Raw genomic sequence first — 72,089 nt, 5'->3', positions numbered from 1 at the left:
CCTATATAAAATGAAATATTATACACTGTTCCTAGGTAAATACTTGACCAATTGGTCTTATCTTAATAGTTATCAAAAGAATCGATTTTTAAAGACAATTGAAATAGATGACGTAACAACAATGGTTTAATTACTAATATGTTAAATATAAATAATCATAATAGTGTTGAATATATTCATAGTAATGAAAATGTGTATGATGATTATCTTGATAGCTTTATATCATATGAAGAAGTGTATAATGTACTGTTGTCTTCAAAAATTGTAAATCGCCTGGCTGTGATGAAATTACGGTTGAACTTTATAAGAATCAAACTGCATTGTAAGCTTTAACTCGAATTTTTAATATTTGCTTTAACTCTGGTAAGATACCTGCTTTATGGTCGAAAGGTATCATTACTCCGATTCCAAAGAGCTCTACTGCAGATCCAAGAGACCCTATGACATACCGTGGAATAACTTTGGCTCCTGCATCTTATAAACTTTACTATGGTGAATTAAACTCTCGTCTTACCGTTAAACTTAATGAACTTAATTTTCTTCATGATGAACAAAATGGTTTCAGAAAGGGACGAAATACTATAGACCATATTTCTACTTTGACTACTGTCATAGAAACACGTAAATTGCGAAAATTATCAACATATGTAGCATTTATAGACTCTAAAAAAGCTTACGACTGGATAAACAGAGATTAGCTTTTTGGTAAATTGGAAAATTTAGGTATAAGTAGTAAAATGTTAAATACTATTTTATCACCTCATAGAAATGTATATTCATGTGTAAAAGTAAATGGTAATTTTACTGATTGGTTTGAGGTTAAATGTGGTTTAAAACAAGGGTGTATTTTGTCTCCAATTTTGTTTTACATTTTTATTAATGACCTTGTAGATGAAGTTAAAAAATTAGATATTGGAGTAAAAATTGATGATGAAAAAATTTGTGTACTATTTTATGCAGATGATCTTGTATTTTTAACAGAAAATGAAAAAGATCTACAAGAAATGTTGGATACTTTAAATATATGGTGTTGTAAAAATGATTTAGTTGTAAATCTAGAGAAATCAAAAATTGTACATTTTAGAACTCAGTCTACACCAAAGACAAATTTTACTTTTGTACTTAACAATAATGATATGGAAATTGTTCCTAGTTATACTTATCTAGGTTTCCTGTTGTCAGAATTTTTAGATTACAATTGTATGGCTAAGGAAGTAGCTAAATCTGCAAGTAGGTCATTAGGTTTATTAATAGCTAAATGTAAAGCTAATGGAGGTTTTCAATTTGAAACTTTACAAAACTTTTTGTTTTGATACACTTGTTATGTCTGTAATTGAATACGGTGTCTCAATTTGGGGTCACCAGGATTTTTCTTGTATTAATGCTGTTAAAAATAGAGCAATGGGATTTTTTTTATGGGTGTGGGTAAATACCCCTTTAACTTAGCCTTATATGGAGATATGGGTTGGAGGCCCAGTATTATATCTCAGTGGACATGTATTTTTAGATTATGGTCGAGACTTACTAAAATGTCTTATTGTAGAGTTAATAAAAAGGTTTTCTTATGGTGCAATAAATGCTATAATAGTAAATTTAAAAATTGGAATTATAGTCAATGTGAAGTTTAAAGAAATGGATATGGAGTTTTTATGTATTTTTCTATTGATAAAAATACAATTAAACAAATTGAACATGAACATTTTTGTAGATATAAAGAGTAGTGGTACTCTGACTTAATGTACAATGAAAGAAGTAAATTGCGAACGTATAGAATGTTTAAGCAATGTTTTAATAGAGAAAAATATTTATGTATTAATATGCCTGGAAAGTATAAGAGTGCATATGCTAAATTTAGATGTGGTGTTGCACCTCTGAGAATAGAAACTGGTCGATACGAAGGCATTATGGTTGACAATAGATTATGTTTTAATGAGCAATGTAAGAAAAATAACATTGTTGAAGATGAGAATCATGTGTTAATTAACTGCCCAGTATATGCAGATTTACGAGCTATTTTATTTAGACATGCTAGCTCTTTTAATTGTGATTTTGTTAATTTGTCTGATGATGTTCAATTAAAAATTTTATTCACTGATGAAAATGTGTGTCACTTTTTTGCCAATATCTGCTATAATGTATTATTAAAAAGAAAAGGTATTTTATATAATTGTAAATAATAATTTGTTTTGTAGAAATGTTTTTTATAGTCTCTCATAACTCTTTTTAGAGTGGCTCATGTTGTTTTTTAAAAAAATATTATTGTTATTTTATTAATGTATAAATGTATGTCAATTTTGAGGTGAGACTCTAATTAAGTATTTGTCTTGTCTTTGTCTTTTTATTTCAAAAATCATATTTCTTACCTAAAAATTCAAAAATCTAGATATTATTTTTTTTCAAATTTCAAATATGCTCTGCTAATTATTTTGAGTACCTTTGAAAATTTTGGATTAAGGATGTACACCTCTGAGAAGCCAAAAAATTTCTAGAATTAAACTTTTTTTCTTAACCTGATTTTTGTATTTATAAGACTATATAATAATAATTGATGAAGAAAAATCATATAGTGGTGCACTTCTTTTTTTGCTATGGCCCTTTGAAAATGCCCAATTTTGATGAATTTCCCATTTTTCATCGATTTTCACCTATTTTTGGGCTATTATCGGGAATAAAAATCATAGTTCCACAATTAAACTTTTTTTCATACTTTCTATAAAGATGAAGTGGACCAATCTGAATAAATTTTACTTAAAAATCTATAGGTAGGTGTTAATATAAGAAAGTTTTATCATATTTTGACGCTTTTTTGTGTAAAATTTACCATGCTGTCAATTTTGTAGTTTTGTGATTTTTCTCAATTTTTAAGAACAAAATGCATATTATTTCAACTATTTTGTTATAAATGATTGAAAAGCACATATCTAAGAAATTTGAAAAGACCAAAATGACATGGGATGCACATGATTCTTGTTAAATCATTTTTTGTATCCCTCACACATTTTCTCAAAATTTTGGATGAAAATATTGACTTGATTGGTCATAAAATTTGAAAAACTGGATTATTTAAAAACCATTCATTGTAAATACACAATTTTTTCACAGAGTTATGTTTGATTATAATATTTTAAAAATTCATTGATATTTTTCACTTGTATCACATGTTTTGGAAATAATTCAAGAACGAGATTTCAACGAGACTGAAAAGTCAGAAGAATACATCCTTAATTCTCATCTTCGAAATTAAATGCCGACTTTTTTGTCTTTATTTTCAGCAAAATAAAATTGACCCTTGTGTTCAATCAGGCAATAGATCTAACTTTCCAATTTGGAAAGATTATTTTAATCCAATCTAATTAAAATTAAATCCCTCACAAGCTTATTTGTTAATGCTCTTTCGCTGCGTGGGAGATCTAACAACATCCCATTTAAGTTCACGTCAGAGGTCAAAATTGATTATCCAATGAAAATCGCGCTCCCAAAATCTTCGCTCTGAAGTAGACTGACCCAGTCAGTTGCAATTTTCATCGACTAATTGCAAAGGGAGATCACTAATAACAACATCCGGAACAAAATGGTAGCTCACGCAGCGAACAAGCATTTAAATTGAGCGAGTGAGATATTTTATTTTAATTAGATTGATTTTAATTATATTTACTTACTTCGTAAATGATTTTTTTTTCATTTCATAATTGAACAGTATTTTCTAGCTTTAATATTTAATTATACATTTTGGTTCAAATTTGTGTCTTGTTTCTTTTGTCAACTTGTATATTATACCATACAATAAAGAAATGCACCAACCCTTCAAATTGAAATCCGAATATATAGTATATGAACTGTACAATGATAAAAATACATGATAAGATAAAAATTTCACAATTAAAATTTCTGGTTTTTTTTCTCAGTTTAGCTGACAGTACTAAAAAGAAAACTAAATGGGCATATAATCTGTTCAACTCCTGGAAAACCCAATGGAATGCTATAGCCGTGGCTGATCTCCGTCTTAATATAAGTATTATTTCGTCAGAGCTAGAAGTCATGACAAAGGACCAATTGTGTTTTGCTCTCTTTAGGTTCATATGGGAGATAAAAAAAAAGAAAATGGAGAGGAATATCCCGGTCAAACCCTTTGTGAAATTTTGATAAACCTACAGTTACATTTAGCAGGAAAAGGGAAACATGTCAAGTTTTTAAACGAAGATTTTTTTTCCAAATTAAGAAGACACTTGATCACACGATGAAAGAACGAGCAAGAGCTGGGCTAGGAACACATCAGAAAAAAGCACAGGAAGTTTCTTATGATGAAGAAAATATGGGAGAAAGGAATTTTATGAAATAGTATACCGCAGAAACTTCTTGATACTACTGTTTATTTATTTGGCCTAAATTTCGCACTTCGTGCTGGAAAGGAGCATCGAGATCTACGAATTTAAAAAAGTCAAATATCAGAACACACAGACACCAATGGTGACTCCTACCTGGTATACAGAGAGGATGTTTCAAGTCTAACCAAGGCGGGTTAAAATCTAGAAAGTGCAAACAAAAAGTAGTTTTTGCGTACGAGAACAAAAAAAAATCCCGACAGATGTATTGTTATATTTTATAGAGACTTCATATCTCATTGGTAAGTTTTCTATAGCGACAAGGGTTTATTTGCCAGTATACCATTTACCATGTCGAAAAGTTACCTTAAAATATTACCTATACAATATGAATAAGGAAGTGTGGTATTATGCAGATAATTGCCAATGACACAATTATCCATCAAAGATCAAATAAAGTTGATGTACGTGATTAAAAAATCGTTTATCATTCAGAACAAGAATTCCTTTCCTGTTTATAGTTGGACATAAACTGCACTAGCATGAAAATTTATGATAACATTCAATTAAGTAAACTAAAGTCCTTATTTATTACAAAACAATTTTAGAAAAGAATAAAACAGACATCAATCAACAACAACCACTGATGGGATAGGCATATACAAGTTATTAAAAAAAAAAACAAGAAAAGGGAAGGCTTAGTTAGTTCTAAGAATTTATTTCAAATATATTATTAAAAATATTTTGTATTTTTCAGCCCAGAAAAAAAAAACAAAAAATGCCTTTTACTTGAAACCCTTATCGAAACCGACTGGAAAAGTTTGGTTTGCTGCTATGCCCGTGGGTATAAATATGATGACAGCATCGATTGCAAGGTTATGCAAAGAAGCCGCACTGAAGGCATTCAGGTCCAACCACTCGCTTCGTGCCACGGCTGCTACTAGGCTATATGAAAATGGTCAGGACGAGCAGCTAATATCTGAGATAACAGGCCACAGAAGTAATGCAGTTCCCGAATATAAAAGAACAAATACCGAAATGAAACGTAAGGCAAACCAGAAAATTAACAGTAAGCCATCAGAACAAAAGAAACCCCGTTCAGGATTACAAATTAACAGTGCACCGTCTACCTTTCAAGTGGATGGCAATAATATCAACATCACGCTTCAAGTTAATTTTAGGAATTCAAAGTTACGTGTGAAGGATTTTTACTCGATGCTGTTGAATTCACAACTCTGTCTTGGACTGAAATCATTCATGTGAAATAAATTAATGTACATGTATACATATCTGATCATTTTCATAAAGTGTTTTATAAAGAAGCATGTATGATATGAGTGCTTACACTTTATTAGAAGTAGTCGTTAACCGTTAAAATGTTACTAATGACATTTTTTACTACACTCATCAGAAATGAAAATGAAATGTGCAAAAGAGACAACAACCCGACAAAAGAGCAGAAAACAATTTTATCTAATCGACTTTCCAATCAAATAAATTATTGATGGTTTTGTTAATTATTCTACGGACGCGTGTTAATGCCAAAAAGATTTAACGTTATAACGCAAGTATAAGAAAAACGTTTTAACTGTGGCACTAATATGCTTGCGTATAATTCTTCTGTGTTCTGATTTTTGTTATCTATTAATCATGTTTTTCTTTGTCTAATATGTTCTCCTATTTATTTGTATTGTAGTCCTGTAATATTATGTTGTCATTTCAATGTTATATTTAACTTTGCCTTTAAAGTGCGAGGTTTGGCATGCCACAAACCCAGGTTCAACCAACCACTTTTATTCGCCTTTAAAAGTGTCCTGTACCAAGTCAGGAAGATGGCCATTGTTATATTATTGTTCGTTTCTGTGTGTGTTGCATTTTAACGTTGAGTCGTTTGTGTTTTCTTTTATTTTTGAGATAAGACGTGGCACGGTACTTGTCTATCCCAAATTCATGTATTTGGTTTTGATGGTATATTTGTTATTCTCGTGGTGTTTTGTCTGATGCTTGGTCCGTTTCGGTGTGGTGTCGTTGTTCTCCTCTTATATTTAATTCGTTTACCTCGGTTTAAGTTTGTTACCCCGATTTTGTTTTTTGTCCATGGATTTATGAGTTTTGAACAGCGGTATACTACTGTTGCCTTTATTCTGTATTGTCAACATATTTTGTTTATTGGTAAACATCAGTCATGTCTTCACATGTAATGTAATCTACTCACTCATCTCTCATTCAATAAACCAGTGAGTAGTGTTATAATTCAAATAAGTCAAATCTTCAGTAGATTGTTGAAAAATAATCAACTGTTTCTTGAATAGATGACGTAACAACAATGGTTTAAGATTGAACTTAATCATCAAGAGAACAAGTCCTTTTTTGTTTACGAGTGTGGTTTGTAAGAAACCTAATGACCTCAAAATTGTATTAGGTCTGCAAAATCTTACAATGTATCGTTGTGACAACCCCTTTGTTTTTTTTTTTTATTAAATCTGAAACATACATTGGTGTTGCGTTTTATTGCCTCTCATTATGCTATCTTACACAGATCAAAACTAAAGTTGTCTCTCTTATTCCATTCGTTTTCACTTACTCAAGAAAAATGGTGATAGACAATCGAATCCCAAAAGTTCAAGAAAGAAATAACAATCTTGATAAACACCCATCATTACCAAAACAAAAGAATAAAGTATGATCCTTTATAAAAAGGTCAATGAAACTGAGGACAGGGGACCCTTTAATAGTTACATGAATTTGTATATATATATATATTCATTTACTTGGCTATTGTCTTCATTTGTTTTTGTTATATGTCACAAACTGTAAAGTTAATATGGCAATACAACTTTGAATTGAATTGATAAAAGGAAGAGAAATAACGTGAACTCGAAAAAGGAGCGAGAAGAGAAGATTTCATCTATCACCATTCATTTAATTTCAGTTCAATCTAAAAGGAAGGACTTTAGAGACAGAGGTACAATAAAACTGAAAATAACAAATAAAGGTATACACACCATAAAAAATCTCCAAAACAACACATCAAGCTCAAATCATTGTGTGTCTACTAGGGTTAAGAATAAAAACGTTCACCGAGAAAACCAAAGATTAACAATTGAGTTGGATTATATATTCATAATGTGTATTTTGGATCTCTTTTTATGATACCCCAAATTCTAAAGAATTTACTTTTGGTAGTTATTACTTTATCGATCTTGAAATTTAATTGTATTAATGATAGTCTAACTAAAGACAAAAAGATAAGATTGTATATCGTATGTTTGTTGAATGATACTTTTATCATTCTTCTTTTGAATATAAGTTAATATATGTATACCACATCTTGCATCAAGTCTTCTCGTAACATTTACACAAAAACAGCAAAGCATTAATACAAATAGGTAAAGGAAACTTTTTTTAAGTTACAAAAAAAGAAATTATAGATAAAACAAGAGAAAAAAATCTACTAGCGTGGAGAATTAATCTTTTGTTTTATACTATCCTTCCAGGAAAAAAAATAATTAGTCGCAAATCAATATTTTTCTAAACAAGATGTATGAGACAAAATAGAAAGATAAAAAAGAAACAGGCCGGTAACAACCGTTGCCAGATAGTTTTTCTGCACTTGTAGTCAGGTCCAGGTCCTGACTACAAGTGCAGAAAAACTATTTGGCTGGTTGTTACCGGCCTGTTTCTTTAGTTATTATTTTTTATTTGTCTTGTACGACGTTCCTAATTAGAAACTATTTTGAATTTGAAAGACAACCGCATATTTATAAAAGAAGATTTTTCTTTTTAAATTTAATAGATATAGGAAGATGTGGTGTGAGTGCCAATGAGACAACTCTCCATCCAAATAACAATTTAAAAATTAAACCATTATAGGTTAAAGTACGGCCTTCAACACGGAGCCTTGGCTCGCACCGAACAACAAGCCGGTTTAAGAAATACGATTTTTTTAAAAAGTATTTAGTATTTAATCAATTATTTCATTTGCAAGTCCAGAAAAACTATTCAGCTGGTTGTTGCCGACCTGCTTCTTTTGTAACTTCTTTCATCGGTATATAAGATTGTGATGTTATCATTTATCAGTCTACTTAGATTAAGCTGTTGCAATCTTGAAATTTATACAATAAAAGAGTCAAACTGAACATTAGGTAAGGCTTGTACAATTCTAAAAATTTGTCAAATACGACATAGGTTATATGACTAATTACAACAAAGAGTTCAAATATATGCTTTAAATAAAAATAATAATGTGCGATATGAACTAATGAACTAGCACAGTTCCAAAGCTTTAACGGTGTCGACAACTATGATGTAACAAGAAAGAATGCGCCAATAAGAATTCCAAATAAACAGCACTGAACGGTCTAAATTTGTAAATATTTCAGATTTGACAACGGTAGAGTAGTTACATCATAGCCTGCGATGTTTAAAACAAACGGTCGTTACTGAAATATAATAATAAATTTTGACTAAGGTAAACTAGTTAAACGTGGCTTGGTTCTTATACATCCCTAAACAAAAATAAGCTATTTAAATTGTTATATTCAACAGATGTATTTTGGAGATGAGTAAGGTACAGAAATAGAAACTATAATAATTAGTAATATAAACCAGATGTGAAGCACTGCATGGAGTCGAACTTCATCATCTTTTCATTTATCCCATTTGGTGCCAAAGTTGTTAATTTTCTTATTCAAAATCTTTCCCGAGTAAGTCTATCCTCCCTAATTATTATTACAGTTTCTGTTTCTATTTATGTACCTTACTCATCTCTAAAATACATCTGTCGAATATAACAATTTAAATAGCTTAATTTTTTGAGGGATGTATAAGTATTTGTTTTTCGTTCATCATTTTTTACATCAATAAGGCCGTCAGTTTTCTCGTTTGAATTGTTTTACATTGTCTTATCGGGGCCTTTTATAGCTGACTATGCGGTATGGGCTTTACTCATTGTTGAAGGCCGTACGGTGACCTATAGTTGTTAATGTTTGTGTCATTTTGGTCTTTTGTGGATAGTTGTCTCATTGGCAATCATACCACATCTTCTTTTTTATAAGTACCAAGCAACGTTCAATTAGTTTGCCTTAGTCAATATGAGAAACGGCTGTTTGGTTTTAACATCGCAGACTCTGATGTAACTACTCTACTGTTGTCAAATCTGAAATATTTACAAATTTAGACCGTTCAGTGCTGTTTATTTGGAATTCTTATTGACGAAATCTTTCTTGTTACATGATAATTGTCGACACCGTTAAAGCTTTAGAACTCTGCTAGTTCATTAGTTCATATGATTATCTTTAGTTTATAGTTAAACTCTCTGTTGTAATTAGTCATATAACCTATATCGTGTTTAATTACATTAACGGTACCATTTTTTCTGCACCAGATGCGCATTTCGACAATACATGTCTCTTCAGTGATGCTCATGACAAAAATATGTAAAATAGCTATAATCCTAAAGTTTTAAAAAGTATAGCAAATCCGTGAAAGGAATCAGAGCTTTGCATGAGGGAGATATATTCCTTAATCAATGATAATTTTTAACATTATGTAACAGTAAATTTAATAAAACAAAAAATCCTTATTTTCATGCTAGTACTGGCTACTGGGCTGGTGAGACCCTCGGGGACTAACAGTCCACCAGCAGAGGCATCGACCCAGTGGTAGTAATAACATTAACGGTACATTTTTTCTGCACCAGATGCGCATTTCGACAATATATGTCAGTGACGCTCATATCGAAATAATTATAAACCAAACAAATGCAAAGATGAAGAGCATTGAGGATCCAAAATTCCAAAAAGTTGTGCCAAATACGGCTAAGGTAATGTATGCCTGGGATAAGAAAATCCTTAGTTTTTCGAAAAATTCAAAGTTTTGTAACAGGAAATTTATAAAAATGACCACATAATTGATATTCATGTCAACACCGAAGTGCTGACTACTGGGCTGGTGATACCCTCGAGGAAGAAACGTCCACCAACAGAGGCATCGACCCAGTAGTGTAAACAGTTATCAAAGGTACCAGGATTATAAGTTAGTACGCCAGTCGCGCGTTTCGTCTTCATAAGACTAAACAGTGACGCTTATATCGAAATAGTTATAAACCAAACAAATACAAAGATGAAGAACATTGAGGATCCAAAATTCCAAAAAGTTGTGCCAAATACGGCTAAGGTAATCTATCCCTGGGATAAGAAAATCCTTAGTTTTTCGAAAAATTCAAAATTTTGTAACAGAAAATTTAAAAATGACCACATAATTGATAATCATGTCAACACCGAAGTGCTGACTACTGGGTTGGAAATACACTCGGGGACGAAACGTCCACCAGCAGAGGCATCGACCCAGTGGTGTAAATTGTTATCAAAGGTACCAGGATTATAATTTAGTACGCCAGACGCGCGTTTCGTCTACATAAGACTTATCAGTGACGTTCATACCGAAATAGTTATAAACTAAACAAATACAAAGATGAAGAGCAAAACACTTAATGACTGGTTGTGCGGGTAGTAGTAAGTTTGTTGTCCCTTCGCATACCAATTATTGCTCTCGGCTTTGACTCTAGCAATAGTTGGTAACTCAGGGACAACAAACTTGCTATAACCCTCACATCGAGGTTTATAATATCAAATTATTATTATGTTATATTAAATTGATAATTTGTTTATATCACTTAAGAAAAAGTAAATTAGCATGGCTCTATGCTCCCGTAGTATACATAAATATAATATGTTCATGAGCAAACGTAAATATTACTTAACATATTGTTTTACATTATAGGTTAAAAGACAAGATGGCACGGAGTACCCGGCAGATTCTTTGAGGTTACTGTGTACAGCACTGTTGAGACACCTCCGAGATACGTGTAGGCGGTATGATCTGAATCCATTTAATAAGGAAAACCACAAGTTTGCCACCTTCCAGCATACGTTAGACGGGGGGAAATGAAGGATATTGAACGCTTTAATCCTCATATTCCATAACGGGCTGAACCCATCACTGCAAACAGAAGAAAACGAACTTTGGATAGCTTTGTTTTGTAACTATGAAAATGATCCAAAATGCCTCTCGTATGCAGTTTATTTTTTCAACTGTAAATTATTCGCCTTAAGAGCTGCCGACGAACATTCTGATCTCAAAGCAAATCAATATACATTCGGAAATAGTGTAGAAGGCTTTCATCTTCAGTTCCAGGGGAAAACTTCAAAAAATTGCCAATGTGGCATCTACCACAAAAAGGCCAAAAAAAATGTCTCAGACAGTAAGAAAATACACTCAACTCGCGAAGTGTTGTAAACCTGTTCCAGTTCTAACCTCTCCGTGATACCATTAGATTGGGCCTTCTATATACGTTCCATTGCAGGAAAGACAGCATCAGGACACCCCAAGTTTTCAAGGCAAAAGATTGGAATTTACACAATCCAGGGCTAAATGAAAGACATTAACATGTGCAAACAGGCCGATATATGAGGCAGAAAAACTGGTCACTCCGGAAGGGTATTTTCTCTCTCTCAATGTTCATTCTTAAACAGTTGAAGTTATTCGAGGGTATAAAAAAAGTTTGACAGAATTATTTGACAATAAGCCGAAATGTTGAAGATATAAGTCTAGTTGAACAAATTATAAAAAAAACCCAAATGATGTCAGTGGGCTTATATTCTCAGTCTAACGTTTAGTTTAAAAATTGCATAGGCGGATGCCCCCCTTTTTTGTTGGAGTTTGATAACATAGGGAATCACTGAAGCATGACTGGAGCCCCCAACCCACCACCCTCTCCTAGGTTAGTCATTAGGATCTGCCACGGAACCCTAGGTTCAAAAGGAGAGAGAAAAAGAGAACTATTTATATTATAATGTTGTGTTAAACATTGCAAAAATAGTAGCCGGGCGAGAGACAATAGTGACTATTGTCTCAAACACTGGCTACTATTTTCCATGGTCAATGTTAAATACAACATTAATATCATTATTAAACTGCCTGTTTACTATTTTGAATAGTGACAATAGTGTATTTCAATGTAAAAAATTGCCTTTTATATAAACTTATCAATATATATTCGTTGTCTTAACGAGACTTTGAGTTCGTCCATCTTTTTTGACTTTGTCTTCATAGCTGCTAGAAAGACTAACCAGGGGATTGATTCAATAGTATGTTTTGAGGTGAAAAAAATGATTTTAACTCTGTATCTGAATATAAATCATTATTGACATACAATAGACTACTGGTCGGCCTGGTGATACAAATTGTGTTAAACTTGCTATAAGGTTCCAGCGGTTTGCTCATTGTTGAAAGCTTAAACGCATGCTCACTTCAATTTAAGCATTATGTCCTAGATTTGTTTACCCTGTATTATTTTGGATTTGTCTCAACAAGGTGTTCTCCAAACCTCTTCCACTTCATTTATTAACGTTCTCCACAGTACTCTATAACTTAAAAAAAAACCCAAGTAATATTAACAGTAAATTTTATTTATAACAAGTTATCTGTAACAAATGACTATTTTGGTTTCAATAGCAGTAAACATTTGTTAACAAATATAAAATAAAGTTTGAACAGAAACTACGGTTTTGTAAAGTCTATTAAATGTCCGCATAATTCAAATAAAATCAACTACAATGTATTTTCCCTTATTGTTCGAATTCAATTATTGTAATAATTGATATAAACAGTACAATTTGAAATATTCATCAATGGCATCATTGCTTCATTTGCTTTGGGGCACTTATTTGGTGGTCAGAATTCTCCACTGATTGGCAATAGTCCACCAAAACATCATCATGTAGTCCCAGAAAGTCAATGATATCTGGATCATCTGGTGCAGTTTCAACTGAAATAATTTAAACAAAATCAGCTTTTGAGTGAGAACAAAGTACCAATACTATTAGATAACAAATTATTCTAGTTGAACATAAAAGAAAAGTGGCACAAATAGCGGTACTTCATTTGTATAATAAAAAACAAATAAAAGCGTACTTTAATTTTTAAATGTATAGAAGAATTTTAGGTGGCTGAAACCAGTTATTTAGAATATATCTTTCGAATTTCATGGATTTATGATTTCATTTTATTGAAAAATTCATTCAAGCTCATATACAAATAAAATGTATGGTTTCAAGGAACTCAGATGTGTGCGTGCTTATGTTAATATGTAGAAAAACCTTTAAATGTGAGTGTCTGTCCAGAATGGAGATTTAAAAATTAATAAATGTATTGCAATTAAGGCGAAACATGTGATGCTCTGATACCAATCTAATGCTCACCTGCATAATCCTGCTAAAAGCCGACAAGAATTTTAGGCCAAATTCAAGAGATAAAGGATATTTAGTGAATTAAAGCCTTGTCCGAACCTATCCTTACCATCAAAATCTCAAGATATATTTGTTTACAAAAAAATGAATATTTTCCCCACTTTGATTAAATGCCGTCAACTGAGGAGACCACAGTTTTGACATCTGATTGGACCCATTTGTGAAGGAAATCCACACTCTGTGTATGCAACTACTTACTTGTGTAGTACACTAGCCGAGAATTTACATTCATTATTTTTTAGTACACATGATGCAATTATGTACCTCAATGCTTAACTATAACAAAATTTCTGCGTGGGACACATGTTCTGGTACACCAAAACTGGTACCTGCCACCTTAAGACATAAATGTACATGTGATAAATATGCAATTAATTCACCTGAATGCCATTTTGTTCATGAACTCCATTATATGTAACGGGACATGTAGGAGAGTGACTTTAAGGAAGATCTTTGTTGAAAACTATGTGACAAACTGTTGTCTTTTTTTTCATGTTGTTGACCCAAAATATATGTTGAATAGTTAATACTATTTCAATAGTACCTGAATAAAGAAAATAAAAAGGAGAAAACACCTTGAAACACAGTAAAATTAATTTATAAACATGCACAATAAAATAAAGAAATGTACATTAGTCATTAAAATAAAAAATATATAAATATTATACTCAGTCATTTCACACATTTAACCCAATACCTTTTTGCGATTTTACATTAATTTTTTTTGATAAACTCAATTATGATATTGAAAGCAGAAATATTCTTACAATTTTGTCGTAATTCAATGTATATTTTGTTATTATATGTACACATGATGTACTGCGTACAAATATATCTTTTAACTGTGTTAATATTTGAGCAAATGCACAATGGATATTAAATATTTGTGTAGCATTTACCTGAAGTATCATAACAATAGCTTGATAAAGATGCCTCATTTCTGTGTCCACTAAAAGTTGATGTGACGGGATTGGAAGCCACTATAGTCCAGCAAGGTTATGCATGTTGACCGGATACAGTTGTTGGTGTGTTCTCTAGATAGTTTTACTGACTTCGACAAATTCTTCATAAACACTTTTATGGTGTTTTGTCCAATGGGATCGTTTCTGAACAACATTTCATTTTGTTCACTGTTGGGTGCAAGAATAATCTGTTACTTCTATTATTGTGTTTCTTAAGATATTTAACAAAAGACTTAACGGGACATCTTTCTGTGCCAGCAGCATACATCATTCCCCCTGAACCCTCTGTCTCATTTGTAGTACCTTGGTGGTAACGGACATACATCTGCCCTTTTTGATCCGAGTCAACTTTGAATTCATCAACCTTCAATTGTGAGAGATTTTCTTGACCCCTCCTGTTGAAATATAAGATTGTTTCGAATATAGTTTTATTTAGAAGGCCCGGAGTAGTTGACGTGTTAAATACTAGTGGGTGTTTATTAAGCATTTTCAAATCCTCCAGTGAGATAGCCTCATGGTGGGTGACAGTTCCTTTCCCCTCTTCCCTCGTTTTCCTGAGTAGGGAAGTAAAATTGTCGTTCGCTCGGGTAAATTCAGGGTCGGTTATTATGTCAAAGAACCTGTCGTTCTCCTTCAGATATCTATTTATGCTCTGTCGTATGACTAAAAGACTGTTTTTTCTTGTAATATTCTTGACTTTTATTTCGGATGTTGCCATAAAAATAAATATGCGATTTCATCTTTTGTGGCTTCCAAAATGTCAATTTCAATACCACCTTCAACAATGAAATCTGAAAAAACTTTAACAGCAAAATTTGTTTGTTGACCAGTTTTCATGTACTCAAAAGTTTTCTTTTCTAAATGTTGTAGGGTCGTCTTGGACCAAACCGCGACATCTTTTTTATTTGTTTGCAGACGACAGTATAAACATTAAGCGACTTTAATTACTGGTTTATAACATCGTTATGTCAAGCGCACATATGCCCAGGCTAGCCCACTTGTCAGTCAAGGCGACTAAGCTCTGCCTTTTCGCGTGAAATCAAACAATGATTGACGTTAAATTAAATAGTATATTGCAATAGTTATCAAAGGTATCAGGACTATAATTTAGTACGCCAGACGCGCATTTCGTCTACATAAGACTCATCAGTGACGCTCAAATAAAAATTATTTATATACCCAAACAAGTACAAAGTTGAAGAGCATTGAGGATCCAACATTTCAAAAAGTTGTGCCAAATACGGCTAAGATAATCTATACCTGGGATACGAAAATCCTTAGTTTTTTCAAAAAGTTCAAAGTTTTGTATACAGGAAATTTATAAAAATGACCACATTTTTTATATTCATGTCAACACTGAAGTGTTGACTACTGGGCTGGTGATACCCTTGGGGACGAAACGCCCACCAGCAGTGGCATCAGCAAGACATACCATTTTCGTTTATTGCAGTTAACGCTATACATTTTTTTTTAAAACTATGCAAAAATAGAGTAATATAACTATAGAAGGACATTCTTACAGGAAGTATAATAATTGCTGTTCGTATATATACAGCTATAGATTGAAAAGATTTTTTTATATGGTTTAAATATCAAAGAACTATTAGTCAATAGATTTAGGACATGGCTACTAGTATTCAAAAGTTTAGAGTAAATCTTCGAGCTTGGTGTGCTAATTGACAAAACATTTTTAAGCTTTAGAGTTCTTTCATATTTTTCTGTTCGTACATATACAGCTATAGATTGCAAAGATTTTTGTATGGTTTAAATATCTCTTAAATATTTTATCGTTCGGAGGACGTGTTTTTCGACAGACTGTCGGCATTCCAATTGGAACAAACTGTGCCCCTCTACTTGCCGACTTATTTCTTTATTATTATGAGGCTGACTTCATGCAGGAATTCTTAGGAAAAAAGATAAGAAGTTAGCAATATCCTTTAACTCTACTTTCCGCTATATAGATGATGTTCTCTCACTAAATAATTCAAAATTTGGTGACTATGTGGAACGCATCTATCCCATTGAACTAAAGATAAAGTATAACACAGATACAGTTAAGTCGGCTGCATATCTTGACTTGCATCTAGAAATTGACAATGAAGGTCAGTTGAAAACAAAACTTTACGACAAAAGAGATGATTTAAGCTTTCCAATTGTGAACGTTCCATTTCTAAGTAGCAACATTCCAGCAGCACCTGCATACGGGGTATATATCTCCCAATTGATACGATATTCTCGTGCTTGCATTTCCTATCATGATTTTCTTGATAGAGGGTTGCTGCTCACAAGGTAGCTATTAAACCAAGAGTTCCAAATGGTGAAGTTGAACTCATCCCTTCGTAAATTTTACGGACGCCATTACGAGTTAGTTGACCATTATGGAACAACCGTTTCACAAATGATATCTGATATGTTCCTTACGTCGTAACTACAATCCCCTTCCCTTTCATGAATGTGACCTACCGAATTAGACTATTTACCGGATTTGTTATCATATCACATAAGCAACACGACGAGTGCCACATGTTTACCCTTCCGAAGCACCTGAGATCACCCCTAGTGTTTGGTGAGTTCGTGTTGTTCATTCCTTAGTTTTCTATGTTGTGTCATGTGTACTATTGTTTGTCTGTTTGTCTTTTTCATTTTTAGCCATGTCGTTGTCAGTTCGTTTTAGATTTATGAGTTTGACTGTCCCGTTGGTATCTTTCGTCCCTCTTTTAAAGATGAAATAACTCGATTGCTTTCATTGTTATGAAATATCATTTCATTTCTAGAATATGTCAAAGTACACGTATGCTTATCCTATAAAACATCATTTTGACATGCATATCATTCATTATGTTGTGTTCTATTAATAAATTTCTCACCCATGAATGATGCAATTCGTTTGGAAAAAAAAATTCAGATGTGTTACAATTTTGTATTGTAACTTAAAAATAATAATATTAATGATTTATTTTATTATAGTGCCACATATTTGATCAGACATATATATACACAATTACATAAACATCACAAAATAAAATGACCAAATATCAAGCCTTATGTAGACTTATGAGACACTTATGTACAAACATTTCTAAAATTCAAAGGTTAAAAAAAATCACTAAACAAGTCATTTTAGTCTATTATGTATAAAATTCAAATTCTAAAAAAGATTATAATCACATTGAGCTTTAAAAATAAGAAATAGAAATATCAATTATCACAGTTAAACTTATAAAAAAAGTTAAAAGGTTTAAAGCTATGACGGGTTACTTGCACACATATATACTTGTCTTTTTTGTTGTGAAAACTAGCCAAAGTGTTAAAAGATTATAATTTTTGGTAGTTTTACAGGTTTTTTTTATTTTTTTTGTTTTGGGAAAAAATGTTACCCCAAACTAATCTAAATCTGAGACACTGCAGATCTCTAAATTTGTGAACTTTTTTTCAGGTTACTACTGCAACAATGCTCTTTCGAGACAATTTTGATGAGCAACTCATAAAGGAGCGCACTGGTCATAAGAGTGACGCGGTTAGAACATACAAACGAACCAGTAAGAACCGGTCGCTACTGCAATTACCAATTTTAATTAGATTTTATTTTTTTAAATACATTTCCTGTCCTTTTTTGAAATATGAACATCGTTATTTGTTTTTTAAATCCCTTTTTAGTATCTGTTAAAAACCATCATAGTAAAATTACTAGCGAAATACAACTGTTGTCTATATTCAAAACTTGAATATTTTAAGACGATCTATAGCATATTTGTTTGCAGACACAACCCTTTCTTAGAATATGTTTTTGTGTGCAAATCTCATAATTCACGTGGCGGTGAAAAGTTTCATATTCCAACTTAAAGAATTATGAAGACAATATTAATGAGCACATCAATAACGATTCCTGAAATGCATATGTTCTTACTTTATGTATGGAGACAAAGAGGAAATAGGAATGTAATTCAGTATCAAAGCACTTATTATAAATCAATTTAAATGTCAACATTTTTTTTGGTATTTTATCGAAAATAAGAGAGAGAAAATTGTGTCGATAGAGGAAAACGTGTCCATTTTTATTTTTTTGTCTATCTGATGAGTTAAGCCTTTTTCAACTAATTTTTATAGTTCGTTCTTATGTTGTACTGTTATATCACTGTCCTAGATTAGGGGGAGGGTTGGGATCCCGCTAACATGTTTAACCCCGCCACATTATTTATGTATGTGCCTGTCCCAAGTCAGGAGCCTGTAATTCAGTGGTTGTCGTTTGTTTATGTGTTACATATTTGTTTTCGTTAATTTTTTTACATATATAAGGCAGTTAGTTTTCCCGCTTGAATTGTTTTACATTGTCTTATCGGGGCCTTTTATAGCTGACTATATGCAGTCTGGGCTTTGCTCATTGTTGAAGGCCGTACGGTGACCTATAATTGTTATTAATATCTAAAATGATGTTTGTGTCATTTTAGTCTTTTGTGGATAGTTGTTTCATTGGCAATCATACCACATCTTCTTTTTTATATTGAAAAGTAAAAAAAGCTAGCTTTACCTTTCTAACATGTTGCAATGATTCAAACAACCGTTTTGATATGCTAATTAATATGGAACGAATCGGAAACATGCCGAACTAATATGAAATTGTATTGGAGTATATAGCAATTAAATGTGGAACCGACCCGCGGTGATATCGATCCTAATTGTAATCCATGAGGTCATGGGTTCATTTCTCGGCTGCTAGGTGGAAGATCAACCGACAACGCCATAGCAAAAAAAAAGAAAAGACAATTAAAATAAAAATAGTAGTCTTCAAACGACAACCTAAACATTTATGTAGAAAATGGTGGATTGAACCTGGTTTTGTAGCGCGAAACCTCTCACTTGTACGTGACTTTTAACTAAACCAATATGAACCTGTTGATTAATATATAGCTTAATTGTAAGTAGCCTCTACCAATAAATTATTTTAGAAAATGCAAGCACTGGAATATAGTACCAACTTGGAGATTAGACTGCATATGCTAGCGTTGCTGGAATGGTGCTTAAAAGTAATGAAAAGTTCGCAATTAGAAAGTTGAACCATCTCTTTATTCGTACAGTTTTATTATCAACTGAGCCTGATGGTCAAGTTCTATCTGTCAATCAAGACATGACGTAGGAATTACATTATCTGATTTTTCTTAATCTAAAGTTTGATATGAAAGATGCGTTTAACATAACCACAAAACTTTGAATTATTTTGTAAAAGGACATTATCTATATATCAGAACGTGAGTGAACGGAGAATGCTAACATCTATTAATTTTTCATAAGAAGCTCCTTTATAAAGTTTGTTTCTTGAATAGAGTAAGAAGACGGCAAGAACCGTAATTGGTTCAAATGAAAATACTGATTGCTTGCTCGTCTTCCAAAAGAAACAAATTGTTTGTCAATCAAGAAATCAAACATCTTGCTAGTTTCTATTATATGCATGATTTTTGTGCCACTTGATGTTACGATATTATAACATTTACCATAACAAAACTAAAATAACGAAAGATCAAATTCGAAAATAAGTTTAGTTATCTTAATTACATTTACAAACATGGAATAGGCGATTGTTAGAAATCTCCAGAGTGACATCAGATCAATTAAGATCTAGCTGATGAAAATAAATCACTTTCCGATATGAAATCCGTATCCGTAGTAAAGAAAAACTGAAAGTAATTAGCTAGCAGTAAGTTTAGTTTCGAAATGGTAAAAGTATGCCAACACATTTTTGAAGACGGAATAAAAAAAAAAGGAATCACATTGAATGATATAAACTTTTTTATCATTATCATTTTTCATTTTTGTTTCAGTGAATTATATCTACAACTAAAACTATTTCGTTTTGACAATTTGTGTGCAGTTCTGTTTGTAAAACAGCAAGAACCAGGAATGCTGATATGTGTAGATGACTGTAGTTTACTAACTAAGGGATCCTCATCATATGGACCACGAAGATAGAAAAAAATAATGTTCTTGGTGTTGCAGAAGTTGTTGTTTGTGGATTGTATATACATTTACGGGATACGTGCATTTAACTTATTTATTAATCAACAAAATATTCCTGTATAACTGGTGTGTTTTAGAGACGAATGATTTGAGGAAACCTCTATGTTCTGTTTTTGGAAAAGCGGAAGTTATCTTTCCTGAAGCGTAAAGCAATAATTAATACGTTTGGTAGTTATTTGCTTGCAATAAGTTAAGAAAGTTTTTTTTTATGTTCCAGGACCGCATGGGCAGACAGTGGAGAAATGAAATAGCTCCATATTTTCCGCCTATTACCGATTTGAATCGTCAAATTTTTCATAGATCGTAAGAAAATTTTCAAACTGCTCCAAATTTATTTTTAGAAAGAAAAAAAAAACTGCCTTACAAATATAGGTTGTCCAAATTTACAATCAGTAATTAAGAGCTTAACTCCGAGAGAAAAGAGTCAGGCTATTGGAGTTAATTATCCAGATTTTGGACAGAGGCGATATTTACCAATAACACAATCATGCAAAGAAAGATGATACTAAAAGGTTTGTTGCTTTAAACCAAAGTACTGTGACACTTGTAACAAAATATATAGAGAGAAAAATTATGAAATAGCAACTCAACATCAACACTTATTTTTAATACTCAATGTACCATCAAACCGGAAAAGAGAGTCAAATAGACCAAAGAAACGACAAGTTTATTTTCTGAAACATTCTCAGCATTATACATACGTTTATGTATATAAAACTCCATTACAATGTGAAAGTAACATAAGTTTTAAGTTATCTAAATTAGGACAACAATTATTGGGATAAGAAAAACGTAAAATAACAAAATACTGAACTCCGACGGAAATTCTAAACGGAAAGACCTTAAGCAAAAGGCAAAATCAAAATAGTATATCGAGAGATTAATTGTCTACAGTCTCAAAATCTTGAAAAATTGTAACCTGATCTATAAATTAAAGATCCTCATCATCAACTATTTCTACAAATTATCAAAGAAAATAATAACAGATCACCAATGACAAGGCTTTTGACTTTGGACGCTGAAGGGGATGTTTCCACGTTGTTTTAGATACAGGGGTTTGAATGCCACTGAGGAAAGAGCAAAAATTTGCTAACACCAATTTGAAGATGTTACATTGTTGGGATAAATTTGATAGGAATCTATAATTATATATTAAACCATAGGTTATGAGATGGAGAACGTCTGTCGTAAAACTGTCAAATATTTATTTGGTTATGCTCTCTTGCGAAACTCTTTGGCTATTATTTCGGTATTATAGGTTGCATTTCTATAAATATTGACAATGCAATTTTTCATCGGAACTCCTTTTACGACTAAAACTGTACCACTTTTACTATGAAGTTTTGAAAAAAATCTTATCCTAGAATTGAAAGTTCATTTGCACCACAAATTTTTCAAAGGTCAAAATATAGGGCGGTGCGGCATATTTCCAACGTTTATATGCCCTGAACTTCTCAGAGTTTAAACTTACACTAATTTTCTCAACTACCCCTACATCGAATGAAAGGTTACTACAGATTTCAATGTAAACAATATGCACGTGTTTATTTACTGGTAACATTCCCAAGTTCTGTCTCTGCGGTATGGAACACAGAGAGCATAACTGGGAACCAGTATGTAAACAAAATTAATTTTCTATGAATATTCAATTTCTTCCCAAAAGAGGCGTGTTTTCATAAACAGCTGTATTCACAAAGTGCAACCTATAGAGCTCTGTACATTATCTGATTTTTTGTTGTTGTGGTGTTGTCTATTTGAGGTATACCCACGTGTTTTTTTTGCTCGTTCGATGTATCTACAGATTAATTGCACCAGCCCTAATTCAAATATTGTGAATTTGTAGTATGCGTCTATTAGTTGAACTGTAATAATAACAAAAGTTTATATTTTATTTCATGAAAACAAAAATCGCGTTATATTTATATTATTTACTATTATTCAATAAGATTTGATTAATTCTTTCCAGTTAACACAGTTTGAAAGACCGACGCCAATATCTGAAAGAAGACGACACAAATATATCATATTAACGTATTTAACATATAAATATTGAAAAATAATATCAGTTAACCAACTGTTGCATGCGTTAAGTAATTTAGTCAGACAAATTCATACGTTATTATTCATGAAAATGGTAAATAATAAATTTTGTTGACAAGTGTTGTAATTTTATCATTAAAACCTTTTACTTCAACGACAGATTCCATTATTGAAAAAAGTTAGCGATAGTCAGAGAATGTTTTAACGTCGTGCTGATATTGATGACTTCACACTCTAGGAATATTCTAACATTCTCTCGTTTATAACGCAATCTCCATCATGTTGCAGTGTTCAAACAGCGTTATCGGAAATTCAAAAATGAAATATTGCATGATTGTTATAGCAAATACAAAGAAATAATAGATAGACTAATTCCGATAACAGATAAACTAATTTAGATCATAAACCTTTACACATGACGACAGACAAATTTAGAAATCAATAATTTGCCTGAACAGAATTTTGATTTCATTCATTTGCTATAGGGTTCAAAGATATCTACAATAAAACCAGAAAACATTATGGTTTGCATTTGTATACATGAAATGTAAAATAACAAAAAATCCGACTGGAAGGAAAATCCATAACGGAAAGTCCCTTTTAAAACTGCCAAGACAAAAGCTTAAATAAAGGCAACAATAGTATACCGCTGTTCGAAATTCATAATTCGTTTAAGAAAAATCCGGGTTACAAACTAAAACTAAGGGAAACACATCAAATATAGGAGGAGAACTATGACACAATAGAAATACAACATTAAAATGTATATTAAACACAAACAACTGTCAAAGTCCAGATTTGGCACAGACATTTTCCTATATATAAAATGATGAATTACACCTTGTTTTAAAGCTAGCGAAACCTTTTATTTGTTTGAGTGATGCATAAAATTGCATTATATTGAGAACAATGTGTCAATTATAAAAAAAAAGCACACCAATATAAAATGGGAAAATGTTAAAATTAGGGTTACAGCAACAAATATATAATATGTCATATTTGATGTTTCGGACTAAAAAGTATAGAAATGTTTGACAAACCCTTGCTTTCTATTATGTTATAGTTCTTACACAAATATATTTTGAGTCAATGCATAGCTCTTCTACTTATACATACATTATGAATTTTTAGATAAATACGCTTGCTTATTTTAACCCCAAACAGCTAACCAGGTTTTTATTATATATAAATCAAATTTGTCGTAAATTTGTACAAAATAAAACATCAGTAACTGCGAATACTCTCAGATTTGTACTTAGTGTCTTTTTGTTGTTCTGTTACTCCACTGACCTGGTTTGGAAAGGATTGAGATCCCGCTAAAATGTTTAACTCTACCCGATTCTCTGTGTATGTGCAGGTCCCAATTCGGGAGCCTGTGATTTAGTGGATGTCGTGTGTTTGCTGTGTAACATATTTTTTTCGTTCATCTATATGTACATTAGTTTTTCGTTTGAATTGTTATACTAGTACATTTGGCATTGCAGAGCCTTTTATAGCTGACTATGGGATGTGAGCTTTTTCCGTTGTTGAAGGCCGTACGGTGACCTATAGTTGTTTTAAATATCAGTGTCATTTGGTCTCTGGCGAAGAGTATCATTGACAATCATACGACTTTTTTTGTATAGCCAGATAAAATCATTGACCCAGACGGCTGCTCTAGGCTCGTATGAGTTTGAAACTTTGAAGCATGATTTCAATGCAGCAATTTTTTTATTTTTATAGTAACATCTAGTATATTCACGTAACAATTATATAAAGTATTGTTGACATATCAGATTTCATTCGGAGTTTGTTGATCGCGAGCTAATATACTTTCGAGTTTGTTGCCGAAATACCGGATGACGATATTGATAAACAATAAAAACAAAGCACGTGGAAAATGTAACAGATAGCTGGACTGGTTTTCATTGTCATTCCGGGGCATTTTATAGCTGACTATGCAGTATGGCATTTGCTCAGTGTTGAAAGCCGTACGGTGACATATAGTTGTTAATTTCTGTGTCATTTTGGTCTCTCGTTGAGAGTTGTCTAACTGGAAATCATACCACATTTTTTTTTATATGAATAGGCAATGACTTTTATTGTTATATTTCCCATGCGTTCATATTTGTTAACTAAACTATTCCTGAATATTTTATCAATGAATTGTTTTTTAATTACTTTTTTTATTACTGTTCCCTTTCAGGGCACGCTTGTTTACATTCTTATAACTCACTTTTCCCCTTGCTATTGATCCAAAGGTGGCCAAAGTTGTGCAAAGAGACGTAATAAAATCAATGGTACCATTTTTGTTGCACCAGATGCGCATTTCGACAAAACATGTCTCTTCAGTGATGTTCGTGGCCAAAATATTTGAAATCCAAAGCTTATATAAAACATGAAGAGCTATAATCCAAAAAGTATAGTCAAATTCGTGAAAGGAATCAGAGCTTTGCATGAGGGAGATACATTCCTTAATTTAAAATAATTTATAATATTTTGTAACAACAAATTTTAATAACATAAAAAATCCGTATTTTCATGCCAGTAGCGAAGTACTGGCTACTGGGCTGGTGATACCCTCGGGGACTAATAGTCCACCAGCAGAGGCATCGACCCAGTGGTAGTAATAAAATCAACGGTACCATTTTTGTTGCACCAGATGCGCATTTCGACAAAACATGTCTCTTAATGTAATGTAGGCCACTGCATATGGAAAAATATCAGCGAATCAGTCTGGGAATTCAACAATTCAATGTCGGTACATTTATGTAAAGTTTGAAAATGAGAAGGATTTCTTTTTTAAATTTTATAAACAAAAGTTCTATGAATTTGAAGTTTCATACGACTTTTAAATGAAACTTTTTATAAACGACCTTTTGCAATTTTCATATATGACTTCATTGTACTGAGAAAATATTGTGTTGCTAAAGTAGAAAACAATTTTGTTTGAAAAAAAACCCAACATGTAGTGTAAGGATATAAATTTTGATAAACAAAGTATGTTCAAGCCTTGACTTTATTGTAAAAGGAAGTTGACATACATTCAATATACATTTTCGCAACAAACAAACATGACAACATTCAAAATGGATAAAGTAATGTCACTGTCACTGAACAAGGATATCAGTTTGCTATGTAGTTATTAGTTCCAATTACTGGTTATAATGGTGGTGATATCTTGCAAGGTAGATGGTGTCTTGATCGGAAACTTTTGTCGTTCTTTGGGAATGATAAGTATATGTTAGATATGTTACAGTTTAAAGAATTTGTCAATTAACATCACTTCGTTTGACATACCATTTTGACGAATTCTAAAAAAAAAAAAGAGAGAAGAAATTAGACAATTCAATGATAAAAATGTAGTATTTCAGAGCTAAGAACCACTGGAGCATATTTGTTATCGTAATTAGATGCATGACATATTCTTTGAATTTATACAGCAAATTTCACTAACATGATATTATCTATATCATTTGATTTTTAATTTCTTTTTGTTTTTAAGTGTTGATGTTGGATTGTGTCAAATATTAATAGTAATTCCTTTTTCAGTTGTTTTGCACTGGAACAGTCTAGATCTTAATTAGTATACATTGTTTGTCATGTCATATGCATTTATTCTTTGTCGATGATGTAACGTTATCAAGTATATTTGATTAAGGTATCTTATCATTGTATGATTTATATAAGTCCTCTACGTATCTTCATTAGAGGTAGCAATCGTTATATAAAACTGTTGTTCAAGTTACCGGTTCAGAAAGTGAATGAAGCAATGTTTTTTTCTTCAATGTAATGTTTTCATTTTCTAGTGTTGTAAGCAAATTTGTAGGTATGTTTCTTTGGGCTTCAACGTTAAAACAGTGTGATAATAATGTTATCTTTGAAAAAAACCCTATCACAACCATGAAGATTATTGTTTTGAAACTTTCAAATGTTATTTAAGTATTTTGGAGTTTAAACATCATAAGTGCAATATACAAGATACCTGAATAATTTATTGCACCATCTTTATCAGCGTCAGCAGCACGGATCATTTCTTCAATTTCTTGGTCATTTAGTTTTTCTCCTAAACTGTGCATAACTGACTTCAATTCTGATTTACTGATATAACCATTTCCATCTTTGTCGAATACACGGAATGCGTCTCTCATTTCTTTCTCGGGGTCCATAGTCGAATAGTAACGAGACATCATTGCTACAAATTCATCAAAATCGACAGTACCATTCCCTAAAATACATTTAAATATGTGAGTTTTAGTTATGAAATTTTAAAAAGAAAAAAAAATATCAAAAGCTTTATTAACCTGGTTTTCTCCGGGTAAAAATACGGTTATTTATTTGGTGTTGTACGGCGGGCGAACGAAATTCAATGTCAACAGTTTGAGTTCAATAACTTCTGAATTGCAGATTCGCAATATTACCGCTCAGAAGTTAGTGTTCTTGATATATCGGAAAATGATACTTTTTGTAGTTTCTGTACCATAACTTACAACATGTTCAACCAATCAAATTTTAATATGTTGTCAGTGATTATAAAATGAACGTCCAATATTGACGATTTTCACTTTTATCGTTCAGGAGTTAATGCTCCTGATAGATTTTAAGACTATACTGTGTATACTCTCCACCAGTTTACACCAATGTCATAGGTCACCGTACGAGCAAAACCTAGACAGCAAAGTTAGCTATAAAATGCCGCCAATTAAAAACAAATGACAAATATAAACTAATTCAAACGAAAACATTTTCGTCTTTACTTCGATTTAAAGCAGGAAACAAGAAACAAAAATCGTCCTGACGTGGAAGGATATTGAGCCATTCATCAACCCTCACAACATAAAAAACACTCGAGTTCAGATCTGATAGCACTCACAGGTACTGACAGCTAGGCAAAAGACAATAATAACTACTCAAACAAATCATATATCAAAGACTTAATAATCGACCAGTACACATCCAATTGATTTAAAGTAAAGACGTCATTAACATGATCTTCGACAATGCCAAAATACAGGTATAGGTAGATTGTAGAACCGAGAATGTGCATATGCATTTAACAATTATATAGTTTGGTTTAAATTTACTGATTTCAAAATCAATATGTACCAATAATAACAATATTCAAAGATATAATTACAGTGTTGACTTGGTTATCTTTTAGAATACATGTATCTCAAGGAACAAATAATTAAAAGGGATCGTATCTAAAATTCTGGGATCAGTAAACAACATATAAATAAAAATTAAAATATCCGGTTAGAAATATATTTCTATGGAAAAATTAGGTCAATAATATACCAGTAATACATAGATTACATCAATTGAATCCAAAACGTCACTACAAACACGGACATAGGGACCGAGTTGTGATACACAAACACTGAAAGATGGAGCCAAAGGAAAATAACCATTCACAGAAGGAAAACGAACAATAGGAAAAGAAAAATCTTCTATTTTTTGGTGTAGTGTTTCCAGTGTAAATATGAAATATCTACATCTAGGACAGGGCAGTTATAACCGTCTTTATTTGATTTGTGTATGTCATTTCTGTGTATTAACGAATGCTTATCATATCATGCTATTACTAATGACGAAGTGGAGGTCAACTTCAATTTGATGATTTTTAAATTTGCCGTTCAGGAGTTATGATCCTTGATAACTTGGAAAGTATGAACAGAATGTGGTATATGGCAATCAACTATGAAAAAGCCTTTAAACTATAGAAACCCTGTTTGCTGTTAACAGCTCATTTCTTGCTAACATTTAGAATTATGACTTCAAGATATCACAATATTTAATTTATTTTTGTTTGGCTTTGTGCAAATTGTCATAAGTGTAGATACATGTGTTTTACTGAATTTCTAGGAAGAAATATGATTCAAATTCCCATAGTTAATACATCAGTCCGGTTAATATTGTGCATATGCGAAACAGTTACTTAGAAGTTGTATATCGAATGTCGCGTTGAATAATCTTCAGGCTATATACAATATTGCTCATTATTCCATATTGATAAAATTTTAGTAGGGTTTTCTATATGAATTGGATTTTGAATAAATAAGCATATTCACCTGCGAAAAAGGATATTCACCGCGCAAAACGTCGCGTGCCTTTTCGTGCATAATTTTGTGAAAAAAAAGTTTAATGTACAATTGGTTTAGGTAAATAATTGCCATTACATACATTTATCTCGGAATATGGAATAAAACAATTATTGTCTTTTGTTTCGGTAAATATGTGGTTTAATTGACTTTTGAAAAACTGATATTCACTTCGGCCGTTGGCCTTAGTGAATATCAGTTTTTCAAAAGTCAATAAAACTACATATTTACCTCATCAAAAGACAGTAATTGTATAATATTGAACCAGTCAGTATAATATTTTAACATTCGTTCATGTTGATAAAATTGTTGGCGGACAACATATAAATCGGTCAATTTAATTCTATCTTTGAACCACTATTTCCTTTAAATAAAATAAAATTGTTTAATGATTCCTCATACTGATATACGTTCATTTAATTATTTATTTAATTTTAGACAATAACTGGCAGAGAGGTTTCGTCGATGTGCTTGACATAAGCCACACATGAACAATTTCGAGGAGGAAGTTCCGATACCCAGAACCAAACAAATACAATTGAAAATAAACTCATCATTCCATTGTTGAACAGAAATCAGATTATTTGCCTTTTCAAAAATTTTAAAATTAACCACTCAAATGAAACAGTTAAATATAATTTGGTGTCTACATGTAAGCAACATATTTTAGAACACTCGGTATATAAATAGGCTGACGTCATATAATTGTTTTTGAAATTTCCGTTATGCTCATTGATGATATCGCTACGACACAAAAAAAAACCCCAAGAACTACGACGAAATAACATTTATTTATTAATACCCGAATACCAAGGTTGCTTTGTTAATAATAGTAATAGACTCGAGATAATGCAATTATAAACAAATAATGCTTCGACAACATCCAGTCTGATATCCTTTTGTGTTCTCTTTGTGTAATTATCTTGTGATTGGCATATTAATATGATTAGTGATAGCAAATATTAGAAGTTAAAAGACATATACCGTCCTTGTCTGCGTCTGAAACCATTTTCTGAACGTCATCGTCTGTTGGTGTCTGACCTATTGACCTCATCACACCTCCCAATTCTCTACAGCATATGACACCGTCTCTGTTCTTGTCGAACAATGAAAACGACTCTCTCCAGTCTGCCAAAAAACATGAATGATAGTAACAATGATGTACAATATAGGTGATAAAAACCTTCACGTTATACACGTTTATGTGTACTTACATGCTGTATAGTATTACTTTGAAGCATGTTTGTTGTCATGTTGAATGCACACAAACAATGCAAAACAGATGTTATTCATTTCTTGTTCAGTAAGCAGTACCAAATATAAACCTGAATTACGAGTTTCTCTTTGGTGTAAAAGATTTTTTCATCAATTGCATAGTTTTGTTTATTTAATATTATGTGCATTTTCTGTTTGCTTTTGAAAGCTCTGTTTACCTAGATCTGATCACGATTCTGTGAATACGGTCTTGCTTTCTCCATTACAATGCAGGGCATTTTGATTACATTTTGACGTTTATAATTCAATATAAATAATAGACACTTAGAATCATTTTCATACGGACAACCGCAATACAAATAAAATTGGATCTTTTACCTGTAACTTGTTTGTCATCGGCTATCGGTAACAATGAGTTTACGCTCACTCAGAATGTCAGATGCCTTCCAGTTGGGATTTAAAAAGTAAAAAGAGTAAAGCATATGTAGATCTACGGGAAAAGAAGAAAGTTTAAGTTTTAAACACTTAAATTAACACACAAGGTTAAGTAATTCGTATTATTTGACTTAGAACCTTGTGCGACCCCAAAGTTTAAATGTTTATAACAAGTACGATATGACAAGTGAACCTGATCACCATTACATGCTCTTGTTGACGCTACTATTACAATGAGTATACTCTTTCTTAATGTTTATCTTCAGTACAAATTAGGCAGGGAAGATAAAATGACAAACAAAACCCCATTCAAGATGACAATGATTTAGATTCAAGACGAATAATAGTGCACGAATATAAAAATCGTTTCCCTTTTCTGTTTTGATATTTTCAAAGTTACAACGACTGTCACTTAAATATTCGTTAGACACACAAATGCTTACCACTTATCGTTTCTTCTGAAAACTGACCAGCCTGAAATAAACAAATACAGCTAATATAGTCTAGATACAGAAAAAATAAAATGTCAATTGGTTATTATAAACAGTATAGCAGTGAACACATACGAAATTCCAATGGCCCAAGTCATCGAGTTTCAATCGGAATAACCTTCATAATGTTTGAATAAGTATGACACGACTTTTTTTTACGTAAACAACTCAAATCATTTGATATATCTATTCGATTCAAAAGGAGTAGGTCCAGTAAGACCTCTTTTCGGCTCCAAAATATAGCAGTTTTACAAAATTGGTAAAATGTATACTTTTAGTTATTTATTGGACAGTAGAATGCCTCTGCTAATTAAATGTGGGCTGTTTTTGACAATACGATATACATATATCGGGTACTAGCACCATTGAGTCATGCTAAATTACTGAAATCTTCACAATTCTAGCACGTTGGTTAAATTTTAGACGGTTTCCGTGTCAAACGAAAGTGGCCGCATTCGTGTTCATCAAAAATATTGAAATGGAAGTTGTATTTGATGATAATACATAACATATATAAAGGTTAAGGATGAACACGGATGCGGCCACTTTCATTTTTGACAAAAACCATCTTAAAAGAGACATTTTAAGGCATATTTTATAGATTTGTCATATTTGAGCTTGAATCGGTGCGTTTTTAATGACTAAATTAGTTAAAATCTTTCACATAAATTAATTGAATCAAATGAAATAGACACAAGTGTTTAAAAAGTGGTCAAAATCTTTCGTCAGATGCAATTTGAGGCCAAAATCAGTCCTTACCGGATCTACTCATTTGTTCTAGTACTTTTTGTTATGGTAAGCCGTGGTAATGTCAGTGAATACGACGTGTTTATCAAACCATACATTCAATGGTCAAGAAAGTAAACACACACAATATATTTTGGGTAATTTGTAAATTTAACACGGTGAAGTCACGGCAGATCAAAGGAAAAACTGAAATGTATAGCAATCTTGAATTTGGAAACTAACAACCCAATTCAATATTGTGAAATAAAGAATGTGATCATGCTATTCGACAATATTTAAAGAAATTAAAATTGACCACAAAAGGAGATTAAATAGTCATATCCATCTAAGGTTATCTTTGCAGGAGAAGGTTGAAACCTTGGTTCCTTTATAGTTTCAAAACTTCGAAGAAGAAAGACATGTAAATGTCACTGGAACACCACATCATGATAAATTGTAGCAGCGAGGATCAGGAAATGACCAAATACTCATCTTGCCAACATTGTAACAGCTGATAAGGAAACAATAGTTCGTGTAGTGTTCATTTATACAAATCAATAAATGTTAGTTATGTAATATTTCACCAAAGTATCCATATCAATCTTGTTTGAACCCTTAGACTTTCCAGCAAGTTTTATGTTAAACTTCAGTTTTCAGTAGGTTCTGTGGTGGCACAAACAATGGTTTCCCTTTAATCAAACTAGCTTTACGTATCATTTATTTATTGTACAATTTAATACATCGTTACCTACCAATGGTAACTTTTATGGTCCAAAATAGGATGGATGTAAATGAGTTGACGTTTTTCTTTTATTGGGGGGGGGGGAGGGGTACCTTTGTTTCATAAATTAGAAACTAAAATTAAAATTTTAATTAATTCTACCCAATACTAGTCACACAGTAAACAATTTAACTTCAAATAATAGCATAGAGAATTATAATCCTCGCTGAATGTTTACTCTCTTTTTCATTGATTGCAAGCATAAGTAAGAGTCATCTCGGGTTACTTAAAGTATTTAACGGAACAAAAAAGTAAACAAATGAATAACTTTTTGTTACTTGTATTACATAAAAACGGATGTGACGATTTGTTTTAGTGGCTTTGCACCTCTATTGTATAGGATGCTCGAGTAACACAATCGCTTCCAGTCGAAAATAAACTGACAAGGCCATGGGTATAAACAAAAAACAAACAAACAGAGAAACACACAACAAAGAAAACTGAAGACTGAGCAACACAAACCAAACCATTCAGTTTAAATATGAATCCTGTTGACCTCGGTAAAACAAAATTACACAGCAGCAATAAAGGAAGAATGCCTTTTAAAAGTCAGTCATCTCATTACCACTCTCTTCATTACCTAATTCAGTGTTTCTAACTCAATCAAGGTATACAAATGTTATTCATTTGCAGAAATGAAATGAGCCCAAATAAGTAACTAGACAAGATTGAGTGTGTTGTGATCAGTATTTACATACGAGGAATAAATCATCGATACATGTTATTGAAGGAGGAATTTGCAGTAGAGCAATCATTAATATCATCAATCAATTGAAATGATCAGTGTACTTCATTATATTATCACGATCCGAGTCCGTAATGGCCAAATATAACTACAAACATCCGGAATCTGTCTCATTCGTTTTGTGTGTACATCAAATCTGTTACATCATAGTTAACGATTAACAGCACTGAATTTACCCATATTAATAACGCGTTACATTTGAAATATTAGAAGATAATTATTCTTATATGCTTTTAGCAGAATTTGAAGAAAAAAAAGTGACAAGACTCTCTTTCGTGATACAAAACAAACAGGTAAATGCCTCACACATTCCTTTATATGACAGACTGAATGTGTAAATTATTTGTTGTTCACACTTTTCAGAAGTGCTCAGATAAAAAATCTTCTATTAGCTTAAAATCAGATTATTGAAGTAAACATTTTTTTGTTATGTATATGTGTATACTGGAAATATACAACCGAGAAATCGAATTAAAATTGAGAATGGAAATGGGGAATGCGTCAAAGAGACAACAAACCGACCATGCATGGAACAGACAACAGCAGGTCACCAACAGGTCTTCAAATCAGCGAGAAACTCATACACCCTGAGACGTCCTTCGGCTGGCCCCTAAACAAATACATGTATACTTGTTCAGTGATAATGAACGCAGTACGAAACTAGAAATTGTACACAAGAAACTAAAATTAAAAATAATACAAGACTAACAAAGGCCAGAGGCTCCTGACCTTGGACAGACACAAAAATCCGGTGGGGTTAAACATGTGTATAAGACATAAACCCTCCCATTATGTCTCTAGCCAATGCAGAAAAGTAAACGAATAAAAATACGCACATTAAAATTCAATTCAGGAGAAGTATGAGACTGATGTCAGAAGATGTTACCAAAGAAAATAAACAAAATGACAATACGTATATAACAACATACTATTAGAAGTTACCTGACATGCCAGCTCCATACTTCAACAGCTAAATTGATTGAAAGATAATGTCTTCATCATATGAATATCAGGCACAATCCTTCCCGTTAGGGGTTAAGTATCATACCATCATAACATATATGAGAAGAACATAACCCGTGTCATGCAAAAAACTGGTTTAAAAAAAAATGTGTTAAGTTCCGATGCAAAGACCCTATAAGTGAATCAATATTAACGCTAAAATATGCAATCTTTAATGACCTGACAACAGTATCGTAACTATATCCCTTCTTAATAAGTCTTTTAAAAGGTTTTGTTAGCTTTTGAGGTGAAAACTGACATTTTTGTTCTTTATTCTTTATAAAGAATATTTCCATTACAAATGGATGTGAAATACCTGAACGTATAAGAAGCCTGCATGTTGAGCTATATTTACGAATGATGTCCTATACATGTACCGATGATAAAATTTAGTAAATGTTTTGACTAGTTTATGATATCGAAAACCCTGGTGTAATTATGTTTCAGTAATTTCTCTCGTTAAAATCTAAAACATTGTAACATACCCGAGCGAATCATGCAAGTTGAGATATATAAACACCGTAAGATGTTGACAAGGGAACGTCGCTATCTAAAAATTGTTATTAACAATAGGAAATAATTACATTAGATGTAAGTTTCATTATAATACGTTGTTCTGATTGGCTAACTGCCCATCACATGTTAATCCGTAAACAATTGCATTAGACAATAAAATTTATCATGCATGATGACACGAGGTCCCTACAATAAAGTGCACAGGTGAATTAAATAAGACTGGATAAAAATCGTGTTTTCATGATCCTAGCTAAAAAATGTAATTATAAGTATTGAATGCTTCTTTTTGTAACTTTATAGGGTTGTAAAAGCGTTGACCGTGCGTACATTTTTAGAATGACGCGCTTCATACAAAATGTACTTCTGTCAACGCTTTTACACCCCAATAAATTTACAAAAAGAAGCATTCAATTCTTAAATGAAAAATCATCTGTTTTATCATAAATTTTAGTATAAAGCTTTCCGTTAATGAATTGATATCAAGATCGAGGAAGAGCAGTGGTCATTGTTAGTATTAGCTTTATTCAAAGAAAGTTCAACAGGATAAATTTCTTTAGTATACATACTGAAGTCGTCATTATTGAGAGACAAAATATCATCCAAATATCTAAATGTATTATTAAATTTGTGTATCAGACGTTGTTAAAGTGGGGCACAGTTAGTACCCATTGGAATTCCGATAACCTGAAGTTATACGGAATCTCCAAAGCAAACAAAAATGTTATCTAGTAAACAATCAAGGGTAGATATAGTATCAAAGCATGTCCAATTGACATAATTTAATTTTGTTTATTGCTACTAAAAAAGGACCTTAAAGAGTTCAAACATACATATTCACATTCTGACTTTCAAAATGGCCTTTAAATTAGGTGTGTGCATTTTTTCTTGATGAGAATGTGAGGCAATGTGGTATATAGGGTAGAACAATCAAAACTTTGAATAGATTCAAAATCACAAATATAAGTATGCAATTTATCAAGTACTTCCAACGAGTTCTTGACACTCCAAAAGTAATTAATTCCACTATTTTCGAAGGCCTTATTTGAACACTTTATTATCAAGTTTTTGATAGTACCAAGTGTACTGGTAAGAAGAATAGACAATTTAGTAATGGAACAATGGCTTGAAGACGAAATAAATCTATATTTGTAAGGTGTTTTTTGTGTAGCTTCGGAAGCCAATACATAGTTGGGACTTTCATTGTATTTGGTTTTGTTTGTAAAGCGGTAGTTAAAAGTTTAGGTTTGTTGTTGGTGAATTCTTTTTGCAGAACCTCAATGTAAAATTTACGTCAAACAAAAATAACATTTTAACAGCTTTTAAACAGATTCCTTGGCTAATTCTTTTAGTTTACGTTTGATACGAGAAATAGATTTATTATGGTTATTGTTATGAAAAAAATGTTCTTTTAAATGTTGAATACGTACATCAACTATGTTCATTACTGAATTAAAAAAATAAATAGATTTTTTGTCAGCTTTTCCCCGTTTTATCCATTTCGAACAGTAAGTAAGGAGTGAGTCGTGGATGATATTACGACATTCATTCCAAATTATAATTGAGGGGGGACGATATTTTGGTCCTTTATTGAAGAACGATTTAATTCTCGGTCTTGGACGATAATAAGATATCCTGTTATATCAAGGTTGTTAAACAAGTTCACTCTTTTTCGTATATTTCTGTGACTGAGAAATGTATTCGACTCATTCGGGTGTTCAACACAACACAGTTCGACACAATGATACGTACTTTGAATTGAAATGGAGCTACAACGTTATTCTCTATACATTGTCTTATAATAATTTCAAGATAACAACTGTAATTAATAGATATAGGAAGATGTGACATGAGTGCAATGAGACAACTCTCCATCCAAGTAACAATTTATAAAAAGTAAACCATTATAGGTCAAGGTACGGCCTTCAACATGGAGCCTTGGCTCAAACCGAACAGCATACTATAAAGGGCCGCCACAAAAAATTCTTACTTTGATTAAATATGCAACTATCTGTCGTGAAAGCCGGTACATGTTTAACTTTCGCTGTTTTTTCCTTTACGTTAGGTTTACATTTTTACAAATGGGCATGTTTATGATTGGTTAAGCTCTGATCTTTTGATTAGACTTGTCTTGTGTTTCTCAAATAACGAACATTTAAGTATTTTATTGACACAGTATCTCGGTGACTGTGTTATAAAAAATATACTGACATTTTCGTTATTAGAGCAACACACTTTGGGTTTCTGCTTATGGCCTTTTATATTCGTCAAAAAATAATCTGTGATTAAATTCTGTGCGTGAAAGTCATCAAGACTAAAAGCAATATGACATAAAGGTTACAGAAAACTCGATATTTATTATCGCAAATACCATATGCATATTGTTTACCTAAAATATCAATTGACATTGACAATTCTTACCTAAGGCAATCATCTTTATCGTTCATATTGTATCATGCCAGGAACAATTTCCTTAAACAGACGTTTTTACTTTTTCATTTTCCTCATTCGATTATGATGTCATTGGTTGATATACAGTATTTTATAGGCAACCCATTTTTAGCTCACCTGACCCAAGGGTAAAATGCAGTTTTGGCTCATATCTCTGAAACCAAAGCATTTAGAAAAAAATTCTTTTGTAGATAAAATTGTTCATTAGGTCAAGATCTATCTGCCCTGAAATTTTCAGACCAATTGGGCAACTTATTTTTGAGCTGCTGTAAAAACAGCCAATGTACAACAAAGTAAGAGTTACAAATGAGTCAACTTGACTAAATTTGTCAATTGACCCCTTATGGATTTATTGTCCTTTATAGTCAATTTAAAACAATTTTCATAAATTTTAAAAATGTTTGCCAATTTATACAAAATATTTTCCAGTCACTTATGGGCCAATATCATTATAGATAAGAGATAATTGTAAGCTGCAAGATTGATCAATAAAGTAAGATATACAAACACATCACCAACACCAAAACACAATTTTGTCATGAATCCATCTGTTTCCTTTGGTTAATATGCACATAGACCAAGGTGAGCGACACAGGCTCTTTAGAGCCTCTAGTTTCTTCAAATTACTTGTCCCTGATTCAACTATGCAATTGCAAAAAATGAAAATGTAAATAATTACTAGAAATTGTCAATTGGCAATTGGTTATGTAAAGGTGTAGGTAATTTTATGTGTAGTTTAATAATTGAAGTAATCAAGTCTCGTTTTCTAAACTTGATTTGATATATTGTTTTTATTGATATCATTCGAATCATTTTCATCGAATTTTTATGTAAAGAAAACGACATTTTACTGAAATTAGATTACAACCTGCTATAAAGGTCACCCTATTAAGCGAAAACATGTTTTATAAGGTTTTTCTCTCCTAACTTAGTAAAACCTATAAGTTTTAATCCTTATTTAAGGTCAATTGACTGTGGTTCCTATGGTGACATTTATATAAAGATTGTACTGTAGCTATCACGGTTTTGAATAGCTTGTGAACAGAACAATGCTAGTATTACAGGAACGTGTTTGGCCTCTTGGAGTAGTTAATTGAGCTTTTATGTAATATGGAAAACAGTTTAGTGCGATCGTTTGGAACAGAAGATAACAAACCATCTTAAGTCACGGTATGATCTGCATTTGTTGTATATTTGCGATTGATTATAATCCTATTGCGGTGTACGGATAGGTTAGATATATTTTTAAGCTAACTTTTGTTTGCCAATTTCAAGACCAGTAATAGACCTTATACTCTCGATGTGTAATTCTTTATTTCTGTTAAACATAGTTGCAAATCTTTAATCACTCAGTAGAAGGGTTGATTCATCGCCAATACACAGTCATACACGATATTTTAAACCGAAAAACTATTCGAAAAACGCTCTTTGAATTCCCTCAAAAAGAAGACTTTTTTGCATTTGTGTTTGCTAAAAAAAAATATATATGATAGTCATAAAAAAATAAGTTTCGATATAAAATTATAAAATGAGGTTTTCTTATAATCATCAAAAAATGTTGATGTATGAATTAAAGATTGTCATGTAAACATAAACGGCAGAAGTTTAAATTATTGATGAACGGTCAAAAATATATGATGAAGATTATGTTGTGTTATTGGTAAAACTGATGTTTGAAAAAAGAAATGGACAGACAAAAGGTTAAATCGTAGATGAGAAAAAAGGTTAAATCGTAGATGTGATTGACAGATTCGGGATTTCTTTAATGCTTTAGCTTAGCAGATTGTTATGAATTCATGGAAAACTTAACATCTGATCAACCTTGATGAAAAAACTTGACATCTGTTAGATCAATTTATCACATATATTTTTTGAAGATTAAGAAGATCATGAGGGCTTCTGGAGGTTATATGAAGCCAAAAAATAGTGACAAAGTAGTTGTATAGCGTATCATAGCATAAACAATAATTACTAGTAATTAGTACAAATTATTGTAATCATATTGAAACTATGGCAACGAAAAATATCAGATGAATCTCAAACAATATTGAGGTAATGGCATCGTTGAAGATTCATAAACATTGCATCAAACCCATACTATATAATACCATTGATTTTGGAATAAAAGAGAGGCTTTATATCAACAGAATAATAAAAGTCTTAAGTCAAAACGAACAAACAATGCCGATGCAAAAAATTAAAACGACATCAAAAGATCAATGTAGGATACAAATTTCAAATAAAACAGTTTGGGAGCAGGGTGGTAAAAATTGCTGCAAGTTTTGTTAATCCAAAATCTATTTTACTTAAATCCATATTGGGCAATTGATTTCTCCGAAATTAAGTTAATAGAGAGAGAGGAAAAAGGGAGGGGGGGTTGTGAGTTAAGTTTTTTTTAAATTCTGCATTGAACTTTTGATGTCGTCCCTAAATACCGTTTTGGAACATAATAAACCCCGAATCCCTCTACGATAGACTTTACTTGAGGAAGTTTCAACTTTCAATACAAATACATTTTTGAAATACAGCAAGGAACCTCTTGTTCAGTGGTTGTCGTATTTCATTTTTATTGGGCCGAAGGTTTTCATGTTTGAATGGTTTTACAGTAGTCATTTGTGGGTCCCTTTATATCTTGCTGTTCGATGTGAGCCAAAGATCCGTGTTGAAGGCTTTACTATGATATATAAATAAATGATTTACTTTGTACAAATTGTAACTTAGATGGAGAGTTGTCTTATTGGTACACATACCGCATCTTTTTATACCTATTAACGGAAGATGTATACAACATTGTATTGCTTAACTTCTGACATAACTAGAGGACTTAATACTAGGAGCATCGTCATATATATCACAACGTATTTGGCATACTAGTAGATGGTCAATCATATAAAACAAATCTTTTCAATTTCTGATGGTACAAGGTATAAACAAATACATTGTATAATGAAAACAAAATGAAAATATATATAAATAAATTTAAACAGAACAATCCATACACGCCACAGAATTCATATGGCAAAAAAAAACAAAAAAAAACAATTTATTGCATAATAGTCTTGTGAACAACTTCAATGATTCGAACTCTTGATATTTCCAAATAGATAAGTGTAGGGATATAAGTAATCATCGATGGCATTATTACTTTGAATAAGTACATAGTTTAGTCCAATTAGTTTCATGAGTACGCAACTTCATATATTTCCTGCAAGTAGAATAATTGAGAGAAAAATGCCAGGCTTAACATATCGTGTTTGTAATGGATCAGGGTAAAGGTGCTATTGGATAGGCGTAAGTCTGAGGTGTACACGGACAAACGGCTTTATGTACAATTTTTAATTGAATAACATTCAGACAACATTACGTTAGATTAAACGACTTTTTTTCATTTCTCTGTTAAATAAGACAGTATCATATTTAGTAATTTCATGTACACATTTTGATAGTTCGGCAATCGTTCGGTAGGGACAGTGTCATAAAGTACTGTTATTTTGCTCTTTTCTTCAATGCAAAAATGAATACTAATGGTGGTATGCGTCGATGAGAATTGTTTAATAAAACTAAAACTAATTACTTTACCTAAAAAGGTTATAAAAAGTTGTGTCTCAATTTAGAGACACTCATTGCTCAAGCAATAAATGTACTCTCAAAATTAATAGAGTTAAGGGGCAAATTGTTATGAAAAAATTGATTCAGATTTTTTCTTGAGCCTCGATTACAATTAGTTAAATGCATTCATGTATGATACATGCATCCAACTTCAAAGTTTTATAAGTCGTTGATATTATCATTACATAATCAAACAAAAATTTTCTTAAATGAATATGATCTTTAAAACAAATCATGTAACAATTCTTCTTTTTTTGTAACATGCTTCCGATATAATACCAAAAACATGCAAAGAAATAGTAGCAGTGGTTAGTTTTGGTAGATGATATTTATTTTCGATTTGATGGTAAAGTAAACTATAGATTAATTGGTTTTCCCAGTAGGACTTACGTTGCCGATATAATCATAGAATTGTTTATTTGCATTTATTTATCGACAAAATCTGCAAGTTTTAAGCCAAAATATCCTCTCTAAATAATCCTGAAAAATATGTACGATTGAAGTTTTCTAACTTAATTTCATTGAATTTACCCTCCAAATAAATAAAGTTTATAAAGAAAATAATATTTTATTTTCAGATATCATGGTAATACAGTTAGAAAATGATGATTGAAATACCAGAACCATGTTGACAGTATGATTGATACTAGCTTTAGATACCCAATAATACCGTGGAATTATTTATTTTGGTGGATTGAGGAAAACTTGCATTTTCGTGGTTTTGTTAATCTCTGCATACAAAGCCTATCGAAAATTGATAGTTCGTGGAATATTTAATTTCGTTGTTCACCTGTTCCCACGAAACCAACGGAAATTGGAATCCAACGAATAATACTTAATCCATAGTAATCGTAATTTATTTTACAGAGGGTTAACAAAAGGTCGAATGAGACATGTTATTGTTGGTCAACATATGAAATGAGTAACGCATTTGAAAACGCGAAATGCAAGTTTTAGCTCTCTGAAAAGCTTTGCTGTTTCACAATTTTAAGTAAGATATGAATGTTTAAGTAGGGGAAAAGAGTTATTCCTCTCCTTAGTACACATACTCATTTATTTTGTACTTTTAGCCCAGTCTACATTTTTGACACAATATTTATTTGGACATCTTCATGAATGTTTTCCTACACAGTCATTTTATTAAATCAATATGAAAGAGGGACTAAAGATACCATAGGGACAGTCAAACTCATAAAATCGAAAACAAACCGACAACGCAATGGCTAAAAATGAAAAGGACAAACAAACAAACAATAGTACACACGAAACAACATAGAAAACTAAAGAATAAACACGAACCCCACCAAAAACAAGGGGTGATCTCAGGTGCTCCGGAAGAGTAAGCAGATCCTGCTCCATATGTGGCACCCGTCGTATTGCTTATGAGATATCAAATCCGGTAAATAGTTTAATTCAGTAGGTCACATTTATGAAAGGGAAGGGGATTGTAGTTACGACGTGATGAACATATCCGATATCATTTGTGAAACTGTTATTAAATTCATAACGGTCAACTAACTCGTGATGGCGTCCGTAAAATTTACGAAGAGATGATTTAAACTTCACCATTTGGAACTCTTGATTTAATAGCTTCCTTGTTAGTAACAACCCTCTATCATGCAAATAATGACAGGAAATGCAAGCACGGGCATATCGTATCAATTGGGAGATATACATGTATATAGGTAGCAACATTCCAGCAGCACCTGCATACGGGGTATATAGCTTCCTTGTGAGAGCAGTAACCCTCTATCAAGAAAATCATGATAGGAAATGCAAGCACGGGAATATCGTATCAATTGGGAGATATATACCCCGTATACAGGTGCTGCTGGAATGTTGCTACTTAGAAATGGAAAGTTCACAATTGGGAAGTTGAAATCATCTCTTTTGTCGTAAAGTATTGTTTTCAATTGACCCTCATTGTCAATTTCTAGATGTAAGTCAAGATATGAGGCCGACTTAACTGTATCTGTCGCATCCTTTTTCTCTAGTTCAATGGGATAGATACGTTCGACATAGTCACCAAATTTTGAATTATTTAGTGAACATCATATCACATGAAACTAATAGCTGCGCGCAGTGTTGCGAAGCAATATAATGGATAGAACGTGATATAGAGGCATTCAAAGCGTTTTAATACAAGCAAGGACTGTATATACTAAGCATATAAAGGCCCTGATACAAGTCATCTTTAAAATATTTAGTACTTGTTGATTACTAGTATATCCCTCTCCTTGAATTGTTATCATAACTATGGGCTATTATAATGATTAACAGACAAAACTTTTTCTAAATTGAGAAGGAAAACATGATGGAGAAGTCCTTTAAAAGATTGTACAATCAAATAGTTTGTATATCTAACATATGTCTCGTATCATGCAACTTAAAAAGATATAAAATCATTACAAAATTCCAAGTACGATGATATAAACTAAGGAATCCCTACTATATTCATTTATATAAAACGAATAATCTGTTTTCCTATTTATATATACTTTTGTCTAAATAGAACTTTTATGGATATCACACCTAATGACGCTTGCGTTTCTGACAACAAATAAATTGTACCAATTGATCTTATGTTTTTTTTTTTTTTGAAAGTAAAAGTACGTACATGAAATGAAATTCATGGATGGCTAATAAACGAAATAAGTTTGGTTATAAACGATTTTGTGAGTTTGTCAAATCTATGATTTATATTGGCATTTTGCAGCTACGAGAACATGTGTGAAGCGTTTAAGACAAACATAACAATTTTCTTTGATGTTTGGATATGTTAGCTAGTCAATAGCATTTGGTATGCAGTTATATTAGCATTGGCATCTCTCATTTTACAGAGATTATTTAACCCTGTACCGTCAGTGGTGGTGATGTATATTAATTTTTCAATATTATGTATAGTTTATATGTAAAAGTAATGAATTCGAACATTTATTTTATTTCAATATTTAAATTACATCTTGGTACCAAAATTACATACAGACGTGATATATTCCTGTGTCAACAGTTATAACCAGAACATAAAATTTCAGAAACAGAGTTCCGACACTTACATAGACCGGCCATAGCATGTTGTACGTGTTTCTAAATAAAATATTAAAGTTACTATCTCAGAGAAGTTATTGTTGCTGAAATGTATACTCGTGTATGTGTTTTCCCCCTTTTAACAACTGCACTTAATTTTAGCTATGTATACCACTTCTTAGAACAAACAAACAGATCTTTGAACCCATTATTGACTGATAACAACCTTATACTTAAATTCACTAGAAAGTGCATTTTCTTTCAGATAAACGGATGTGGATATGTAATCAAATCGTGTTATCAGGTAGAAAATCGTGCCATGATGGATGTTCATTTATTTATTCCGCATCTTTAACAAACATGTTCTCATTCATAAAAACATTAAGTACAACACATTTAAAACAAGCATAAACAGTTTACTGGTAATTTCATGTTTATCTTAAAGAATAAAGAAGATTAAAATCCACTTACCATCTGAATATATATAATTTTTCAATTTCCAAGTTCTGTTTGTTAAAACAATATGTAAGATGAATATACAAGTTTTTTTGTTATAGATTTCCTACATAGAAATTAATCTGTATTGAAGATTTATCGTAAACAATGACAAAAATCCTTTAGGACATAACACGTTTCCTCTGCCCGTGTATTAGTTATGAGGAGAACAGTATAGATCGTCAAGACATAGACAGTGATTAGTGCAGATAGAAATCATTATGTCCATATGTATTACAGTAATCAACGCTTAACCGATAAACACACGTTGAAGTTTTAATGGCGTTTTGATTAAGATGAAACAGTTATTAAAATCCAGATTAACTTGAAAAATTGTTATTTACTGAAGTTTTAATCACAATAATAAATCGTTTATTGAATAGAAGCCATCGACTGTTGTTATCGTAGAAACCAGAAAACGGAACGATCATCAACATTGCATGATTATCATTAAATTAGAAGCTTTTTGCCTAGTGATAATGTAGAAAACACAGATGTTATAACGAGAACGATCACTAATTACTTAGCCTTTTTCTTTCTTATACATATATCAGGTTAAGTAAGCGTGAAATTCTGTGATACACCCTTACCGCCGATGTTTCAAAAACGTTTAAACAATATCTTTATTGCATTGTTATTGTTCTTAATATTTTGCCTTTATTTGCAGAATAAGCTATATATTCATTTTATTTATTAAACCAAACATGCTCAAAGACGTACTTTACATTGTACATTCTGTACTTTAAAAATAAAGACGTTTTGAAAATAAATGAAAAATAAAACGATGTGTGTTAATCTTTGATGTGCCTGTAAGTGCATGCATCGTTTTATTTAAACACTTTTATCGCTAAACATTCTGGAAAAAGGCAGCTGCTTTTAATCTATTCGGCCAATATTGTATTTTTTTTGGTGCGAGAAAAATTTTAAATACCTATTTTGTGAACAAATAAATAAACATTTGAAAGTGGAAGTTTTTAAATCTGTTCATGCCGACAATAATACCAAGAAATCAATTTTAAATAAATGATTCTTTTTATCTGCATTCATAAAAAACTTGGTCGACGCACGATTTACCCTTAAAAAAGTATTCATCACTGAATTAAAAGTCGGGTTAGGTAACTTACGTAGATCGAATGTTAGGCATCGGATCAAGTAGTCGAAGTATTAAATAATGTTTCAGAATTTTACATGAATAAATTTGTAACTAAAATACAATACTGTATGACGTTACGCGCGATGTTCATACTTCATTAGAAAATCGGTGTAGCTGGCAAGATGCAAGTCATGTCGAGGCTAAGTCTTTATTTCTGGGGTGTATGGAATTTAGAAAGAAACATATTCACCCACAATTATCGGAAAAGAAAAATATAAGTTCCCAGTACATGAGCATCTTACTGAGGCAAAGACACAACACATGACTGTTTTAATAAAGCATGTCTTGATAGAAAATGCACCGAATGTGGTGTGCGCTTACTTTATGTCTCCGATCAGGAATTTAGAGACCACCCATAGGCTTCAACTGTATGTTAGGGAAAATATGAGTATATAATAGTGAAAAACTCAATTAGTACGAAAATGCTCAAATCCGTCTGAAATGTTTGCACATTTTAAACATGTTTTAGATCATTTTGCAGGTCATCAATTTCGGTCATACTGGCAAAATGCTCAACCCAAATCTCTTAAGGAAAACTTTAACCCAAAATAATTGTATTGTGATTCGACTATTCTATACATGTAAGGAAAGGGTGGATGTGCAATCGACATATTTTCAGAGAACAGACGTCACGATTCATGTTTCGATCATTTATAGACATTCTGTTTATGAGCTTGATGGTGTTAAAAGTTTTCCCGATGAACCCTGTATCGTAACCGAACTTCTTCGTAATCAGTTCTGATGAAAAACATGACCAGTGTTTTACTAGTAAAATTCAGTCTTTGGTTAAAGAATATCTTGATTCGATTAGTTACAATGTGAATGTTTTCACGATTTTTTTGACGGGTGTCCTGTTGCTATATAAAGCTCGCAATTGTTTCGGTACTTTGCGAAATAATTGTGATGAAAATGATTACGATCTTTTTATAAGGAACCATTTTGAAAAAAATTCACGCAAAAGGTCCTCAGGATGCTGCTGGGTTTTAATGTTTTCAAATCAAGTCGATTTAGCAGTTTTGCGAGGCCGCGCCGTTGTTCAAAAGGCGCATTATTGTTTTAATAAAAACTAATGTGAAAAAACCCTGAAGAATACGAAGTCACATTATTGGAGGAGAATATTTCGCTTTGTAGATACAATTAAACGTGATTCGGTTAAAGCATATAACCTATCCCGGGTATAAGAAGTTTACACAAAGTTTTAATTTCAGAACCGGAAAAACTAGCAGTAAGGTATTGTGTCATATTATTCGTGTGAAGAATGTGTGAACGGAAATTATAACATGTGTACAAACAACGCCATTGGTCGCAAAAAGATCGTGCCTATTACACCTGGCGACAAAGGTACTGAAGACGACGAAGAAAACGACAATGAATATGCAATGTCCGACTTGATTGTAGAGGGAACAGTACATGCCCTTTATACTGATGAAGAGTTTTATTTATTGCGCACATCCTCTTGTCCTGAAAAACTAAGAACCAGTGAAGTTGACGATGGGGGGTTTCTTTTAGAAAAAGTCAAAAATTATTCGAGGACAGTACTTCAATCAGACGAAAAAAGGCATCTGTAATTTATATTTCACCATAGTTAAGAGTGAATTCTCGATTTGCACTTACTCATCCCCAAACCGTGCATCTGGACATACTATCTGTGCTAGAAAAATGGAAAGTTGAGCTAAGATAATGTAATAAAGTTTACTATGACAAATTGTAATCTTTGATTTATTCACAAAAATAAATAAATACATAGTAAGTAGTTCATATCCTAGGAATGTCCTTAATATATGTTAAAGTGAAAAAAGAAATTGTAACTATACATGTGCGATAAGAGATACGTTCTAAACAAGCTAGCTCCCGATTCTTGCTTTGTTTTTTTTTCCATACAAAATAAATCAACAATGAAAGAATTAAAATAATTGTTCGTCACATACTGATCACATTTAAAGAAAAAAAGAAATAAAAGGTGTGTTGTTCACATACAAACAAACATTTCCGCCGATTACAATGTAATACATCAATTATAGTGTTCCGGGTCTTTCTCAAGTTAGCCTCCGGATTTTTCACTGTGTTGAAGGCACTTTGTTGGCCGTTGATTGTTTGTACATTTTTGGTCGGGTTGTTGTCTCTTTGACAGATTTCCTGTTTCTATTTTTTACTCTAAAAAAATTAGAGGCTCCAAAGAGCCTGTGTCGCTCACTTTGGTTTATGTGTATATTAAACAAAGGACACAGATGGATTCATAACAAAATTGTGTTTTAGTGTTGATGATGTGTTTGTAGATCTTACTTTACTGAACAATCTTGCTCCTTACAATTATCTCCATCTATAATGAAATTGGCCCAGAATGTAACTGGAAAATAAAAAATTACAAAATCTATGAAAATTGTAAAAAAAGGCTTTAAAGGGCAATTACTCCTTATGGGGTCAATTGACCACTTTAGTCATGATGACTTATTTGTAGCTCTTACTTTGCTGTACATTATAGTTGTTTACAGTTTATTTCTATCTACATTGTATAATAATATTCAAGATAATAACCGAAAGCTGCACAATTTTCTTAAAATTACCAATTTAGGGGCAGCAACCCAACAACAAGTTGCCCGCTTGTTCTGAAAATTTCAGGGAAGATAGATCTTTACCTAATGAGCAATTTTAACCACAGCAGATTTGCTCTTAATGCTTTCAAGTGGTTTCAAAGAGATGAGCCAAAAACTGCATTGTACCATATGTACTATTTTTAGCAATGCCGACCATCTTGGTTTGCGGGCGGGTTCATCGGACACATTTTTTAAAGTATATACCCCAATGATGATTGTGGCCAATTTTGGTTTAATTTTGCCCAGTAGTTTTACAGGAGACGATTTTTGAAAAAAGTTTAAGACGATGGACGCCAAGTGATGAGAAAAGCTCACTTGGCCGTTCGGTCCAGGTGAGCTACAAAAAAAAGAACACGTTTTGATGGTCAAACCTTTAAATATGACGTTTTGTAGATAACAAAAAGTTGCGACATACGTTGTGTTACGCTTACATGTACGGACATCGCGCGTCACGTTATTACATAACTGTATTTCCAAGAGTGAAGTCACGAAATTCCCCAACTCCGAGGAGAACACTCAACGGAAAGTCGGTAAGTTATTCGCAATATCAAAAGCTCAACTCCGTCAATCGAACGGATAACTGTTATATAATTGACTTAGTACAGGCATTTTCTTATGTAGAAAATGGTTGACCAAACCTGCTTTTTCAGTCAGTTAAAACTCTCAGTTGTATGACAGTCGCATGAAATTTCATTATATTTATAACGATATGTGAACAAAACAAAGAGACATAATATGTAAAAATGTCAAAAGGAAGGGGTACAACAGTCAACATTGTGATATAATTTTAATCACCACAATAACAAGTTATTATGTCAACAAAGACAAACAAAAAGGCATATAGACAAAGAACATTAGCAAAAACGAAAGACACAAATTTAGTATAACACCGACGGGATTTACAAGTACTGAGCCACGTCTAATGAATACTGTCAAAACTAGTTTAAACAGTACAAGTAACATTTTGCAAAGAACAATAAAAGAATTACTTAACACATTATTTAGAATCTTTGCTTCCAAGACAATCGTGTATTAGTTGTGAAGTTGTTACGGATTATTTATCAACAAGGTCTTAAAAGTATTTCCATAGAACCTTTTTAGAAAAAGGACTGGACCTTCCTCGACAAGCACCTTGTTCATCAACTTTCTGCTTAGACACTGGTGACGTTTTTAAAATTATGAGTTAGTCATTTTTTTTGTCGACCATGGTACCTTTGTCATTTGCTAATAAAAGGGACACATGTAAACAAGTCTATGTTGATTTTAAAATTACTACTTCAGTAAAGCCGGTAACGTGTGTGTAATTCTACAAATAAAGCAAAAATTAGAACCAAATTATTTTTTTAAATAAATATGCTGTTGTGTATCTAGACATGTTGAGATTGTGTTCAGTATTAATCTCATGAATTACATGCAAGCCCTTTCAACCAGGTTAAGGCGGTTGACACCTTCAAACTTGTTAAGCACACTATATTCTTTGTGTCCCTGTCCCAAGTCAGTAGACTTTAATTCAGGGGTTGTTGCTGTTACATATCTGTCATATAAGTATTTTGTAAATTGTTATGTTAATGCCACTTCTCATATTTTCATGTTTGATACTGTGGAGGATAAAATATGATCTCTTGTCTCGTCGTTTTATTTTTTTATTTAACTATGTATCATTTGCATCGAAACTTTTTCTTGTTGATACAACTATAATTTACTTCGAACAGATTTGTAATTGAGAATTCTACAATAGGCACAATTATCCTAATCAGTAAAGGAAATGATTTAAAATGAATCCATTTATCAGTCCATTGTAATAGATTTCTCTTCTCTCAAGAACCCGCTTAAATTGACTGGCATTGAACTGATAACTTTAAACATTGAATATAACATCTTGGGGTCGATCTTTCATGCCTACTTTAAAAACCTTACTACACAGTAAAATATTTTATATTGACCGTTTTTGTCCAACACTATTAACATTTAAATATCATACTATCCGAATCTTGTGTCGATGTTGAGTACTCCCAGATCTATTCTTAGTGTTTTTTTTTGTTGTTGTGGGGATGTATAAATACCTTACCACGTCCGGTCTGTGTTTGGTCAGACGTATTTCTGCTTTTGAATCGATCTGATGAGCCCTTTCCAATTCTTTTTTTTATTACTTTGTATTTATATTGTACTGTTGCACCATGATCCAAGGTTGGATGAAGGATTTGACGCCAACAAACTAGATTAAACCCGCCATATTGTGTATTTGTCTATCCCAGGCCAGGAGGCTGTACATCAGTGGTTGTCGTTTCTTGCGGTGTATCATTTTTGTTTGTCGTTTATTGTATTGTACAAATGTACGTAAATCATGCCGTTTGTTTTCTCAGTTTATGTTACTTTACACATAATTTTTGTGCCTTTTAAGACAGACTATGTGGTATGGCTTTGCTCATTGTTCAGTGTAGAGACCTTTAGTTAAACTCATTAGTCATTGGGTCTCTGGTGGAGAATAGTCTGATTGGCAATCATACTATACCTTTAAAGCATCGTATCTTGAATTGAAAAAGGATATGTTTACATGTATGTGTAAGCATGTGTAATATGATAGCAATGGCGAAAATTATAAAATTTCATTTTTATGTATCCGTGCTTTTTGCGAAAAATTATAGATACCATTTCAGAACGTTCAAAAATGCATATGTATTCATTGGTTGTTGTTAGTTGATGTATTTCATACGTTTACTAGTTTTTTTTTTATAGAATAGACCGTTGGTTTTCTTATTTGAATTTGTCACACTTGTCATTTCGGACCCCTTTATAGCTTGTTGTTCGGTGTGAACCAAGACTCCTTGTTAAAGTTAATACTTAGACTAAATTGTTTACTTTTTACACGTTGTCACTTGGATGGAGCAATGTCAAACTACCTCATTTTCTTCAAAAGACACAGAGTGGACGTGACCGGGTACATTCATACAAGAAAAAGACACCAAGTGTACTCGCAGTTACTGACAGCTATTTCAAAACCAATAACAACTTCTAAAAAAGATCAAGCATCTACAGACTTAATAATCATATATTATGTGTTTGCTTTGTTTATACGTTGTTGTCAATATAATGGAATAGTTAGCACTGTCATACAAGTGAGATGTTTGAGCTTTTGATTTTCCATTTGCTATAGTCCGTTTGAATTCTATAAATCTTCATAATTATTTTTGGTCAATAGTAATAAAACAAAATGCCCCAATGGTCTCCTACAAAGACCTTTATTGTTGAAAAACGGTTTTTGCGAAATAAATGTTATTTTTAATTCTGCATTATCTCACTGTCTCATATGTTAAATAAGGAATAAACATTCCTCCAAAGATTCCAAAAGAAAAAAAGAAAGAAATAATTCTGAAAGTTCAATTATTTTCTTGCCGAGTCAAAGCGGGAGTTTCATTTCTTTCATGACTCAATACCACACAGTCACTGTTTTACAAAAAAACAAAACTTGGATCAGAAGAAATCATGAAGTAAAAAAATGTGTCAGTCAAAAAGAATAAAACTGACCAGTTCGACGAAGATCTGACAAAACTACTGTGAAAGTTTCATTCCGGAAAAATTTGTGGGACATTAAAAAATCATGTTAGCTAACCAAATTTAATACAAATTATGGAAAACTCTGAATGATTTATCATACCTTTTCTAAAAAAGTTCATCGGAAGGTAACAAGAACTTGTTCATAAATATTCCGCATCAACTTCACAGATAATACAAGATGGTCTTCAAGTATAGATTTTGCGTACCTATGTAAAACACCATACTTTGAACGACAAAACTATTTCATTTATTAATATGTAAATTTTTTATTAAAAATGATTAGTCAAAATAAAGTTTAACGTCAAACTAATTGCAACAAAAGAAATTTTTGGTGAATTTGAATTATAATATATGTCTAAATAACATATACAAAATCGACAAAAATCGATCGGCTAGTTATTTCTTAAAATCGATTTCAAATTTTCTAATAACTTTCGTGTAAATTACGTTACGTTCGGGCTACCGTAGAGTGAAAGAGTTCACAAAAGGGAAATAACCGCAATGTAGCAGACGAATTTGTTGTTTTGGTATCGACGATTTTGCCAGTATTGGTAAGTATTTTAATGAAATAAAAGACCCTGAGTGGTATTGTAGGTATATTTATAGAGTGAAATCCATATGCAAACGTTTAGTAATGACAATTGTTTGGTTTGTACAATCTTTCAATCAACATTGTACATCTTGGCTCTTGCGACGTCTTCTTATGAATTAATATTGAATTTAAGCCCAGAAACTGTCATAAGTCGTTTGGTTATTAATAAAACCAATTACCCTTTACTATAATTTATCCAAAACATCGAAAAAATCGCATTTGGTGACCACTTCTAGCCTACGCTATTTCGGATGAAAAAAAAGTATGGAAAGCCGTTAGCGTTATTACGTATTTGCAATTATCGAAAAGAACATTGAAATTTTAACGTTTTAAGGGCAATTCTGTCCTTTGCAAGTTAAATATTTTCTATCACTATTTTATTTCGTTTAATACCAATTGATATTTGCACTTTTTATACATTTTATAGTGTAAATTGCGGTTTTATTATTTATATTCATGTATGTCATATATGCCTTTTCTGTATATTTTTGTTTAAATATTGGCGGCTCTTAGTGATATTATTTAATTATTTGCATTTTCATCTTATGTGTTATGAATACATACAATTTACGAGGCAAAAGAATAATTAATTATTTGTTTTATATTTTAAATCCTGTAAATATAACCAAAAGTTTAATGCGTGACTCAAAATAACATACATGCATATATGTATTCAATGAAAAAAAAACCTAAAAGGTTGATATTTAAATTAACATTTATTATTATTATTTCAGATGGCACAATGGACAACTGCATCTTTTGTGACAAGCTCCTGGAAAACGGCGAACAAACAGTTAAACTGGGAAAGAAAGGGTGTGATAACATCAACAAAATCAGCTCCGACAGACAACAAGAAATATTAACTGTACCAGAGTTCACCATGATTGCAGACGTGATTTCATTAACCTTAAATCGACGAGATGGAAAAAAAGCGTGGATGAAGACACAGAAATAAGTACTCCGGAAAGAGGGTTAAGATCCAGCAAACTACTTTTCAAAGGAGTAGGGGCTTTAATGGCCTAAAATGGCCCCAGATTTACAAGATAATAAAAATTCTAACAGAGCAGATATTTCTCCATAAATTATAAGAATATGAGTAAATGATTTAAAAAAATTTTTTTATTTAACTAAAAAAGGTTCAATGACGTCACAATGGTTGGTTCAAATGACGTCATAATTGGGAAAATAAGCAAAAATACCGAAAATTTGATGGTTTTTCTAAATTTTGACCACCGCACCATGCTTGCACCAATTAGAAATTTTAACATTTTGACAAGTTCATACATATCAAACTTCGGATAAAAAATCTTTTTGGTGCAAGGTTGGTGCGATAATTTATTTTATAGTTTTCATAGCCAAGCGGAGCAATAAAAAGCAGAAATTTGCCGTCCAAATTGGACCTTTTCATCTGACAGAGTTTAGTTTATACATTCTTATGCCTATAGAAACTATTTTTTTTGTTTATGAATGTAAAGTGTATTCCTAATTATATTTCCGTAAGTTTATCTAGTTAAATTTCTTTAAAAAATCCGACAGCAAGCCAATAAACTTCATGTGTAAGGGAGGCAATAACAACTTTGAGGACATTTTTTTTTAATTATGAAATTTCAGATAGACCTTCAATATAACAAAATCTACATTTCTGATGTTTTTGCTAATTATAAATTCAAAATTTGTTGTTTGAATGGGGCAATCTTCTCTCTCTGGTATTAGAGCAGATCAATGATTTATGTAACGAAAAGGGGGTGTATTTTACTTACATTTCCATAATTGGCGAGAAACACGAGATTTATTTCGAAAATGAAACTACCTATATTCCAAATCTTTGTTGGTAAGGTGCATAGAGAAGAAGTTCTATAAAATTTGATGGTAAAAAACCCGGAAACGGCATAAGTTAGACTATCCATATATCTGCATATACATGTATATATAAATAAGTACATCTGAGCCAGTGACAACTCTACAACAGATTTATCCAATGGATCACCAACAGTGATGGTGATACATGGCTGTGTACATTATGTATATACAACTCGTCTAAACATCAACCCATCAATGTAAGATCTGTAAATTTGCAAATGTGTATATTGTATGGATAATTGACCTTTCCATGCATAGAAACAAGAGCCTGAAGTCTGTAAGCATACTACATGTCTGTTACCTTTTAAAGGTTATGTATGCTTTGAATAGTTTTATAATCATGCGTAAAAATTAAGTGTAAATTTTAAAATCTGATCCACCCCCAAGGGTGACTGGGGTGTAGAAATATGGTCACTTGGTCTTCTCCCAACCGGCAGTAAAACGCTTGCCGAAGTGGGGCGTTCGTTTGGCTGTGCGGGATGTATAAGTTTGCAGTCACGTCCGGTCAGAAGGGGGACGTTAAATACGATGCCTCGTGTAAAGAGAATGCCAAGCTCTTTGCACGTTAAGAACCCTTGCAACAACTATTTGAGGGGTCCGTAGGTGGCCTGTTGCAAGGCAAAATTTCTGTCTCTATCCAATATACCCTCATTTTCCAGTGGCGGTCCAAATTTCCCCGACCATCATCCTCTATTATAACAACCTACCTATTGTATTTATTGTTAATTTGTTCTCGTCCTGAATATGCATGAAATATTTGTCACTGGACGTTTAGCAACCAACAATCAATCAATAAAATGTGACCCGGCTTTGTTGTAAAGCCCCATTTGTGGGCATTATGTTTTCTCGTCTATGCGTCTGTTTGTCATTGCGTATGTCAGTCTGTTCGTCCAATTGTCCTTGTGTCTCGCTTCAGGTTTAATCATGGTAGTTGAATCTGACATTAGACTCAGACTTTTTTTAGGTAAATTTTACTGTGTGTATTGTGTGTTTGGTTTTTTTCTACTTTGCCTAGAGGTAAAGGGAGAGGGGGCTTGAGATGGCAAAAATAACATGTTTAAATCTGCCCATTTTTTGGGCCTGTCCTAACCTAGGATTTCCTGGCCATTGTAATTGTTAGTCTTGCGATTTGGGCATCCATGTACTAAAGACACATTCTTGTTTTCAATAATTTTGACGAATATAAAATGAATATTGTCATGATGATCAAAGACCAAGTCATTCGACACTTAGATTAGTGAAGGCGAAAAGTAAACTAGTCACATTGACAAAAACTACAATAAAACAAATAATATCTATATATATATATATATATAATGAATATAGAAAAAATCTAAGAATACAGATTTATTTGATATAGTAGCATGTTCCAGTTTTGTAATTCTATAGAATGATACGGTTATAAGTCTGGACGACTGAAATAGATAATAAAAATAAGATGAATTTCGAAAAGTCGACCCTAACGATCCTTTACATAAGTCCAGAGGGGGTGGGATGGGGAGGGGTGTACTTCAATACGAAATTGATAGGGGGTGCCGCGGTTTTGTCACCTTACCCAGTTTTACATTTTAAAAATATATACCTTTTCATAAATTGCGTAGGAAAAAAAAGTTATATCATATATATCTGATAGTTTTCTTAACTTTCCACTTATTCAAGCTTAAAAAGGTGTAGATAGAAGTACCCCACCCCCTTCCGGAAACATAACTTCTGTCATGGAAATACACTGACTTTTGAAAACACCCTTTAATGCATGTGTCTGTATCTATTTATTTAAGATAATCAATATTAAGATTTCTTAGCGCTAAATGTGTCTTGTCTTTATATTATTCTTCTTGTCGCTGATAAGTGAGACCCGACCCAGCATCAGATGTACAATCTGTATATATCAGCAATACCCGGTGTTTTGTTTTGTTTGTTGGTGTTTCAATATTGCTTTCCCCCTTAATATTTACCTTGGAGTTTGTTTCTTTTAACAATTTACATCTTAAATTGCCTTTCTGTTTCAATATATTTAAAATTAAATCTTGTAAATAGAAAACAAATCGAGGTTGCCATGGGCACAGATGTGTTGCTAGGTAGAAACAACAGTGAATCTGGCAAAAATGTGCAATTAATTATGTTATATTTAAATAGTGTACAAGTGTAAAGTTCACTACATGCTAAACAGGTTCAATTTCAAATTGATATCTTAAAACTGCGTATAATAATCATATTTGATGAGTTTAACTCCGCCATTTTAGTGGTTGCTAGGCAACAGAATAAACGAGCTAGACCCAAAATTCAATTATTTTCAGAAGGTCTATGGTATAGACTTACAACATGACAAATTAAAATTCTGCGGCCAAACAGCAAAGAACTACAAAAGAAAAAGAGGATATGACGTTGTTTGTGTCAGAACTTTAGAATTTCAGTCTTCAGTTGAGAGTTCATGCAGAGAGAGAAATGACAAATGGGGAGAAGAAGTATTAAGCAGAAAACAAATGGCTCATTCTGATTTGCATGCTGCAGATTAGTTTTTTTAGTTTAAACATATTTATTTATAGTGGATTGGGAAACAAGTTTTGCAACTTATATTATTCCCTTTCCACTTTGCGGGTGCGAGTGCTGCCTTGTAGCGGCATTAGCCTACTCTTTTTCGAAATCTACAAAGGTGTCTTTAACGTGCAAGAGATATGGCTCTTTCTTAACACGGGTCAGCCATTTATCGTCCCCTTCCGACGGACTATCATCGTTTCCTCAAGACCATACTCGCAGATGGTGTCAAGGGATGCGGTGTACCATGCACAATGCAACTCAAACTTTAGAACTGGCAAGCAAATGCCACAAACTATTGCTAAAACACCAGAAGACAATTTGAAAAAGAGAAAATTATCCTACGCAGGTAGACCAAAAAATGACATAGCAGAAAACGGATTCCAGGCAATTATGTTGAGGATAGAAAAGAATCAAAAGCAGATATCAATCACCGAATTAGTACGGGAAATGGAAAAGTTATGTGGTTTAGACAATACTTATTCAGTTGTCCACATGAAGAAGGAAATCCAGGATTATTTTGGTAAATCTATAATGTTTACAGAAGAAGGAAAACCAAGTGTCCTAACGTTTCTTGACAATATTTCGCCAATATTGCATAACTTTTATAACCGTATAGGAAAAGAAAATAAGGAAGAAGAAAAATAATCTATTATATCAACTGCAGCACAGCTTATAAAAGAAGACATCAAGCTTGCAACATCGAAAGACATGTTCTATCCGTCTGCAGAAGAAATGGAGTCCAAGACCTCAAATGCTGACTATATCCCTCGTTCACTACGAATATTTTTGAACTCATTATTTAGCGAAGCAGATTGTGTCACTAAAATTTCAGCTTTTGGACATGCAATTATACAGGCAACAAGACCCTGGTCCTGATACGAAGGATGCAATGCATCTTAAGCGAACGAAAGGAATCTTCGGGACAAAGGTAACATTTACAGAGACAACGCCTTTTAGGTCAAAGAAGGAAACATTTCTGGCTAACAATGAAAATAAACAGAACTTTATTGAAATGCTGAGTAAAAAGAAGCATTCCAATGGTATTGAAACGAAACATGCCTCAGCAGATGCAGATGTCCTCATCGCTAAAACTGCAGTGGAATCGTCCATTTCACACCCAACAATACTCCTTGGTGAACATACTGACCTGTTGGTACTTCTGTTGTACTATTACAATTTTGGATCTAAAAATCTTATCTTCAAACCAAACCATGATAAAAAGACTAAGTCAAAAATATGGGACATAAATAAAACGAAAGTCGTTCTTGGACAAGACATGTGTAAAGTCCTTCCGATCATTCACGCAATAAGTGGTTGTGATACGACATCGAAGTTGTATGGTGTAGGGAAGGTAGCTACGTTAAAGAAATTCATTGATAGTCCAACATTAAAAGAACTTGGTGGGGTCTTTTTGAAAGAGTCTCTTGTTGAAGACGTCAAGAATGCCGGGGAAAAAGTAATCACATTTTTGTACGGAGGTGTTCCGCACGAGGCACTTGACATTTTCAGATATAAAAAGTTTGCAAACCGAGTTCCAAGAAGTGATTCAAATACATACTCTACCACCAACTACTGAAACTGCTACATATCACAGCTTAAGAGCATATTTCCAAGTTCAGACATGGATTGGAGGAGAAGAGATAGATCCTTGTGATTTCGGTTGGTTAGTCGTTAATGGAAAACTGATGCCTATTAAGACTAAAAGACAACCCGCTCCACAAAGACTCCTTTCAATCATACGTTGCAACCGTAAGACTAATTGTGATACTCGTCGCTGCACATGTCGAAAACACAGTTTAGAATGTAATATCTCATGTGGTGAATGTCGTGGTCAGAGCTGTATGAATTCAAGGCATGGTGACATTGATGTAGAAGCTGACGAACTTTTCTCAGATTCAAGTTAAAAACTGATATTAATCATGATATATTGTTGTCAGTTACATATTTTGTACGTCAAGGAGGCAACCACTTAAAATGTCCTTTTATTTTATCAATTTTGAAGATATACTACTGTTTTAAATAAGCTCCATATATCGTTCTTTTCAATCACAAATATTCAATCACGTTTTTCTAAATAAAAAAAAAATCTATAGCGTGTTTTATTAAAGTACATTTTACACAGATAAACAGTTTAAGTTTCAGTTTTCTGTAATTTTTCATTAAAAAGTTACTTTTTAACCCAAAAATTTGGATGTTTACTAAACAGTAAAGATGATCATCGTATTCAGAGGTAACATACTGTCTAAAAAATGTTTAAAAATCGACTTGTTTCTGCTTTGACTATCAGTGATGATTAATTTCCAGTTTTTAGCGATTTTTTTCACAAAAATACAGTTTTTAACCCAAAAATTTCCATTTTTTAATAGATTTTTTATAAAATATTGTCTCTTATATAAGAAATCCGTATAGCTGTTCTCGTACATTTAAGTCATGTCTTATATTTTTGTCAGTATAATAAAATATAAGAAATTTCCAGTTTTCAGCGATTTTTGTGCAAAAACACATATTTTGACCCAAAAATCAGCGAAAATTAACCGATCGATTTCTGTCGATTTTTAATATGATCAATAGCATATACCAGTAGATCGAATTTTACCAAGAAACCTTTTGTTGCAATTAGTTTGAGGTTGGGCATTTTTTTTTTAGCTAGATTGACTGGACTAGTATGTGAGTAAAGATTTGGAGTTTAAGCAATTGAATTTTAAAATGCTTGTTGCAGGTGAACTTGAAATTATAAATAATTTCTGCAAAAATAAATTGAAAAAAGAAGGACATTTAAAATTATTACAGAAAATCGCAAATTTTAGCTCCATTTATAACTGGGCATCGGTTTTAGAATTTTACGCCGCTTGGTTAAGATTAATTGAATTAGGTAGAAAAACATGGTCTGATGAATCACAGATTTTGGAAAATGTTATGTTAAGTGGACAAAGTTTGCCAAAAGAAGTGAGGCAAGCCAATTTTAGATCAGTGTCCAACAACCAGAATGGTAAAGAGCAAATTTGGTTTTGTGTTAAGTATCAACGCAATAAATGTGAGCACAGCAACTCAACTCACACTACAGTTATTAGAGGTATAACTAGAACTGTGCATCACATATGTGCTTCATGTTGGCAAAAAGAACATATCCAAAAAAAACGCACCCGGAGTGTTCAGACAATTGCCCAAATAAAAAAGCCTGACTACTAAACGCATGTTTACATTAGAAAGATCATTGTTAATTGTGTATTGCAGTTTTTGAAGTTATTTTACCAGAACAAAATTTTCTTTTGAATTTGCACAATTCCTTCATTGGCGTTCCAGGATATAATTTTGATTTATTTTAAGTTCCAGTTTATTCTAAATTATGTATTAAGTTTTGGAGACAAGAATTATTTGATTATGACGATCAAGAAATCTGAGATATGTTAGAAATTAGGTTTGATAGAAAATTTGCAGAATTTGGAAACAGTAAAATTGTCGAAAATCATACTGGGGCAAGAAATTTTGCCAAAGATATTGATAAATATATTAAAAAGGAGGTAGGCTATGGTGATGTACTAGGTCCTTTTGCATCAAACCCATTCAATGATCTTTAAGTAATATCTCCTTTGAATTCTGTGCCAAAAGCAAACTCGGAAGAAAGGAGAGTTATCATGGATTTGAGTTTTCCGAAGGGTAAATCAGTCAATGATGGAATTGATTAAAATGTTTATTTAGGTAAACATATAGAACTACATTATCCTAATGTGGATAATTTTATTGAAATTATTAAAGAAAAAGGGAAATTCTGTAAAAATCTTAAAAGGGACTTGCGCAGAGCGTATAGACAAATTCCAGTAGACCCAAAAAAATATAATTTAATTGGTTTTACCTAGAAAGGTCATTTTTTTTTTATTGATAAGAGTTTTACCTATGGGTTTAAAATCTAGTGCTTTTATTTGTCAGACAGTGACTAATGCTGTCAGATTTATAGCCAAAAAGCATGATATATCTTTGATAAATTATTTATATGATTTTGCTGGTGCTGAAATTAGTGAAAAAGCATATATTTCATATACAAAATTGAAATGGGTTTTAGATAGCTGTGGTTTGGAAGAATTTGTAGAGAAAGCTAGTAGTCCTTCTTACAGAATGAGTTTTTTAGGTGTTTTGTTTGATACGGAAAAAATGACTATGGAAGTCACTCCTGATAGATAAGTGGAGATTTTCGACTTATTTCCATTTTGGTTAAACAAATACGCAGCATTTTTTAAAAGAAGTGCAGTCCTTAATAGGAAAACTGAATTTTATTGCTAGTTGCGTTCGACCAGGTCGTATTTTTATATCAAGAATTTAATATTTTCTTAGGGAGTTTAAAAATGAGGATTGTATTTTAGAGGTTTCCGTGGAATTGAAGCATGATCTTCTCTGGTGGTCAGAATTCTTGGAGATATATAATGGTGTTTCACTGTTAAATCTTCAAGAGTGGACAAAACCAGACGAGTATATGGCTTCAGATGCATGTTTGGTTGGTTGTGGAGGAGTTTCGAATGGACAGTTTTTTTCACTGTGTGTTTACAGATTTCATTGTACAGCAAAGCTTACATATAAATGCTTTGGAATTATTGTCAGTTATTGTTTGTTTGTAATTGTAGGGACAGAGAGGCAGAAAGATATGTATTCAGTGTGACAATATGGTTTCAGTTCAAATTATCAATCAAGGGAAATTACGGAGTCGTTTTTTACAAGCTTGTCTTAGAGAAATATATTTTATTTGTGCAATTAAAGAATGTGAATTAAGAGCTATTCATCTAGACGGTTTTGAGAATAGGTTACCAGATATGTTGTCCAGATGGAGTTTGTCAGATAGTTACTCTGTGCAGTTTTATGAAGCAATTGAAGGTAGAAATTTTCAACATGTTAATGTAGATTCAATTTTTTTCAGATTCTGTCACAATTGGTGAACTTAGTTTATCTGTAGATCTTCACATGCTTAAAACACAAGCACAAGAATCTTTGAAATCTGCACACGCTTCAGGAACTAGAAAAAAATTAAAGATACAGTAGAAAGCCTTTTTCCTGTTTTGTCATTTTTATAATTTAAAGACATTGCCTTGCGAGTTAAATACACTTTGCTTGTTTGCACAATTTTTAAGTAGATCATTCAAAAGTGTAGACTCAATCAGAAATTATCTGAATGGAGTTAAGGTGTTACATCTACTTTTTGATCTACCTTTTATTCATTTTGAGTCATTTTATTTTAGATTGTTTATGAAGGAATTAAAACGATGCAATCCTCACACAGTTCGGGCAGCTCTTCCAATCACACCTAGTATTTTATTAAAAATAAGGGAGGAATTAAATTTTGATGATATCAATAGTGACACATATTGGTGCATTTTCTTTTTGCTTTCTATTTGATTTGTAGAAAATCCAATTTGGTTGGGACAGTAGATGATAGCTCTAAATGTTTGCATAGAGAAAATATTTTAGTGTTTGAAGATTATTTACTAGTTCAGTTTCGTTGGTCTTAGACTATACAATTTGGGGAGAGAGTTTTAGAAATACCCATCGTTAAAAATTTATCCTCTCCGTTGTGTGCTTTTAGTGCATTTAAGGCCATGTGCACAAAATTTCCTGCTTCAGCATTTCCCCCAGCTTTTCTTGTATTATCTGGTAGACAAACTAAGCCAGTGTCCTACAATATGTTACAGAATTCTTTGAAAAACATTGTGGAGAAAATTGGGTTAGATCCAACAAAATATTCTTCTCATAGCTTCAGAAGAGGAGGTGCAACTTGGGCATTCCAATGTGGTGTATCTTCTAAACGCATTCAATTACAAGGGGATTGGAAGAGTGACGCCTATAAATTGTATCTTAGATATGGTTTAAATGACAAGATGCAAGTCTCGTCAAAAATGATGTGTCGACTGTGATATATGTTTTTTTTTATTTGGTGTTATAATTTTATTAGTTAATAATTTAAATTATATTGTAGGTTTGAAGGCATGGGGGTAATTTACCCAGTTTAGTTATATCAGATTCAATTTTAAAGTATCTTCCAGAGATGAGGAATAGGCAACTTCAGGCCTTTGGGGGTCTGAGTTGTGAAATGCTGTTAAGGAAATTAAAAAAAACAGGGTATTCACCTGGTATCATTTTAATAATATAATTGTACATGTTGGTACAAATGATGTATTTAATATAAATGCTTATTTGAAAAATACATTCGTGATATTATACATGAATTGAGGATTTGCAATCCAGATTGTGTTATTATTTAATCTTCTGTATTACCCAGGCCATGTGATTTTAATCAGTCTGAATTGTTCGTCATTAATTTTAACAATGTACTAAAACAGTTGGATTCCTCTCTAACTGATGTCAAATACATGCAATGTGAGAAGACTTTTTATAGTAGAGTGAGAAAGCCAATTAACACTTTGTTAACAGTTGACAAATTACATTTGTCCACCACTGGTCTTAATAAGGTTTTTAGCTTTATAGCTAATACTCTTGCACATGTTTAAATCCTTTAAGGTAGAATGAATTTTATTTGTGTTTGAAACTTGATTAAGAATTTAAAAATCAAATTTACTGGTAAATTGCAGCTTCATTTTAGGAGAAGGTTTACTCTTAATCTCCGCCTGAGAGAGAGTAGACTTTTGATCCTGTTTTTTCTATCATTCTAGAGGGTTTACACTGTTGACTCTATCATGCATCCTTGTTAGTACACCTGTCCTTGTGATGGGGGATCGAGGTTCGAGTCCTCGACTTGGATTATAGAAGATGGTGTAGACTTGCTCTCTTATTATTTTAGAATTTTTATAAAAGTTGAAATTTGCAGTTATTGTGATTTGTTTTTTTGGCGGACCTTCGGTTTGGCGGGTATGAAATTTATATTTCATTTGTATTTCATAGAATCTTTAATTTGTTATGCTTCATTCTTTAAATTTATGAAGATACTACTTAGTAGTTCTTTAATTCAGTTTATTTGTCAGTTATAATCTATGATCACTTTGTATTTCATTTGCATTATATTCTTGACATATGTATTATATGATTATGACTACCTGCTAAGCCTAAATAAAAGTTTTTATTTAAACGGTATTTTCTTCAGAATAAATTTTACTTTTACTTATGGATCTTGTCATACTTTGAATGACAAAACTATTTTATTCATTAATATTACTTTTTCTGTTAAGTCTGTTTTTTAAGATATACATTTGACGTGACTCTTTACTTATTTATCCCGTCATACTTTGATCCACACTAATATTTCATTTATTATTATTACTTTTTTCTGGTAAGTCTGTTATATCTACTTTACGTGACTCTGCATTTATATATGCCGTCATACTTTGAACGACAAAATTATTTTATGTCTACCTGTGCGAATTTCAAACGTGCAATTTTACACCAGCAATCAAATTTTAAACCTTCCAACCTTTATCGGTAGACTTTACATAGATAAATAAAATCGTTTAAGATAAGCAAAACGAGGATGTTAAATTTGATGTATGCCTTTTTGTGCTTCTTTGTTACATTTGTTGTTTTTATAGTGATTAAGATGATAACACAATGTTGACTCTTTGAGTATGTTTGTTTTGTTCACGCATCGTTGACAATGTAATATAATTTGATGCGACTGTCATATAAGTGAGAGGTATAGCCAGCTATAAACCCAGGTTCAATCCACCATTTTCTCCTTTCGAAAAAGTCTGTTCAAGTCAGGAATATGACAGTTGTAATCCATTCGTTTGATGTGTTAAGACTTTTGATTTTGGACTTTCCTTTTCATTTTGAATTTTCCTCAGTTCAGTATTTTTGTGTTTTTACTTGTAAGATATATAAATGTGGATAAACACAGAAAAGGTTATGTTGGAAGAAAAGACATGGTTTACCAACGTATGCAATACCTATTAAAGAAAAACTAAGAAACAACGTGAAGAAAATTAAGACTATGAAATTCATAAAAAAGGGTCGATTTTCCGGTTTTAAACCTTGTACAAAGGTTTATTGTGATGCAACAACTATGACAACGCAAGCTGTCCTGTGTAAATGTATTCTTGATATAATTCTTTGGTTTCTTTTTTAGATTAGCCCCAGTTTCCTGATGGTGGGTCACACCAAAGAGGATGTCGACCAGTTTTTCTCAAAGATTTCCGTTAAATGCCACCAGCAAGCAGCTATCACACTTCCTGACTTACACCAGCTCATGATCAATATCAACGTCAGTAAAATCTATGCCATATATTGCACGTATCACCAGCCATTGGGACTTTAGAAAACTGTCAACAGCTGATTACTTACTTTTTGACTTTAAAAATATTTACCATTTTGTACTTAATAGCAAGGCAGATGACAAAGTGACTTTGAAATTCAAGAACTGTCTACTGCACTCTGAGCCATACAAAGAACTGGATGTCACAGATGCCATACCCGACCTGGAAGTCCCATCAGTAGTGAAAGGCATACCCGCAAAGTTTAGCTCTGTCGTAACATGAGTGGAGATATTGATGAGAGGATGTCGACTGGGAAGTAAATAACATTAAATTTTCGGAATTTTATAAATTAAAGGAATATTGAATATAACTTGATATCAGCAACTTGTTTAACTTCAAAAGAATAAGACACTAGCCTTTGAAAAGTATGATTATCTTTTTATTAAATAAGAAGTGTTGATATACCATCCAATTTACAACACTACAAAATAATGGCGGTATATAGTATTTGATCCATCTGTTTGTCCGTCACTTTCGAGTCTGGATGCTTACGGAAATTTTCCCTATCTGATAACAACCATACTAGGATATATGCTCACACCTAATACAATGGAGGAATTTTATGTATTTTGAGGTTAACCCATTCTGTGCAGTGAGATATGAGAAATACATATCTCTTCAAATGCTTCCTCAGGTCAACCATAAGAGAATTATGTTAACCAATGTTTATATGCAGTTTACTTATATTGTTCGTTTAAGGCGTACTCACAAATCCATGGAAAAAAAACACAAAATCGGGGTAACGAACCAAAACCGAGGGAAACGCATCAAATATAAGAGGGGAATAACGACACAACACCAAAATGCAACACACACAGAAACGGACCGAGCATCAGACCCTTTTATGGCCATGTGAAATATAATATGAAAATAACAACACAACACCACAGGACTACAATATACATGAATTTGAGAACACAATTGACAAAAAAATCACACGAATAACAGCCAACATGTTCATTTAATAGCACTTAATTGCTGTGCTTTGCCAAAGAAGTATAAGTATCACTTGTTGAATATTCGTCTAATTTCAGGAAAGATGTGATGATGTTATATATCTCCAGTGAAATTAAATTATTCATTGAGGTCTTAGTAATTGTGTGTGATCTGCCATTGACAATATTATTCTTATTTTATAAATTATTTATGTTTTCGATGTTTAACTCACTTCAAGATACTTATTTACCAAATTACCTGTTTCTCCTTTAAGGTTTATGCAGGAACATCTTGATTGGTGGAAAGAATATCTGGAAACAGTCAGTCGAAGAAAAGAACGACCTAATGTGCCTCTTTCAACCAATTCTCCAAAGTAAAAAATCCAAAGAAACAGATACCATCTTTGGAATCCAATATAGCAGATGTCATTGACAAACATTTAAAAAAATGCCAGAAGAAATCAGTGATTCCCCTTGTTAAGAAAAGACGTTGAGTAATGTCACCCATGTCTGAATATAATGTCTATTATTATAACTGATATATTCTATGTTTCTTAGAGATGTACAGAATTTAAAATTGATACTATGAGTCGGAAGAGCATTTGTAGCAAAATCTTGAAATATTGATAGGTTATTGAGATCCTATTTGAGATATTTCAGTTTTAAGAAATGGGAGGAAAAATGCTTACTCTGACTTTTACCTTGTGATAAAATGCAAGCTATTTGTATATATTTTTAATTATAAAACTAAATTAAAAGTGTAATGATCGTGATTAAAATTTAATGGTTGTGACTGTGTAATATACTTGTTTTTCTTTTACAACCAACTGAATGTGTGTGTATCAATGGATATTTGTGTCTTTATAAATAGTTTATTCAAAGTTGTTTGGAAACTTTTAGGAATTTTGGTCCTCAATGCCCTTCAACTTCGTAGTTTATTTGACCTTTTAACGTTTTTGCATTCGAGTGTCACTTATGAGTCTTTTGTACACGAAACGCGCGTCTGGCGTATTTAGTCTTGATATCTTTAATGAGTTTATTATTAGTACAGGATAACAATTGGTTTTTTCCCCAGTTTGATGCAGTTGATGCAAACTGACTGGCTTCAAAGGTATAAGATTTTATAAAATTATATTTTTATTTTAGCTTAACAATTCTTTCTTGTTGGTTGGAACATTGAATTTTTAAAAATCAATATAAAAAACAAAATACCTATTTATGTACTAATATTTATCAAAGGTACCAGAATTATAATTTAGTACGCCAGTAGACGATTTCGTCTCCATAAGACTCATTAGTGACGCTCAGTTAAAAATAGTTATAAAGTCAAACAAGTACAAAGTTGAAGAGCATTGAGGACTCAAAATTCCAAAAAGTTGTACCAAATACTAAGGTAATCTATTGCTGGGTTAAGAAAATCCTTAGTTTTTCGAAAAATCAATAATTTTGTAACAGGACATTTTTAAACAAATGACCATATAATTGATATTCAGGTCAACACCTAAGTGCTGACTACTGGACTGGTGATACCCTCGTGGACGAAACCTCCATCAACAATGGCATAGACCCAGTGGTGTAACTATTCATCAAAGGTATATATTTTGAAAAAAATTGTTGGCATAAAAAAGGGGGGGGGGGTAACTTGAGAAAAATACATATAATAATGTGAAGTTATGTATCAGTAATTCCATGACATATTAATACATATATTATCTGCTTTGTTGTTTAAATGTTTAGTTTGAAACAGAACAATATATTGCACTAAAATATCCAAGGAGAAAAATATATTCAGCTATGAAGTTGATAACTGAAACACACAAAAATCCACTGTACTTAATTTCAATGACGTTAAAAGGAAATAAATCATCCCATGGGACAACAAATATCTCATGGGATATTGAGAATCCCATATTTTTTTAATTTAAATTACAAAAAAATATATTATGATAACAGCCGAAAAGCAATGAAAGTATTGAATACCATGTAATTCCGCACATTTTGATCATATACATAACAATAGCTCTAATTTGAGGCTGTGGCGGATTTGCAAATTAAAGTGTCCAGTGTTTGTCGTTTATTTAAATGAAACTTGTTTTGATACCTCATCAATGGGCTTGTTCAGATAATGCAAAAACATTAAAATCCCCCTAAGGAAACGACAATGATTCGCTGTATTGCATGCTAGTTTTGAAAAGTTTTTTTTAAAGGATGCGATGTAGTTATTAAGGGTGACAGTACAAACTGGCACAGTTATCATACGGAAATATTAACTATTGATTGAAAAACTATAATTTCCAGCTGTACATGTGCCCTGAATAAAGTCTGATAATAATTGACGATTCGTTATGTGTGCGAGATGAAGGTATAAAACCTCCCACATCTAATTCAAGAAAAGTGACATGGTTGACTTTCCAAATAACCTCGGTGTTGAGTTTGACACGAAAAAAACGAAACCAGAGATATATGAAATTATAACATCCAAAAACATTGACCCTGTATTCAAGGTTGACAATTTGTTGTAATAGAAAGGGCATGAAATACTGAGACTCCCACCTCTTCACTGCGAGTTTGACCCTGTAGAACTTATTTCGGAAAATCAAATTGATGTATTGTAAAAGCAATTAGTTCCAGCTTTGCACTTAAAAAAGTCTGATCTTAATGAACAATTTGTTACATTGTATATGTGCATGTGGACGATACAAAATCTCCCACATCTATTCAAGAAAAGGTGACATGGTTGACTTTTTAAAGAAGTCAAACGATATACAAGGATTTTCCGAGAAATATATATATAAATAAGAGAGGCGAAAGATTATACCAAAGGGTCATTCACAACTCCTAAGTCGAAAATAGAATGTCATCTCCATTGCTAAAAATGAATACGACCAACAGACAACGTTATGGACATTTTTTGTATTAACGATATATATATAAAGCATAGGTTATCATGTTGTCTTTTGTGACCAGGCAAGAGATATAGCTGTAACGGGTGGTAATATGGTTGAGATAATTTCATAGCCAGCTAATTATTGATTGGCTACAACACTTCAAGCCCGATGCTCTGGTTGTCGGCAGAAGCTTTCATTTGACACAAATCCAAGGCTCGAAACAAACGCCAGTAGACATTTTGATGTTAATGTCCGTGCTGTAAGGCGAGCACTGGCCAGCGGAAATGGATTAGCGCGTTTGAATGAAGTGTTAGCATTATTAGATTCTTTTACTATGTCTCAAAAAACAATCACAACTATTGAAAATGAAATCTGTCAGTGGTGGAAAGATCTTCTGCAAGAAGACTTTTCACAAGCTATTGCAGAGGGAAAAAAATAACTATTGCAAAGGGTAACTTTCATGAAGGTGTGTACATGTTGTTTTTCATTATTATAAATATACTCTACAATAATTTATGGTGCATATCATCATGTTTTAATTGTCAAAAATTGGCCACTGCAAAATGACATTGTTGGGTTGATGTTAAGACGAGTTGTTTTACCATAATGTACACAGCCAATCCGATGGATAAATCTGTTGTAGAGTTTTCAATGACTCAGACGTACTTATAGATATAATTATTTTCTGTGACTGCATCTTGCATTAATTTGTAGGATCCTTTACTATAGATAATTGAGCTGATCTGTAACAATAATATCCCCATGCTTATATATCATGTACTGTATGACGACGCTATATTAAAATCGACGAGTAAAGGTAACACCCGGCCACCGAAAGCTTTATTTTTTGTGAGGCCAAGGTGGTCGTGTGGTCTTGCGGGACGGCCACAGTGCATGCGATTTGGTGTCACGATATCTCAGTATCATGAGTTCGAATCCCGGCGAGGGAAGAACAAAACATTTGCGAAAGCAAATTTACAGATCTAACATTGTTGGGTTGATATTTAGACGAGTTGTAGATACATAATGTACACAGCCATTTATCACCATCACTGCTGGTGATCCGATGGATAAATCTGTTGTAGAGTTGTTACTGGCTCAGACGTACTTATAAATTTAATTATTGTCTGTGACTGTAACTTACATTAATTTGTAGGATCCTTTACTATAGATAATTTATCTGATCTGTAAGAATAACATATTTATGCCTAATATATCATGTACTGTAGTACGACACTAGATTAAAACCGACGTAGAAAGGTAACACCCGGTCACCGAAAGCTTAATTTAAATGAAGCCCAGGTAGTCGTGGTCTAGCGGGACGGCTACATTGCAGGCGGTTTCGTGTCACGATATTCCAATATCATAGGTTCGAATCCCGTCGAGGGAAGAACAAAACATTTGCGAAAGCAAATTTACAGATATAACATTGTTGGGTTGATGTTTAGAAGAGTTGTATATATATATTCAAGGTGATAGGACGTGCCGCTAGAATTGTTTAGAAGAGTTGTATATATATATTCAAGGTGATAGGACGTGCCGCTAAAATACGTAACTATTTCCAGCTTTAAATAAGGTAATAGATGGGGAAAACTAACAGAAAATATAATAAGGTCGATAAAGTTATAATTACTTGTATATTAAAAGTCATTTTTGTACAGCCGAAAGAATCGCCAAAAGTGAACATTACACACACAATTTTAGCCATAAATGTACCACTTTCTCAACACATCCCACGAAACATAAAAGAATGGTTAAAGTTTACAATTTTACCTACGCAATATATGAATATCGAAATTATATGAATAGGGTGGGGGTAACAGAACCCTAGGGACACCCCCTTTTCAATTATGTATTGAAGTGCCGAAGAAAATGTATATTTTTTATGAAACGCATATCAACAACAAATATATTGCAAGCGCAATTGGAACATATGGAATGATTTGAAGGTGTGTTGTGTTGTACATGTATCTATATCTTTAATCATTTCATTCTTTTGGCCACTCGTGAAAGTCCAATGAACGTGGTTGTAAAATTTGATAAATGCGTTTTTGGTTTTCTTTCTTAAATTTTTTTGTTTTTGTTCTGATTGAGATTGTGACACGGTGATGAGTGCTGTACCCCTATTTTGACATGATTACCTTTTATGTCTGTTTTGTTCATGCATCGTTGTAAATGTAATGGAATGTGATGCGATTGTCAATCCACAGTTTTCTACATTTTAAAATGCCTGCACCAATTCAGGAATATGATAGTTGTTGTCCATTCATTTGATGTGTTTTATCATTTGATTTTGCGATTGGATTAGGGATTTTTCTCGGAGTTCATTTTTTTTGTGATTTTACTTTTGACCATTAAGGTTCCACTAAAATCAAAATATTGGACACTGCATAAACATCAAACTTTTGCCTGTATTCCTCAACATAAAATGAATAAAGTCCTGAACTATGTTCATTTATACATAATTAACACATACACATTGTGTAAAAATATTTTGTTCATTTGCTTTGTATTGTATCTTTGATAATCGTTCACTTAGATCGATGAAATTAACTGAAACTCGTTAATCAATATATGTTCCTTAAAGTCAACCATAGCTTGTACTGCATAACATGTAACAGTATTCGTTCATACCAATTCTGAAAAAATAAGTTGTTCAGAAGGCCTCCAGATTGTTTTGAAAATTTAGTGTTCACCCCAAAAACCGGATTAACCATAACACAAATATTTTAAAGTTTTTTTTATAATTTACACAATGTGTATATATATATATATATGTTATATGTATGTTTTAATGAACATATGTTTCCAAAGTATAAGACTTTATTCATGTTAGGTGAGAAAAACGGGCAAAATTTTGATGTTTCGGTAGTGTCTTATACCACTTATGTAGCCAGTTTTGAGAGAAATTTCCAAACTTCAATTGTATCAATACTACAGATATAATGAACAATAGAGATAGGCCATTTAGTACATATACCAAGGGGAAACTTGATGGAAAGCATAATTATTTACTGTTTCATTGCATTTACTAGAAAAAGAGTACTTTGTGGCAAATAAATATAGATTTTTATAGAAAATCCACAGCCTTGATAACAGAATTTTTTGTTATAAAATTTTTAACAGATTTCTTCCTTGTTTTTCTAGGATGTGCTAGTTCTAACCAACCTGTAAGTACCAAAATACCTCGTGCGGAGTCACTTAAGTCGAGCGCAACATAAAAGGTGTACTTGATTTGGTCCATATTTTTATTTGTTTTAACCAATACCACATTAATAAACTTGTTTTAAGGAAATCAATGCTAGCACTGCATGCAATAATCCTATATCTATCAGTCATCAAATTGCCAAATATAAGAGTACAAGGATAAAGGCTGTGGATTTTCTATAAAATTTCCATATATTTTTAACATTGAATCAACCTGATCAACACAAGGGTACACAATCCTTAAAGTAAGCACCACAACCTTCACCTTATCAACCAACACTATTTGTATGAAATTCAAGATCAA

At 32.3% G+C, this 72,089-nt stretch overlaps 1 protein-coding gene across 1 annotated transcript; it reads right to left on the bottom strand.

The window, feature by feature from the left end:
* Nucleotides 1-25,627: 25,627 nt before the first annotated feature.
* On the bottom strand, nucleotides 25,628-44,649 carry LOC134711977 (calmodulin-A-like). The gene is made up of 5 exons (XM_063573042.1): nucleotides 44,194-44,649; nucleotides 30,821-30,851; nucleotides 29,712-29,855; nucleotides 26,612-26,854; nucleotides 25,628-25,940 (listed from the first exon to the last, which is right to left on the bottom strand). The coding sequence occupies exons 1-5, from the start codon at nucleotides 44,194-44,196 to the stop codon at nucleotides 25,909-25,911; spliced, it is 453 nt and encodes a 150-aa protein (XP_063429112.1). The 5' UTR covers nucleotides 44,197-44,649; the 3' UTR covers nucleotides 25,628-25,908.
* Between the last annotated feature and the right edge of the window lie 27,440 nt (nucleotides 44,650-72,089).

Source organism: Mytilus trossulus, chromosome 3 (assembly GCF_036588685.1).
Source record: "Mytilus trossulus isolate FHL-02 chromosome 3, PNRI_Mtr1.1.1.hap1, whole genome shotgun sequence".
Taxonomy (NCBI): domain Eukaryota; kingdom Metazoa; phylum Mollusca; class Bivalvia; order Mytilida; family Mytilidae; genus Mytilus; species Mytilus trossulus.
Note: the sequence above shows the minus strand (reverse complement) of the source record. Positions and strands in the feature narration are given on the sequence as shown.

Bases quoted from the DNA above. Each gene is read 5' to 3' on its own strand.
- LOC134711977 (XM_063573042.1), bottom strand. The intron at 29,856-30,820 runs GTAAGCATTTGT...GTTTTTTGGCAG, and splicing joins TTCAGAAGAAACGATAAGTG to ACTGGAGAGAGTCGTTTTCA. The intron at 26,855-29,711 runs GTATATGTCTTT...AATGTATTTTAG, and splicing joins TTCAGACGCAGACAAGGACG to GGAATGGTACTGTCGATTTT.